The sequence below is a fragment of the Osmia lignaria genome, unplaced genomic scaffold, assembly GCF_051020975.1.
Source record: "Osmia lignaria lignaria isolate PbOS001 unplaced genomic scaffold, iyOsmLign1 scaffold0013, whole genome shotgun sequence".
Lineage (NCBI taxonomy): Eukaryota > Metazoa > Arthropoda > Insecta > Hymenoptera > Megachilidae > Osmia > Osmia lignaria.
Window position 1 is genome coordinate 14,120,084 of NW_027478167.1, and position 72,089 is coordinate 14,192,172.

At 43.2% G+C, this 72,089-nt stretch overlaps 1 protein-coding gene and 3 long non-coding RNA genes across 23 annotated transcripts; 2 read left to right on the forward strand and 2 right to left on the reverse strand.

Annotated features, from left to right (window-relative positions):
• Positions 1 to 18,754: 18,754 nt before the first annotated feature.
• LOC117610811 (uncharacterized) lies at positions 18,755 to 22,402 on the reverse strand. Of its 7 annotated transcripts, none has more exons than XR_013063949.1 (6): positions 22,223 to 22,393; positions 20,651 to 21,420; positions 20,515 to 20,590; positions 20,341 to 20,435; positions 19,024 to 19,148; positions 18,755 to 18,954 (listed from the first exon to the last, which is right to left on the reverse strand). It is a non-coding gene; the product is annotated as an uncharacterized LOC117610811 (long non-coding RNA). The 7 variants fall into 7 exon arrangements; XR_013063945.1 differs by having other exon boundaries at positions 20,681 to 21,420; positions 22,223 to 22,391; XR_013063950.1 differs by having other exon boundaries at positions 20,341 to 20,453; positions 20,515 to 21,420; positions 22,223 to 22,395.
• Positions 22,403 to 29,054: 6,652 nt separating this feature from the next.
• On the forward strand, positions 29,055 to 34,310 carry LOC143305231 (uncharacterized). Of its 13 annotated transcripts, none has more exons than XR_013063953.1 (8): positions 29,055 to 29,913; positions 30,093 to 30,172; positions 30,238 to 30,310; positions 30,385 to 30,442; positions 30,760 to 30,899; positions 32,261 to 32,355; positions 33,161 to 33,251; positions 33,385 to 34,310. It is a non-coding gene; the product is annotated as an uncharacterized LOC143305231 (long non-coding RNA). The 13 variants fall into 13 exon arrangements; XR_013063957.1 differs by having other exon boundaries at positions 29,056 to 29,913; positions 30,238 to 30,280; XR_013063963.1 differs by having other exon boundaries at positions 29,058 to 29,913; positions 30,238 to 30,280; positions 30,735 to 30,899.
• Positions 34,311 to 51,165: 16,855 nt separating this feature from the next.
• LOC143306600 (uncharacterized) lies at positions 51,166 to 52,884 on the forward strand. The gene is made up of 3 exons (XM_076693068.1): positions 51,166 to 51,206; positions 51,294 to 52,503; positions 52,669 to 52,884. Exons 1-3 carry the CDS (start codon positions 51,166 to 51,168, stop codon positions 52,882 to 52,884), a joined length of 1,467 nt encoding a protein of 488 aa, XP_076549183.1.
• Positions 52,885 to 67,979: 15,095 nt separating this feature from the next.
• On the reverse strand, positions 67,980 to 69,146 carry LOC117611306 (uncharacterized). 2 transcript variants are annotated; one of them, XR_013063965.1, is made up of 2 exons: positions 68,427 to 69,146; positions 67,980 to 68,287 (listed from the first exon to the last, which is right to left on the reverse strand). It is a non-coding gene; the product is annotated as an uncharacterized LOC117611306 (long non-coding RNA). The 2 variants fall into 2 exon arrangements; XR_013063964.1 differs by lacking the exon at positions 68,427 to 69,146 and adding an exon at positions 68,364 to 68,401.
• Positions 69,147 to 72,089: the final 2,943 nt, after the last annotated feature.

Here is a 72,089-nt window from a genome sequence, read left to right on the forward strand (position 1 = left end):
AAGATATTGTTACGTTGCGCGTGCGACGGCGCCACGTAAAAAGGAAAGAGAAGGTGTAGTAGTTAAAGGAATGAATTTCAATTAGAGGGATGGAATGAGGTGAGAATATTAAAACGATATTTTTGCATTTTTTTACGATAAAAGATTAAGAAATAAGCGACTATAACAATATAAATCTACATTTGTAATTTAATTAATTTAAAATTACTATTTTTTGTTGATTTTTCAGCGATCCAGAACCGATGAGACGAAAATTTCAAAGAACAAATACTTCAACTATATACGATTATTTCATCACTAAATGTTATTCAATTAACATTTTAAACAATATAAATAAATATTCACGTCTTATTTAAATAACAAATCGATATTTAGCGACTGAAAAGTATCTCAGAACCGATGAGTCGAAAATTTTAACAATCATATTTTTGCATTCTGTACGATTGATCAATCGTTAAACGCTATTAAACTAATGTCCGTGATGAGATAAATGAAGATTTTCGATCCGTTTAGCCAAAATATCGAACTTTAGTTGCGCTCCGAAATATTTCAAAGTTCCAGCGACGTGTTGCCTTCAAAGTGCCTCCATGTAAATACCGAACGGCAGGCCGCTAGGTCGGCGGCGCACGGGCTTACGCCCAGGCGCATGCGGGTGCAAATCGCCGTGAGAGCGTGCGATTTCGACTTTCGCAATAAGATAGTGTCATTTATGAAAAGAAACGTACACGTCTCCCAAAAAAAAAACATTTTCATCACGATCAATGTACATCATGGGTTTTAATCATATTTTTGAAGATGTAGTAACCGTACAGAACCGATGAGACGAAAATATTAAAATACATGTTTTTGCATTTCACATAATTTCATTGCAGTAATCTTGTATTCGTGTTTTACTTACGCACGCTGGTAAGGTTAGGTTGTATATTAGTATTCCACGCGTAGTATTGTGTTCTTTTCGCCAAGAATTATTTCCAAGTCCCAGCGGCGTATTGCTTTGACCCGAAATTTTTCAAAATTCCAGCCGCGTATTGCTTTGACCCGAAATTCTTCAAAGTTCCAGCGGCGTATTGCTTTGCCCAGAAATTTTTCAAAGTTCCAGCCGCGTATTGCTTCTTTATTCGTACTTTTAAAAAAAAATGATCAATGCCAAAAAGCCGGAAATATGACATCCAACCTTCACCAATTTCACAATTTTTTTCGAGATTCGTATATATGATTTACAAATACATCTCTATTTTTTCTATATTTCTTTCTTTCCAAAATCTGTTCGCCTCCAGTATTCCGTATACGCACTCGTTCCTCTCGGCACGCATTTTACTCTCTCTTGCTCTCTGGGGCCTCGTCTAACCGACAAGACGAATCCCCAAGCATAGGGCTGAGTCTCAACAGATCGCATCGTGGTAACTGCTCTACCGAGTACAACACCCCGCCAGGTACCTAAGTCGTCTACAGACGATTCCGACTCTCGACATCGAACTTGGAGTACCCATGATCGACCGTTAGTGCGCCGCGGCCGTCGTTCGGCGAGATCGCGACGACGAATCCGATGACGCCCGTACGGCAAACTGGGGCCCGTGCGATGACCGGTCACGAGGGCCGGCCACCTGGTAGTGTCACATTGTTTTGAGCCTTTCGACCCACACGAAACTCCTAGAAATATCGTTGCCACCTTTGTCTAGAAAGGATACGGCCTTAGAGGCGTTCAGGCATAATCCCATGGATGGTAGCTTCGCACCACCGGCCGCTCGATCGAGTGCGTGAACCAAATGTCCGAACCTGCGGTTCCTTTCGTACTGAGCAGGATTACTATCGCAGCGACTAGTCATCAGTAGGGTAAAACTAACCTGTTTCACGACGGTCTAAACCCGGCTCACGTTCCCTGATGTCGGGTGAACAATCCGACGCTTGGCGAATTTTGCTTCGCAATAATAGGAAGAGCCGACATCGAAGGATCAAAAAGCGACGTCGCTATGAACTCTTCGCCGCCACAAGTCAGTTATCCCTGTGGTAACTTTTCTGACACGTCTTGCTGAAAACTCTTCAAGCCAAAAGGATTGATAGGCCGTGCTTTCGCAGTCTCTATGCGTACTGAACATCGAGATCAAGCCAGCTTTTGCTCTACGCGAGGTTTCTGTCCTCGCTGAGCTGGCCTTAGGACACCTGCGTTATTCTTTGACAGATGTACCGCCCCAGTCAAACTCCCGGCCTGGCAGTGTCCTCGAATCGGATCACGCCGAAGTATTATCGGCGATCGGCGCAAGGCGTCACACCACTCTTGTACGCTTGGTTCTAGAATTCCGTGACAACCGGGTCGAAACCACGGTGCACGCGCTCCGCCTAACCGAGTAAGTAAAGAAACTATGAAAGTAGTGGTATTTCACCGGCGATATAAAATCTCCCACTTATGCTACACCTCTCATGTCTCCTTACAATGCCAGACTAGAGTCAAGCTCAACAGGGTCTTCTTTCCCCGCTAATTTTTCCAAGCCCGTTCCCTTGGCAGTGCTTTCGCTAGAAAGTAGATAGGGACAGTTTAGTGTAAATCCGGCCATCCAAGGACGGACACGGATATGCTACCTCACCCGAGCTGGTATATGCAACTATACTTCTATCTACTTCTCGTTGGCCACTACCAAGTGAACGGGCCCGGAAAAATCCTCGAGCGTCGCAGGGCCGTTTCTGCGAGCGAATCCTTTGGTCACGATTCCGACCAGAGTCGGAAACCGCGTCCACGAGGACTACGGGGAGGCGGATTCGGTGTGTACACGCCTGCACACACGCCGAGACCCTGTTAGGGCGACGGCAAATATGGGATGGGAGAAGGTCGATGGGATTGGGAGGGGTGAGAATATGCATGCACACGCACATGCATCCATAAATACAAACATATATATATACATACATACAAACACGCATACATATACATCGCCTGACTCAACCGGTCGTCACTGGTTTCTGCTGCTCCTGAGTGTAAAGTAGAAAAATAAATAAATAAATATTTAGGTAAATAAATAAATAAATAGCTAAGTATATAAATAGTTCAGATTCATAAGTTTTTTACGTTATTAGATTATCGCGGTTTCTGGGTGCACATTCTTGTGATCTGAGAATCCTTTGATGAATAGGGATTCGGCGCAATAATCGGCGAGTAGCGAGAAGGCCTCTGCCGACGACACGAAGTGACGTGCAGCGTCCGGCCAGCTCCACTGATTGGAGGGAACTATATCGCGGAGGGCCTCTCTCTGTGGATCGAAAAGAGGGCACTCCAGAAGGAAGTTGCCCACTGTGTGTACCTCGGCACCGCAGCAGCAAGACTCGTCCTCGACAACACAGTACCTGAAGAGGCGGTACCGGAAGTTTCCATGTCTTGTGAGTACCTGCGTACTGTAGTAGTCTGGCCTAATCCAGTTAGCTGTTAATCGTTCTCGAATATTTCTAAAGAAGTGGTATGTAGTGCGACTCTTGCGGGAAGAATCCCACCGGGTTTGCCACACGTTGTACACTTCGTTCGCTACGCGTTCCTTGTCGTCATCCAGGCTGGCTGGAATCTGTGCGTTCCCTATTTTCGCGTCCTTTCCCTTTCGGAGATTGAAGAGGGCCCTATGTTCTTCTAATAACATGTCAACTGGGACCGCGCCCGCTACCACACACAGGCTCTCCCACGACGACATGCGGTACGCCGCAGTCGCCGAGATGAGAACGCGGCGCTGCACGGAGCGAAGCACCTGCAACTCCCTCTCCGAGCACAGGTCGGCCCACCCGGCGGCGGCATACGTCACCACCGGGATGAACACTCTACTGTAGATCGCGGACAGGGCGCCAAAGCGGTGCCCCCATTGGCATCTCGCTAGCCTACCTAACTTCTGAAAGAGAGGTCCCATTTTATCGCTGAGATATCGACGATGGGTACGCACACCCATACCGCTGTCGAAGTGCACGCCTAAATACCGCACGGCGGGTTTGAACTTAATATTCGAGTTACTTATCTTAATACTAGGTGGCCTGCGCGCTAGGTCCGCTTTGGAAGGGCGGACGGATTTCCGTTTCCTGTCTGGGCGGGCTCCTCCCCGCCTGCCTATCGGAGCCCTCTTGATCCAGTCGCCCCTGAGCACAATTGCTTCGGTTTTGCGGGCTGAGATCTCGAGTTTGGCCGAAGAACACCACTCTAATATGATGTCCACCACGCGTTGACCTATCGTCTCTAGTTCCTGTCTACTGTCTCCGCATTCGACGATGAAGAGATCATCAGCGTAGGCGATCACAGTAAAGCCCAGTGACTCTAAGAGCGCGATGAGGCCGTCGAACATAAGGTTCCAGCAGTCCGGGCCGAGAACGGAGCCCTGTGGGCAACTCCTCGTGGCTTGCTTGGTTACCTTTCCTGACGCTACCTTGACTGATACACTACGACCGCTGAAATAGCTACGTATGACCTTAAAAACGTTTTTCGGGCACTCTTTTGCCTTTAATCTGTCTAATACCAACGGCCACCAGACGTTGTCGAAGGCGCCCGAGATGTCGAAGAGCAGCGCCGTCACGTATCGATGCTGGGAGGCACCGACTGCACGTCGCAGCTCTACGATCGCGTCCTCCGTCGACTTTCCGGGGGTAAACCCGAACTATCGGCCGGAGATCCGTCCAGAAGCCAACGACGTCTGGTGTAGCCGTTTCTTGAGTAGCTTTTCGAAAAGTTTCCCTACGACGGTGAGGAGGGTTTCCCTACGCTCTTTCGTCTTTGTCCTCCACCTTCAGAAGGATTCGGAGAGAGCTCTCCTTCCATGCTGACGGGAAGACACCCCATCGGAGACATCCGTTGAGCAGTCGCAGCATTTCTCCGGGGATAGTGTGTACCGCTGCTTTGAGTGCGCGAACCTCGATGAGGTTCGGCCCTGGTGCCTTGTTGTTCCTGAACGTCCTGACGGCTACCATAACCTCCTCCTCCATGAAGTGTCCTCCGTATCCGGTGCGGATTTTGCGCCTTCCCTAATATCGTGTTGCGCGGGTGTGCCCTCTTCTTCTCGGTCTTCTGGGACGTGTGCGTCCAGCAGCACTTTCGCGGTTTCTTGCAGGCTTGCAGTATGACCGTTTTCACGTTGCAGGGTGCTCAGCAGCCCCTCAACACGCATCTTATTAGCCTGAAGCTTGTAAACCGTGCCCCAGGGTTGATTGTTGCCGTTTGACGTCACGAAGTTACGCCAGCTTTCTCGCTTCGTGCGTTTTACAGTCTTGTTGAATCCACGTAGGGCGTCGCGATACTCTTTCTTCTTCTGGTTACGAGTTCGTTCCTCCAGGTCCTGCTGGAAGGCACGTCGCAGCCTGTATACGTTCTTTTTGAGCCGTGTCAGCTGCATTGTCCACCACGGGTTAGATTTCCTAAAAACGCGCTTCCTTGGTATAGACGTGCTGCAGGAGTCAGTGATGACTCCCGTGAGGGCCGCTGCCATGTGTTCTACATCTTCCGCAGATTCAAGCTGCAGGGGCTCTAGCCTCGATCTGGAAAGATCGACCAGTTTTTCGGTGTACAACTCCCAATCAGCTCGACTAGTGTCGAACCGAGTGTTAGCCGCACATCGATGAACCGCGTTGGCTTTCGGTACCCTCAGTTCAATATCCACGGCGTTGTGATCACTGTTCGCCCAGTCGCACCTAACTCTCCAGCTTCTGACGAGACGAAACATGGAGAGCGTTGCCAGAGTAACATCGATGAACGATGAGCCTCTAGGCGTCCAATAGGTCGGCGGCTGCGAAACGTCGTTCACAACCTCAATACCAAATGCTCGGATGAGCCCCTCGAATAGGGCGCCTCTATCGACCATCGGTGTTCTGGGGACCCCAGAGTGACGACCGTGCATTGGCATCTAACGACATTAACAGTCTCTTCCCCCTTAATGAGCGGAACACCACCTCAAGATGCTTGAGATGCTCCTCGATTTCGTCACTGTACTGGAAGTAGCACGAGATGGCGTAGAACGAGAAGTCGGAGGTCAACACCTCCACGCATGCGCAATGGGTTGTGCTAAGTTGCGAGACAAACACTATGTCGAAGTTCGAGTTACACACCACGACAGCCGCTCCCGGAGGGTGCGATCGTGTGGCTGCAACTCTTGCTCCGGACCCTAATCCGCCGATGGTGTAGCTCGTACCGTGCTGCCGGACGTATGGTTCTTGTAGTAACAGTACGTCCAGGTGCTTTTCCGTTACGAGCTGACGTATTTCACCCATCACTGCAGTTGAGCGCTGGGCCTTCAGTTGCATTACCCTAATACCCGTGGTGGCTATCGTGTTTGCGGCCTGCGCAGTTCGGTTTCGCGATGGATTTGTGTTACTGTCCATAGTCGGTTCTAGAGAGTACCTGATTGATTGCTGAGACGTGTGATGGACAGTCCTTGTCTGTAACGCAGTGATTATGTACCTTTCCTGCCTTTTTGCAGTTCACGCAGGTGGCCTGCTTGGATTTGTTGGGGCAGTTTTTAAACATGTAGCCTGCCACTGCACAGTGTCCGTATATGTCGTGTTCGCTTTTGCAGTGTTTAGACTTGTGTTCGAAACCCTGGCATTTGTAACACCTGGTTGCTGCGACGAAGTCTTGTACTTGGCAGCACTGCCACGTCAGATATAAGCATTCCTTCTTTACTAGTAGGTTGCGGACTTCCTTCGATGTTTCCAGAACTACGTTGCAGCTCTCCTTGTTGTTTTTGTTTCCTGTTTTGAAAGCAACTTTCATCTGATTTATGTACTTACCTGTTTCTTGGGCGTCAAAGTTTTGTTCCACTATGGCCTGGATGATCTCGTTGTCGTCTCTCCTCGGAACACCGAAGACGATCAGTCGAGGGTTTTTCTTTGCAGGAACGTCGATTGACAACCCTGCGGCTTTCAGCTTCTCGTTGTTCATGAGTGCCTCCATGTTTCTGATTGTGGCTGTTTCTACGGCAATGCCGTTTCCTTGGACGCGCCTGATATTTTTCACCTGCAGGTTTTCCTTTTTGGGTGACACGAGTGTAACTATGGCCTGCTTCGTTGCCTCACTGTCTTTATATCGTGTGGCGTCTTTAGGGCGGATGATTACGACGCACAGTGCGTCGAGTATAGGGTAATGTAGGGACAAAAATCAATTTTATCTTTTTACAAAGTCAAATATATAGAGATATATATTATAAAAGTAAATTATATAATAAATTAGATAATATACAAAATATGAAAGACATAAAGCAAAAAATTATAATCTATTTTACCATTATATTCATACAAACATTTCTTTCTTTGATTTATCTGTTGGTCAACTTTCGGAAGAAGCTTTATAGGTAAGCAACAAAGAATTGGGGAACATAGATTATCATACTATTATATAAAAAATACAAAATTATCATTAATTATTAAGTAAATAAATTTTTTATTTTATTCTGATTCTTCTTCGGTAGTGGTCATATCAGTGTCATTATTGGTCAGTGCCATCAAATCATCATCTAGGATGTCAAAATGCAAATGTGGGTCTAATGTTCCATTTGTTATCGCTTCTTGGTTTGCAACATATTCTACTATTTCCGTGTCAACTTTTTGTTTTTTAGATGTTACCTTTCTATTAAAAGATATATATGGATCTGACATAAGTAACAATACCGTAATTAAATCTTTATTTGTGTTCATCCTTGATGACTTCCTGGTATGATTAAGACGGCTTTTTCTAATAATCTTATGTGTTGCTTCCAATGCTTCTTCTGATAGTTGACCAATTGGCAAATCAAACATTGAAATAATGTTTGGACTGTGCACAAGTAATTTATGAACTGTACTAGGCATATAGTACCAATTGTACAACTCCAAGTATAATTCTCTTGTTTCTAGTAACAATACTTTAAATTTAGCAATGTTTATTTGCCTACCGCTTGCTATGATTCTTAATATCAACGAAAATTTAGCAATTAATCGTTCATCAATGCCAGTTATTTTAGAACTCAATGCAGGATTGGCGAAAAACCTCCGAGCAGTATTGCCGTCATTTGTTGACCCGAAACCCAGTTTTGGCTTATCTACTATGCCTTACCGGCATGGGAGGCCCTGCCAGGGTCCGTAGACCCCGCCGGCATCACCCCGGGTCATCCGCGAGGTTACTTCGGCAGGCAAGCGACGCGCCCCTTTTAGTCGCCTTTTACGACAGGCAAGGGTTACCGTGGCTGGATTCTTGCCCCCAGCCACAGGGGCGGGGTAACATTCCCCGAGTGTTTGGTCCGCGGGAGCTATTTTATTTCACTCCTACCCTCCACGCGCTCCGAAGAGGCGTGGCGAGCATTCCCCTATCCGCCACCTGGGGACGCGCCACGTCGGGGTATCACCTCCCCGCCTACCTGGACAACCAGGCAGGTTCGTGGGGTTCGTGGAACCTAACCTAACCTAACCTAACCTAACCTAACCTAACCTTTTTTTTTTTTGTTTATATGGAAGAGGAAATGCGTTTGCGCACGCGCGGGTTATCCCCTTGTCGCACTATTCGGCTAGAGGGGGCCCGGGCAGTGTGGGACTTATATCCCCTGAAGGGGGGCCTGGCTCCCGTTTGGTGAGGGCAAACCCAAAGAGGCAACCCAGAAGGGGCAACCTGATAGCCTCACCCTAAAGGGTGGGCTCAAATCATAGTGGTCACAGCCCAGAAGGGGCGACCCTGCGGCGCCCAGAAGGGGCATCCGCGGCCTGATATACTACCCACTAAAACCTCTCCCCTGACGTAGGCCGCCGGTACCCTTTCATCCGTAGAGGATATCCCAGTTGTACCGGCGATAGCCGCGACGGCGCTTTAGCTCCCAAGCTTTCATGTACGCTTTCGTCTACCCTCAATCCGCCGTGCGCTAGACACCCACAGGGGATTGAGGAGCCACGCCGCAACACCTCCGATCAAGCGGTATGATATTTTAACCTGCACGCGTGTTGCGCAGGATTTTTCTTCGGCCACGACCAGGAACCGGAGCTCCTGCTCAACGGGTGATCGCGCCCCTACTTCACCTGCCTGCCATAAGCGAGGCCAGGAAACTCTCTCTTCGACCACGATCAGGAACCGGAGGACTACCCACTCATCGGGAGATCGGGCCATGTGTTCACCTGCCTGAACAGGATTTTCTCTTCGGTCGCCATCAGGAACCGGGATAAAAACCGCACGGGTGATCGACTAATCTTCGTCCGCCATGGTAGATTAATAATGATGATGTGGCTTATCCTTGCAGCCATCACGCCCACCTGACCTACCACGAGGACAGGCCATTTTTCTTCAACCACGACCGGCACCGGAGCTCCTGCTCAACGGGTGATCGGGCCGTGTCTTCACCTGCCTGCCATAAGCGAGGTCAGGAAGCTTTCTCTTGGGCCACGATCAGGAACCGGGAAGTCCTTTACCCGGCTGACCGCGCCATGTCTTGGTACGCTGCAACCCTCGATGACTTGTCCCATACATACTCCAGCCACACACACACCGCTCCCAGAAAGCATAGCATCGAACGTTCAAACAACCCAAGCAGGTAAAAGGAGGCATGCAGAATGCCCATGAAGAAAGTAGGCACATAGAGTAGCCACTCCCTAGCCAGGTGAAGAACGAAAGTGTAAGAAACAAGCTCAGACTCCAATCCTATCGCACGAGTAAGATAATGTAGAAGTAAAATTGCCATTGGCAAGAGAGCGGTAAAACAAGCAGCTGTATCAGAGAGAATAGAAAAGAGTAGAAAAGAGTGTTAGTTAGGGAAGTATAATAGTAAATATTAGCATATAATCAACACCCAAACTAAATTAACCACCCAACACTGCGTTCAGCTCTGCTGCATTGAGTAACAACCAAGTAAGTAAGCAATGAAGTAAACCGGTAATCAATTAAAAGGAAGGAAAACAAAGTATTCCATTAGGGCGCCTTGAGGAACAATTCCTGTCAAAGTATAAAGAAAATTGCTGCGCTCACTTACTTATTGACAACTGAACCATATCAAAATGGGTAGGAAAGTGCAATATTGTCAAAGCCGGACTATGTAAATGTAAATTTAAATTTATAATGTATAATTTGTATATGGATTAATACATATTAATATAACCAAGACACAGCATAGTAGTGACACCTAAGTCATCTCATAACACAATGCAACAGAAAACGCAGGATCAAACTGTCCTTAAAATATGTATGAAGGTAACGCAGCACAATGAAACGTACATAATATATGCATTCAAACAACCAATCCATATAAACCAAACTGTACCAAATTCTAATAGATTCTAGTGAATTCCATTGAATCCATTATGTTCAGCATGCAATAAGGCCAATTAAACTACACTAAGGCATATAGATACATGTCATCACATAATAATGTAAATATGTAAATACGGCAGGTACGGTGAAATAAAACAAGCACTTGTCAAGTCATTTAATTAATTTAACCTAATTTATTAAATATACCATATCCACCGCTAATCACCCCATTCGTTTATTCGCTCAATTATAATAATATAATGGAATAGAAGATAGGGAGTTATATAATACAATACAATACAGTTTACAGTGTAGCACAAAATACTGACTAAGTATAACCTAATGTAACTGAAATAACTGAAATAACTGAATATAATCCAAAATCTGATATGATAATATAGTAATATAACATATTCAATACTTTATTCAATACATAGATTGAATTGAACGGAGATAGAAGGTAATTGAATGTAATAAACATGAATATAAATATGACCATAATATAAAATAAATAATATAATATAATATATTATAATTTGCACAAAACGGAGTAAATAGCACCACTTTGAAACACATACACTGCAATGGAACACAATGCATCACGGTGGAGCGCGCATTTTCACCACAATCACCAATTAAATTTTGATTTAAATTTAAATAGCAGAATTCAGTAATTAATTTAGTTATCACTTCACATCACAGATCACAGACGAGTAAATAATGCACAAATTTGCACAATGCCCGGAGAAGGGAAGAGTAAACACGCGTCACCGAAAACTATGTCACCTAAGACTGAAAACCGGGCCGAGTAAAAGAGCGAGAGCGAGACCATAAAGCATAAAACATATAGAGATAGAACCTAGTGTTCATAAAATTCCCTAGTTCACTCCATAATGGTTATCAACCGTCAATTATCCATCAAACCATCAAATTAAGTAATTAAGTAATTATAGTAGAGTATATATAAGTGCTCATAAGCGAAAAGCGAAAATGCATAAACAAAACAGTTTAAACAAATCAAAATGAATCAAAATGACCAAAACCAAAGATAATGTACCTACAAAAGATGACCATAAGCCGCAAGCTATGCCTAGTTGGTAATCAACCGCAGTACCAAGGATATTACCAGCAACAAATATTCCGTTTACCAGACAGTGATACTCGGCCGCTCACTCCGTAACGGCTATCCACAGGCAAATTATCTGCCGCGCAGTAGTTACCTACCACGCGCCAATTACCAGTTACCAGTTACACAGTTACCGACTGCAGAACTGCCCATCGTGCTGCCGCGCAATCCTGGGAAACCGTACTTACCATCAGACTTACCATCAAAGATAAGTCTGGTATACAATACTATAATCGAAAAGATAATTATGCTAAATCAATGGGATCAGAGATAAACTTCAAACGGGCCAACATCAGGCATTAATTAATTATTATATAAAGAAATAAGTCAATATTATGGTTATAAATACATTACCTATATAAAACATCATATAAGTTTGTGATAAAATAATAAGATAGAATATAATTATAGTTAAAACGCATAAAGTAGCCTGACACGATATAAGTCAATAAAATAATTAGAAAAATAATAAAAATAATAAATCATAAAATCAGCCCGAATAAGTCCCGCAGATTGCGCAGATTGCAGGACGCACTGCGTTACTGCATGATAACGTCACAAAGAAACAAATTATACAAAAGGCAATGAAGATAAAGGAAAACAACCGCCAAGGAATGAGAGGCCGAATAAATAAATAAAATAAGACCCTAAACCAAAGCAAAATCAATATGAAACGCATATAGTCAGGAAAACCCATGGAACCATTCAGACAACAACCAGTCAAATAATATTAGTTAACAGAATAAATAAAACCAGAATAAAATCAAGGCAGCAAGGCAACAAGCAACTGGCAGAAAGGAAATATGAATCAGAAAATAAATCAAAATAAATCAGATCAAATCAATGTATAACTATAATCAGGCAACATCAAAATGAATAATAAATAATAAATGAATGAATGAATACTCAATGCGAGAGGAAAAGCTGAAGATATTCACAAACTGAGGAACTACAGCAAATGAAAGTGTGTAACGCTTAACAGACATAGCTGACATAATGTAGTATAATGCAAAATAATGTAAAAGGAAATAAGATAAATACAACAAGTGAGTTATATTCTAATTAAATATGATCGTAAACATTATTGACTCCATCCCCACTACTTTATAAATTATAGATTATAAATTGTAAGTGATTATGTCCATGCAAATGCAAATAGAAGGTAAAAATTCATAACCGACTGATGTATAAAGATAGTAAATAATAAATATAATGACAAAATAAAATAAATCAAATATAAGGTGCGTGGTTCAATTAGATACCACACCATTACATAGTAAAAGAATAAAATAAGGAATAACAGATAAATAAATAAATAAGCAAAGAAGTAGGGTATTTGAAATGAAATTCAAATGGTGTGATTATAACAGAAGCCACGCGCTGTCAAGCATTTGAATGGACAAAATCATCTATCCTCTCAAGAAAATTAACCGTACTTAAATCCAAATAACTCTAAATAAATAATTGTAGATAATAAGCGAATGAATGAATGAGTGAGTGAGCAATAGAGCTATTACAGAAGTTAATCAAGTTAAGGCAAGTAAAGGCAGATAGAGAGAGTAAGGAAAGTAAAGAAAGTGTAAAGTATAGTATATAGACGAACGTGACTGACACAAAATAAAAAAGAATAGAACAAGATACATTGAAGTACATTCCACCAACAAGCATATCCATACACTCATTCATACATCTCACATAGACGCAGTCATCCAATGAGGCTAAATCAAATAAATTTACAAAATCCATTACGTTGAATATGCAATGAGGCAGATTATATTATCCTAAACAGACATAATATTAAGAAGGTACGGTAAGATAAAATGAATACACTCAGCACTCGACAAGGCAACCAAGTGTTTCAGATATAACTGTCAATTAACTTTATTCATTAATTAGCAGTAGAAAGATAATGATGCAAAATATTACACAATATTACACAATACTAACTGAATTTATTGTAAATAATATGTAAAATGCAAATTGGGTATAAGTATAAGTATAAAAATATGTATAAGTATAATAATAATGAATATGTAAATATAAATATACAAATATATAAATAAATATAAATAAATATAATATATCAGAAAACGGAGCACAATAGCACATATCACCACTCATTGCAATGGGTACACGCACAAATCACAAACACACACGCACCGATATTCAATATTCAATATTAATGGCCTAATCAAAACTCAGCAATTTAACGATTCAATTAATTTACGATCCTCCTCCATGTCTCAACCGAGTATATGGCACATGGAGATGGAGTAAACTAGTACCGCCGATGATCATGTCAACCAAAGATAAGAAACCGCGTGAAGCTTAAGCCATAAACCATACGCCATATAGATGCGTAACCTTCGAGGAATTTCGTAAAATTTACAGTTCGTCCCATTATGTCTGTTGTCTATTAAATTAGTTATCAAATTAATTAATTGATTATTACACGGAACGTACAAGCGCCCGCGACTAAATACATCAATAAAACACTTTCAATAAATTACAGTGAACGAAATCAAACACGAATAGAATGCAACGGAAGGTAACAATAGCGGAAAACATTCCGGTATCTCACTAAATAAAGTAAAGTACGCAACACTATCCGTTGATAATAATTACAAATTATTCTTAGTTGGCAACCATCCGCAGCACCGGCAGCCAAATATTATCGGCCACAAGCATTCTACTTATTTACCATATAATACTCGGCCGTTCATCCCGTAACGGTTATCCACCGACCAACTATCCGCCGCGCAGCAGTTACCCACCGCGCGCCAGATATCTGCTACATCTCAGTTACCGACAGCTAAACTATCCGTCGCGCAACCGCGACATCCTAGGAAGCCATACTTACCATCAGACTTACCATAAAAGATAAGTCCGATATCCAATACTATTCACGGAAAGGTAATTATAAACGGACAAATAAGACCCCAGACGGATTAAAATCAAGAATAAATCAATTAATAAAACATTACCACGACTCACGGGAAAGGTAATTATAAAAGCAAACGGGCAACAAATAGAACCCCAGACGGATTAAAATCAAGAATAAATCAATTAATAAAACAATACCACGGCTATCATTTATTATTTATAAATATATAGATCATACGTTTGCAATAGTAAGATGAAGTAGTAAGAATAGTAAGATAGTAGGATGAAGTAAATGTTAAGTATAAACAATGATGAAGATAGAATGAAATGAAAGAAATGAAATCAACCCGAATAAGATCCGCAGATTGCAGGACGCATCATGTTACTGCCTATCGCGCCGCAGGAAACAAACTACGCAGAACAACGAAACAAAGAAACCGCCACAGAACGAAAGGCCGAATAAATAAACGAATGAAACATTCAACCTAAACAGAATCGAAATCAAATATAACCATCTCACAACGTCAGATAACGCATATAGTCAGGAAAGTCACGTAGGACCAATCATGTAACACCCAGTCAGTTAATAAATAAATGTAACCAAAGTAGAATCAAAGCAACCAAGGCAGCAGGTAACTAGCAGAAAGGAAATATAAAAGAAAAGAAGAGAAAAGAAACAAACAAGGTAATGATTATAATAACGCATAATAAATTTAAACAAGAGTAGCATAAGTTAATGACATGAATATTAATTCCTACAGGAACAGCACACCGTCATCAAAGAGCTATACTATTATCGAAGAGAAACGGCTTGAATAAATTGAATTAAAGAATACCAGAGAAGAATATCAAAATGTCAAAATGTCCAAAGAATGTCCAAGGATAGAGGTGACAAGAAATAAAATAAAATAAATGATGGTAGACAGTGATACGTGGCACAAATAAATTAAAATATAGAAAATATATATAGAATAATTGTATGCAAACAAACCATAATTATATTAATATTAATACCATTTACAGAACTTTGTACCATCGTGAGTCAAAATAAACTAAATCTTAACAGTTACCTTGATTCCATTTAATTCAGAATGAATGAACAATGACAGCATGAAATGAACGACTGAACAATGAAATAATCAATTAAAGATATTAAGAAGAATGAGGTAAATAATGAGGTAAATAATAAATAATAAGCATAAAGTAAAAGTGAAGGCCGTAACCAACCTAATGTAAATAATGTAATGTAATGCACTGTAATATAAGTAATGCAATATAATGCAAAACAGAATGCAATAATAAACTGAATAGAAAATACAAAATACAAGAAGTGAATTCAATAGATATAACCGTAAAGATTATTAACTACAATACTCTATTTCTTTACCAGAGTAGATTATAAGTTAGACTGTAACTGGTAAATGGTAGATGATAAATGGTCATGTCAATACAACTGCAAATAGAACTAATTAATGAATGACATATCAAAATAGAGTAGCTAAAGCAACAAATAAATGAATCAAATATAAAGTACGCAGTTCAATAAACACTATACCAGTGTATAAACTGAAATAAGACTAAATGAAATAAAGTAAAATAGAATAATAAATAAGTAAATAAATAAGAGTACTTGAATGATAAGATTATAATAAAGTTCACGCACAATCAAAGCATTTGGATGGACAAAACCACTTATCATTGTAGAGAAAGCAAAACTTAATTAAAATAAAGTAGTATAAATCATATCCATTAACTTTAATTGATCAGAATGAATGAGTGAATGAGTGAATGAATAATGAATAATGAATGAATGGATGGAACGATTAAGGAAATTAAAGATTAAGGAAAATAAAGAAGGTAAGAAGGCGTAAGTGAAAGCAAGAAAGCAGGAATGTGTCAGAACGAATAAACAATGAGAGAATGAAAAAATGAACGACTGAACAGTGAAATAATCAATTAAAGATGTTAAAGAAGAATGAGGTACATAATGAGGTAAATAATAAGGCATAAAATATGAAGTGAAGGCTGTAATCAACATAATGTAAATAATGTCATGTAATGCGATGTAATGTAATGTAAAACAAAATGAAATATACTAAAATAGAATACAAAATACAAGAAGTGAATTCAGTGAAATATAACCGTAAAGATTATTAGCTACAACACTCTATTTCCTCACCAAAGTAGATTATAAACTAAATTATAAATGGTAAATGGTAAATGATAAATGATTATGTCAATGCAAATGCAAATAGAGCTGGTTATTGAATGACGTATCAAAATAAAGTAACTAAAGTGACCAAGAAATCAAATCAAATCAAATGTAAACTGCGTAGTTCGATAAACACCATACCAGTGTATAGACTAACAATAAATAAATAAATAAGTAAATAAGTAAGTAAGGATACTTAAATGATAAGATTATAACAAACCCTGCACCATCAAAGCATTTGAATGGACAAAACCACTCATCATCATAGAAATAAAAACTAAAGTAAAATAAATCATATCATATCCATTAATTTAACTTTAATTGATCAGAATGAATGAATGAGTTAATGAATAATGACTGAATGAATGGGAAGATTAAGGAAATGCAAGATTTAGAAAAATAAAGAAGGTAAGGAAGGTAACGTGAGTGAAAGAAGGCGTGAATGAAAGCAAGAAAGCGTGAATGTAATACAATATTATAAGTAAGTAAGTAAAGGAAAGGAAAGTAAATGAGCACCCACCACGCAACAAATAAACTACACAAAACTATTTACACCAAAAGCACAAAAGCAATCCCTCATCGCACCACATCATTAAAACAAACACACTAAACCTGAAATAAACTAAAACAAAACAAAACTGGAACTGGAACAAGAGGAACAATTAAAAACACAACCCGGATTGTCCAATTTATTTATTTATTAATCAATTCAATTTATTTCAGCACATGTCACTGCTGCATCGTCCAAAATGAAATATGTAAGCCACGATATAAGAAAGAAATAAAGGAATAAATACGATGAATACTATGAATGAGATAATCGAATATCAAAATCGAAAGAACAAGAAAAGTAAACCACGTAACCACGTAACCAATAAACACGTTAAATACGTTGCACCACGGATATGAATCGATGAAAATGACAAATATAATAAAATAAAATAAATAAACCAAACAATAAGCCGAACAACCGGATGACAAGCGGACTACGTATTGAATCACAAAATAAAGGAAATAAATAAATGCAATACCCGTAATGACGCGAAAGACATTAAATAACATGAACCATGAGATATGAAATATGAATGTAGATGGTAAATAAAATAAATAAAATAGAATACGATGGGTAATGAAATAATAAGACGAGACAGCAATGTAAACCGCGTAAACCATTAACACTGTAACGTGAAACGTTATCACGTGAATATGTTTAGAGTGGTGTGGCGACACTGCCATGGGAATATTTATCGATAGTCTATTGTATCGATATGTCTTGAATGTTCTTCGAGGACCTTTGTATCGATGGTCATAAATTAAGAGCGAAATTCGAACATCGTCTATGCATACCCTTATATAAATAAACAAAGAGTAAATTGTAAACCCCTCGACGTGGGTGATAGAGCTGAAAGAAGGCCGGAAGTCCAGAGAATGGAATAGTTTCACTTGGAAAATTCCTAAAAACTAATTTATAATAGACCATAGCTAATTCGTTGTTTTCGACCAAGGCACGAACGGTCCTTAAGGGTTACGAAGTCTTTTTCGATATCCTGTCTTTTCATGCACTCTAAGAGGGTCGTAAATTTCCTCAAGAGTTGCTTTGGCAAGTACAAGGTCTTGTCGTTTCCTAATTTCTCTGGGTCCCACGCTTTCTCTTAGCACATGTGCGCTGCAACGTTCTAGCGTCTTGGCGGAGCGCCTCCACTTCCACGCGCTTGAGGGTGGACCACAGCCAGGAGAAGGGGCCCACACGAGACGGGGTGGACTCCTCCACCATTGGACGAGGGATGATCCTGAGGGAGGATCCAGGATCCACCAAGGAAGGGGCATCGACCGACAACGCGCGAAGATCTCCTCCGCCAAGCGCAGAATTGTCAGAATGATTTTGTCACTTGTTACGGACAAGTCGCTTTCGCACAGAAAGTTCTAAGCCTTGTTAACACAAAGTCAAAGTTCTGTTTTAAATTGAATTCAAAATATTAAAGTACTCAAAACAATAATAACAGTTTACTATTTTGTATATCCGCGCCTTGAGAGCGGAGCGCCTCTGCGCTCCACGGACTGTCACACCTGCACCTAAATCCCCGAATATCCCTATTTTCCGCGACGGACACGCAACATATTTGGTGACAGCGGTGGGATATTTTAAAAGGGAATAGTTCAAAGTGGGGACAAACATTTAAAGGGTGACAGTTTAAAAGGTGATAATTCTGTGAAAACCAATTTAAAACAGTGAAATAACTGAATAGTTAAGTAAAGTGATTGTGACAAACTTATGTACACTTAAATTACTTTATCAACTCGCGGGTGTGTATTAAACGGTCAATTAAACATTCTACAAACTATTTTATTGAACTGTTATATATTTAATAAGTGGACAAAGTTTAGTGCAACTTCTCCCTCTTGGGTTTTGGCACGGTTTCCCCAAGAGCGAAGGGTAAATACCGGAGACAGGTGATTTCGGCTGCCGTGCAAGCCATCCACCGAAATCACGCGCACCTCGTCCACGTCATCGTTGCATCATTCCTGGAGCATAAGAGAGGATAAAATAAAATCCCGGGACCTGATCGGACTGTTCACGGAGCTGAGGCCTACCTGATGCAGCTGATTGCGGACAAATTTTACTGGAGTACCTGCTGCTGAATTGGGGACCATTGAGCTGGAGTACCTGCTGTCGAATTTGAGGACCATCGAGCAGGAGACGGGACAGAGCCATACACCTGTGAAAGAAGCAACAAGTTAAACGAGAAACGTTAAGTGACTTCTTGCGGATTATAAATTTGTCGTGCAACAAAACTGTAAGTCTAGAATATTAGCAAATAGACTATAGAATATTAGTTGTAACCGTTAGTCCTAATTCGATAAGATGCCGCCGTTTTCAACGAAACTAGTAAGGGCCAGAAGGAGGAAGGGTCGCAAAAATAGTCTGCGTGGTGATAGCGTCATATTTGTGGAGGAAAGTTCAATAGAATCTCCTAGTAGAGGATCTTCTTCCTCAATTGGAAGATTTGAACCCCGATTACAAGAGTCATCTCTTGTACCTGCCCAGTCCACGATGCAGAGTTGGGGTGAGCCGGGCGGTGTATCTGTTCCTTCTAGTAGCACGGCAAATAACACGCTAATGATTCCACCTAGGCCATTACCTTCTAATGTTTTGAATTCCTCTTCAGATGCGAATGAACATCAGACAAATACCTTAAATTTAGAGTCATTACAACCTTCCAAGGACAGTATGACTAGGGACGCGGTCACGTCATCGCCTAAACTTTCAAAAACCTTTACGGGCACCCAATACGATGTAGTAAAAAGTTTTATTCCTCATTTTGATGGAAAGCCGTCCCAGGTAAACCATTTTATTGCCCAATGTAGGCTTGCCGACACCTTAGCAAAAACCGAGGACAAAACACTTTTGCTCGCTATAATTCGGAATCGAATGCAACACCGGGTTTACAGGGGTATAATGGGTGATGACGAACCGGAAACTGTGGAGGAATTGATAGCCCTGATTAAATCCACGTTCGCCCAAAGTTTTAATCTAAATGATACTCAAAATGAGTTGAAGACCGTACGCCGTCGTGAAAGCGAATCGATCGAGGAATACGGGTTCCGAGTAAACGATATTTTAGATCGCGGGGTACAGGGGGCGAAAGAAGATTTGCGTTCAGAGGAATTTGGGGGCATTAAAAAATTACTTATGACGAGCGCGGTGGCAGGATTTTTAGGGGGACTGGGAAACGATGTTGTCGCGAGTATTCTGTCTAACGATGATGTTAAAGATTTAAGAGCAGCGATTAAATTAGCGTCAAAAATTGAAACTCAGGTGAATTCATCGCGGAATTCACAGAACACCAACGTTTCTAATACGAATTCTAGAGTTCTAATCGCGGAAACGCGCGACCGCAAATGTGTTACCTGTGGAAAGGCCGGGCATATTTCTGCGGATTGTCAGGTGCGTCGGGATCGTCGCTTCATAAATTCGAATCGTGACCACCAGTTTCCTTCAATTTCTGAAAATCAAGGAAATCCTTTGAAATCGAGAAGGAATTGTTAGCAGTTTTGTTTGGAATGGAATATTTTCGACCCTACCTTTATGGTCGACAGTTTACATTGCTCACTGACCATAGACCCTTGGTATGGTTACACAATGTCAAGGATCCAACATCTAAAATCATGAGGTGGCGGATCAGGTTGAACGAATACGATTATACTGTGGTATATAAACCTGGAAAGGTCAACGCCAATGCCAACGCACTTTCACGGAACCCTGTAGACACCTGTATAAATTCAGATCCTCAACCACTTATCGTATGGTCTAGCATGGATTCCAATCCCGGTTCGCGGTGTCTGGAAAGGGTGCTTGCCTGCGCAGGTGGGACACCAGTTGCAGGCTCCGAACCGGCCGGGATGGACGAAATGCAGTTCGTCTATAATGAATCGCTAGTGGCCTCTGCATTCCTGGCGCGCGGGAAGGCAGCGGCTAAACAAAACGAGGTCACCAACAAGGAGCAAAGAACTTTGAATACGGAAGCTGTGTCATCAAAAAGTTTATTTAAATCTCGGAAGGGACCATTCCATGAGGGTGCCTGTGTGGTCCCGGTGCAGCTTGTGCCAGCGCAGGGGTGTGATCCCCGTGATTGTGTGATTTTGTCCTCGCCTCGAACAGTGGTTTCGGGTGAGAGTGTGAGAATGAGGTCGCAGCTAGTGGATGTGCTGGACCCACCGTGAAATCCACCCCAGACGTACATGCGGGTGCGGCTCGGTGAAATGTTTCCAACCAAACAGGCCATTTATTTGCCCAGCGTGCCATGATTCGTGCTATGTCGGGCAGACCAACGTGCATTTGCGCGCTCTACCTGTACAATGCCCAGCGCGCATGGGTACATGCTTGCATGGTTCTAGGGTTGATGTTGTGGAATGCCTTGGCAGAGAGACCAGGCAGCGTGGACAAGTTGGCTGGGATTCCCAAAGAGATTGTGACCTCGTTAACGGTTTCTGTAAAGAAAAAGATAAGGATTATAGATCTTAATAATGTCAAGAGCGGTGAAAATAGTAAAAGAACAATATTGATTAATAATTTGGATAATGCAATGAATAGACCTACGGTAGATCCTTCCCTTTTACCTGTTATACATCATGCAGAGGATAATCTTTTTATGAGACGCGATAATCTTATTCATTTTACGCCTCTTCTTTTATTTTATAAGTCATAAAGAAGCTCTCCTATAAACTTAGAAAAAGCAACCGAGTGAAATGTTTGAGATGATAATTTGCTGAAATGCAAGCTCGAATAGCCCCAGGGTTTCGAATGATTCCCCGCGCTTTATGTCTCTCTGTTTACAAACGGTGTATAAATGAAAGATCACTTCAGATGGGTCGTCGCTGTTTGACGCGCGATGCTGTTCCTTTTTTTTTGTCTGTCTGTGCGTTTAGCTTCGCTAAACAAGTTAAATGGTTAAAAGGCGTCGAAAAAGCGAATACACACGTGACAAGACAAATCTAACGAGTAAAGGAACGCTCCGCTCCAAGATAAAAATGGTTGTTTACAATCAATACAGCGTTCCGGTACCCCTGATCGTAATTTGAAACTGTGTAACAAAAGAGAGGAAAGCGAATGGTGAAGGAACTTCAAGCCTCCGTGGCGTGGCTAGAACTTGTGATAAAAGTATGTTTGCAGCAATTATGCATGCTCCCGTTAAAACAGCATTTCAATGTCTCGCATGGCTTTAAGTCCTAGGAGGCTTCAACATTTAGAATACATCCGGATAGATTCAATATTTCTGAAATATATTGTTACCTTGTGTGTTGGTAAAGTTGTAGTTCCACCGAAGTCGAGTAGTTGACCTTAAATTATCAGGGATATTCTTCATAGGGCACACCGTAGCTTCATAAATTATCTTAAGCACTATTGCACAAAAACAGATTGGGACGATTGGATACGTTTTTGCATTTTCTCTTATAATACCTCTGTACATGAGGGCACTGGGTTCACCCCTCATGAATTGGTTTTTGGTGTAAAGGCCAACATACTCTCTGAATTTTCCAAAGGGCAAGCGCCTCGAACTTTTGCACAGCATTTTGATGAGCTTTTTACTAAAATTACCACCACACAGACTATGGCTGCACGAAATCTGGAAAAAGCAAAACAGAAAAGCAAGGATTACTATGATCAGAGATTAAATCCATGTAAATTTAATGTAGGCGACATGGTGTATTTACTTAAAGAGCCTAGAAGTTCTAAATTTGATTGCGACTGGCTGGGTCCGTATAAAATAAGTCGAATGTTTGGAGACTTAACAGCGGAATTAGAATTAAAGGAAAATAAATATAAGATAGTACATACCAACAAATTAAAATTGGCGTGTATTCGGCTGGACGATTCTACCGAAGACTGAATTAAATATATGCGTATCGCTGAATGCCTTGTAAGCTTGTGCTTATGTTCTATTAATATTACGGTTTATGAATAATCCAGAGACTATTGACAATATATGGAGGAATTATTATTTGTTGTACGTTTACGTATACAGATTATGTGCGCGAAGCTACGAACTATTGAATGGACTATTGAAGATTGTACGATGAGTGACATTGAATGAACTACTAAATACAGACTTACTTTCACGTTATTAGGAAGTTATGTTATGAATGAAAAAGCTGTTTTTTTTTGTAAACACCTTTTTGTATAAGGGGGAAGGTGTAACGTGAAACGTTATCACGTGAATATGTTTAGAGTGGTGTGGCGACACTGCCATGGGAATATTTATCGATAGTCTATTGTATCGATATGTCTTGAATGTTCTTCGAGGACCTTTGTATCGATGGTCATAAATTAAGAGCGAAATTCGAACATCGTCTATGCATACCCTTATATAAATAAACAAAGAGTAAATTGTAAACCCCTCGACGTGGGTGATAGAGCTGAAAGAAGGCCGGAAGTCCAGAGAATGGAATAGTTTCACTTGGAAAATTCCTAAAAACTAATTTATAATAGACCATAGCTAATTCGTTGTTTTCGACCAAGGCACGAACGGTCCTTAAGGGTTACGAAGTCTTTTTCGATATCCTGTCTTTTCATGCACTCTAAGAGGGTCGTAAATTTCCTCAAGAGTTGCTTTGGCAAGTACAAGGTCTTGTCGTTTCCTAATTTCTCTGGGTCCCACGCTTTCTCTTAGCACATGTGCGCTGCAACGTTCTAGCGTCTTGGCGGAGCGCCTCCACTTCCACGCGCTTGAGGGTGGACCACAGCCAGGAGAAGGGGCCCACACGAGACGGGGTGGACTCCTCCACCATTGGACGAGGGATGATCCTGAGGGAGGATCCAGGATCCACCAAGGAAGGGGCATCGACCGACAACGCGCGAAGATCTCCTCCGCCAAGCGCAGAATTGTCAGAATGATTTTGTCACTCGTTACGGACAAGTCGTTTTCGCACAGAAAGTTCTAAGCCTTGTTAACACAAAGTCAAAGTTCTGTTTTAAATTGAATTCAAAATATTAAAGTACTCAAAACAATAATAACAGTTTACTATTTTGTATATCCGCGCCTTGAGAGCGGAGCGCCTCTGCGCTCCACGGACTGTCACACCTGCACCTAAATCCCCGAATATCCCTATTTTCCGCGACGGACACGCAACAACACAAAACAGCGATATTAACCACTGATATTAATATATATAGCACCAAATAGAACGACAAATACGATAAGACGATAAATAAATTGAACAATTAAATCACGCAAAGGGACGTAAATTGCGCAGGTTTATTAATCACACAATTATACCGTTGCGAATAAAATAAATAAAAGACAACAATGAGATGAAACGAAATTACGGTAATAAAATAAATAAAACAAATAATGAATATAACGCAAGTTGCATAAATTATCAAGGCACACTACCCCACTGTACCATAATAAATAAAATAATATAAAATAAATGAAACAAACGCAAAGTAGCACAAAATAATGTGAAATATAAATAAAAATATATAAGTATAAACGGCAAAGGAAAAGTAAAATAAAATATAGAACACTGTAGACAATGAAACAATGAAATAATGAAGCGAAATATGTAAAATAAAAATGAAATGAAGATAAATGAAGATAAATTATGTAAATTGATAAACGCGTTAAAATGACAATGGAAAAAAGTGGAAATAATAAAATACGACGAATAAATACGACGAATAAATATGCAACACCGGCTAATCGAATAATCGAATCGATTAATCGAATGTGTTAATAAATAATAAGTAATTAAATCATACAGCGGAATAACGCGCCAGTCAAACACATGCAACCAGACAGTAAAATAAAGTAAATTAATATTAATAATACAAATAACGATGAAATAACGATGAAATATCGAAAAATAATGAAAAATATCGATGCACTTTCACACAAATTACTTAATAAACCGACGCAATTAACGGAAAACATAATAAAATCAGAATAAAGGAATAAAAATAATACGTCACCAAACCGTTGACCTATATTTCCCATCGACTGTCCTCTTCTATCCAAGGCCCGGGCCGCGCGTGCAGGTTGACTATCCTTGTCCAACCACAGCAGCCATCTTGAAAACCTGTCAATCCTGTCTGATCTTGCATGCGTTGTCTTCATTAATTTAATCACAAAAAGTCACAAAAAAAACGCAGAATTTTAATGCGAAACGTTCCCGATTAATCAAATTTATCCGTAAATAATGTCTAATGTTCATAATTAATGCCACGAATACCGGGAACACACGTGGAAATGCCGCGTAACACGCACATCACATTTTCGTTATTTAACAATAAATTAACACATTATTTAATCACAAAACACAACAATAGCACCCCAAACACTTAATAAACACTATTTAACAAAAAACGCGAATAAATAAGCCGCTTTTCACCGCGTTGCGAAACTAACCGCGGAGCGACCACGAAACACGTCCGCTCTCCTCGACGCGTCGAGCGGGAATCTTTTTTTTTTTTTTTTTATACGTGGAGGAAATCTTCCTAAGACACCTCCCGCCCCCCTGGGGAGGGGCAGGAGGTAGTGTGGGATTTCTACCCACTAAAACCTCCACGGTGACCTGCACTGGGCTGCAGGGAGGGCCCCGGGACCTCTTACGAACACTCCGGGACCCCCCCACCCTTGGCGCGACTGCGCCCCATCTCGGGGGAGGGTCTAACCTTTCACCCTCCACCATACGTGCCAACTCCGCCGACGTCGGGGGTCACACCCGACGCCGGCTACTCCTCGGGCCGCGTGCCATGACGACCGGGGCCCCAGCCCCGGCCGCCTGCGGCCCGGCGGCCCCGCACCATGCTTGCGGGGCCGCCATATCCTTTGATGGAGAGAGGGCAAATCCCTCTCCCCGTCTCCTCCTCTTGTGGGGAAGGCTGGCGCCTCCCCCTAGTCCTCTTCGGGGGAGCCGATGCTCCCCCATCCTCTTCTATCGGTGGGGGCGGTGGGCCTGGTATGTAATAGCTTCACGGCCCACCGCCCCGTCCGCCTCATCTGCTGTTGGCGCCGTCGGGAGGCCTACCCCGACGGCGCGTCCTCCTGCGGGCGGGGTCAGCTCTCTCCCGACCCCGCTCCGCTTCCTCCTTAAGGGCGATGACCTCCTCACAGAATGAGGTCACCGCCCGCCACTGATCCTCGCCGGAAAGCATGGCTCTCACTACAGCCTCCGGCGAGAGATCAGGGCCCACCTCGCACTCCAGGGCGTGACGGGCCCGCGCAAACACTGGGCAATGCTGCAGTGTGTGCTGCGCGGAGTCCCGCCCCGCCCCGCAGTGGTGGCATATCGGCGTCGCCTCGCGACCTATCCGGCACAGGTAGTCACCGAAGCAGCCGTGCCCGGTGAGTACCTGCGTGGTCCGGTAGGTGACCCTTCCGAAGCCGCGGTCCCGCCATTCGTTGATAACCGGCAGGACCGCCCCGACCGCTCGCTGGCCGGCTGCGCCGCTCTGGATGAGCTCGCGGCGCCACCGGTCCAGGGCATTTTGCCGGGCCTGGTGCCTCCACTCCTGCTCGACCGTCGGCTCTGGCGGTGCCTCGCCCGTCTGGCGGTGGCCGCGCAAGCGCCAATACAACGTGGCGCCGGCCTCCGCCTCGTGCTTAAAAGGCACGACACCCGCCAGAGCCATCGCCGCCGCGTGGGAGACCGTGCGGTACCCCCTCACGACCCTGATGGCCATCGTCCTCTCTACCCGCCGCAGCACAGCTTGACTGCGACGGGACGCCATCAGGGCCTGGGCCCATATCGGCGACCCATAAAGGGCCATACTCCGCACGATCCCCGTGTAGAGGCGGCGAATCTTCTCGCTAGGCCCCCCGATGTTGGGCAATATCTGCCCGAGGGCGTTTGTTGCCCTTTCCAATCGGGGGGCCAGACGGTCGAAATGATCCTCGAAGCACCAGTGGCTGTCCAGGTGGAGGCCCAAGTACTTGAAGCCCTTGCCCACCTGGACTCTTGTGTCACCTACCCGGATCCAAGACTGGGGCGGTGGCGCGACCCCACGCCGAGGCGAGTAATGCCACATCGCCTCGGTTTTGTGGGGTGCTAACTGAAGCCCCAGCCTCCGGATGGTCGCTGCGACGGCAGCCACACCTATCTCCATAAGACGACTGGTCCTGCTCCAGTCCCGGTCGGTGGCAAAGATGTGGGTGTCGTCACAGTAACACCGCACACTTACCCCGTCCGGGACGGCGACCCACAGAGTCTTGTTGTACCCCAGGATCCACAGCGGCGGTCCCAAACGGGACCCCTGGGGTACACCCCTCTCGACGCCCCTCGTGTATATGCGTTCGTCCCGGCCCACATACATAATGTACCTATCCCATAGGTAGTGCCCTATGATCCTCGTCAGGTATGGGGGCGCTTCGTGATCGTTTAGCGCCCCCATTATCGTCCCGTGGGGCAGGGTGTTAAAGGCGTTCACTATGTCTAGTGAAACGCCCATCCCCACCCCGCCCCTGGACGTGGCCGAGTCGCAACAGGAGCGCAGCGAGTGAATTGCATCGATGGTGCTGCGCCCCTGTCTAAAGCCAAACTGCGACTCGGCCAGATCAGGGCCCACCAGGGATAGGTGCCGGGCGAGGCGGTCAGCTATCACCGCTTCGAACAGCTTCCCGACCTCGTCCAGCAAAACAATGGGCCGGTACGCAGAGGGGCTCTCTGCGGGCCGTCCTTCCTTCTTCAGCAGGACCAGTCGTCCCACCTTCCACTCCCTAGGGAATGTCCCCTCCTTCAGACAGGCGCTGAAGAGGCGCCTCAATCGCGGTCCAAGGACGCGCAGGGCCAATACCCAGGCTCGGCCGGGGATGCCGTCTGGGCCCGGAGCGGTGTTCCGGGCCGCCATACGTTTGATTGCCCCGGCCAGCTCCTCCTCCGTGACCCCCATTTCGTCGGTCCATTCGACTTGGACCGGCGCGGGGCAGGGGTGGTCGCCCTCGTCACGAGGGAATAACGTGTCCACCACCTGCCCCAGGAACTGGGGATCGAGGCTCTCCGTCACGGGCGGCGCCCTGGGCCTTAGTTTACTCATGGCCCATCTGTAAGGGCGCCCCCACGGATCCATCTCCAGAGAGCCGAGGAGCTCTTGCCACGCCCGGGATTTGGCCTCTCTGATGGCCTGCTGCAGGGTTACCACTAGCACCCTGTAGCACCCGTACAGCGTTTCCTCCCTCGCTGGGTCGCGGTTCCTTCTCCGACGGGCTCTTTGCCACTGGCGTCGGGCGACGTTACAGTTACGCCAGATGTCGGCGATTTCGCCCGACCACCAATAGGCGGCCCGTCTGGGGAGGCATTTGGCCCGGGGCATAGCAACATCGCATATTGCTTTCATCGTGCCCCGGAACCACTCCACTTCCTCCCCGATATCCGCGACCGGCCCCGAGCGGGAATCTAACCTAACCTAACCTAACCTAACCTAACCCTAACATAACCTAACCCTAACCTTTTTTTTTGTGGCGGGGAGGGGGAAAATGCTTTATGCACACCGGGCGGGGAGTGCAAGCCCGGTAGTGTGGGACTCCGTCCCGTTTACCCACTAAAAACCCCCTCCTCGTACTTACCATTTTTTTCAAGTGGCCGGGATAGACTGGTAAGGCCTTTTTAGGCAAAACTTCGGTCTAACCTTTTTTAGCCACCCTTAATCTATCTTTTGGTACTAACCTTATGATCGCCTCCATTAGTTGGGATCTGGGATATGGGGTAGATCTATGTATCAGTTAAGTCAGGGCTACTTTGCCCTTTTAGCCATTCTAATTTATATACATCCTTTGTTATTAATTAATGTATATAAACAATTTAATATCTGACACTAATATTGCTCGTAGTCTTAGATTTATTTAATTGTTGATAGTTTACATTTATTTGCTATTTCTACTCCTGTCCTTATCTCCTAGTTGGTATCTAATTTATTTCCTTAATTTGTTAATTTTAACCCGTTTCTATATTTAGAACCTCAATCACCAGTATTTAAGTAACTTCAAATTAGCATTACTATGCTTTTGCATTTATATAATATAGGTGGGCCATCTCAGTCGTGATATATCATTGCTTTATTATGATCCTAATTTTATCCTGTGGTTCACCATCTATGTTCCCTGTATACATTGCGTGATTCGGGTTTCCCTTCTAGTATACTACTCAGTGTATGGGCGCTGGTGTGCCGGGAAAGTAGGGTAGGCATGGCGCTCTGTGTACAGAGTAATCTATGACTAGATCGACATCATGGCGTCCAGGTAATATCTGTCGCCGTTTTATAAGTAAGACTTTATTAGTGTATACATGCATATAATGCCAAGTGTAAAACAATTTTACGTGTATTATATCTCTCGCAGTCCTATTTTGTATACTATTTTACCTCTCTTCTCGAAACTGTATAGCATTACGGCGATTACAGTGTATATTGTGTGACACCAGTATTATTTCCTGATTTATGATACTTTGATTATGTGTAATTTTCTTACGAAACTATCCCTTTGCCTCTAAATTACATCATTTGTTTATTTCTATACGCGTTCCTATAAACTTCCAATTTGTTTTCAGACGGGAATTTTCAGTGACAATTAACTATAGAACATAACCTTGTAGGATAACGGGCCCAGCCGACACCTGAAATTTTGTCATTACCATAATGCAGTATATCAGGTTACGTATCCCCTGCGTAGCATCCTTTCTCTAGTACCTGCGTTGCTGGGTCACTGGCCTGTCTTCGCATGGCACGTAGTAGGAAGTTGCCCTACTTTCCTTTTCAGTGTCACTGTAATTTAGTATTAATATGTTTCTCGCGGTCCATATTTTTATATATTCCTTTATGAAATTACTTTCATTGTCATTTCAGATTTCAGACTATTGGTCACCGAGCTTAAACCTGGTTTATACGCTTGAATTGTAATGCCCCTTTTCGCATACTCAATGTGCGTGCAGTTATTGTCTAGCCGAACTACATTTCTGTGTTTTATTTAGGGATTTTACCTCAATATCACGGTGAGTCAATGCGTTCAAAAGCTAAGATCTAGATATAGTCATATTTGTAAAATTTCCAGTATATCTATTCGTATTAAGTATATAAGTAAGATATAAGTAAAATAGAAGTTAGATACGCGATTATATGTTTAAAAGAATAAAACTTAGTCCTTTATATAAAATGTTCTTATGATTTACAGGTAGCTAAAATAAATAAATAAATAAATAGTTAAATAAATAAATAATAAATAAATACTTAAGTAGTAAAATAAATAGATGAGTAAGTAATTTATTCCAGTTACAAACGGTAACCATTTTTAATTAACTGGGCTTCACTTTAAGTAGATTTGCGTTAAACGATCGCCATAAACACAACGCCTAAATGATGGTAATATATACTTATGTAACCAAGCAACCAGTAAGTGCTTTTTATTGTTCTTTCGTTCGTTCATTCGCCTTTATTGACTTTTTTGACCTATTTTTACCTTTTAGGCCCATATTTGCAATTTTGAGTATGCTGTACTACTATGCGGTTTTTCCACCTGTACAAGTAGGTATTTTCTTCTTTTATTATTTGGATTACTACTCGGAAAACCTTTCGGGCCCAACAATTCGGTTCAATTTATATTTGCTAATTTGTTTCCTATTTTTAATTTAATTTAATTCTATTTCGTCACTTATAGTTGTATGATTTCTACCTCGCCCGTTGGTTCTGCCCGTGCGTTTCTTTTAATTTCACGCCTAATTTTCTCTCTATATGTTTTTTCCCATTTTTCTTTTTCACTGATGCAATTTATGCAAAATTCTCTAACGTAGTAATTGGTACTTTTCTTTTTTAATAGGTTTGCCATGTTTTCTGTTGCCCAGATCTCGGGCTGGATGTGACCTATGAGGCGCTCTCTCTCCGCACTCCACCTTGGGCACTGGAAAAGAGTATGCATCACATCGTCATTTGGATCGTCACAAAACCAGCAATTTGCCGTATTTTCTTTTCCGATTTTATGAAGGTATGAGCCAAAACATCCATGACCAGTCAGTGCCTGAACCGTGTGATAATCCAAAGGTGGTGGTCCATCCTGGTACCATTCTTTTAGGTTTGGAATAACCGTATAGGTCCATCTTCCCTTAGTCTGGCTTGACCATTCTTCCTGCCATTTTTGCATCGATTTCTTTTGCTCATTTTCCTTCATTTCCTTTTTTTCTTCCATAGTTGGCGTCTCCTCATTTGTGGTTGTATTCGTTTCCTCTTTTAATTTTCTGATTTTATTATATACATTTTCAGCTTCCTTGGCTGTGTAATCCCACGGGAGCTTTCCTGTTAAGATACACAGCACCTCCGTCGATACGGTTCTGTACGCTCTGCAGATTCTGCTAAGGGGTTGCCTTTGTGCGTCTCTTAGCATTTTAACATTTATTTTGTACTTCAGAGCTCGAGCCCATATCGGAGCCCCGTACATTACGACCGAGTTTACCACATTATAATATAGTAATCTAGCTTTGTATCCAGCCCCATTTATGTTTGGCATTAGAAAACTCAGATGTAGCGCGTATTTACTCGCTTTATCGGTGGCTGCTTTTATTTGTTCTTTAAATACTTGGTTACTCTCAAAAATAACTCCTAAGTATTTAGCTTTTTTGCGCGCCGGGATCTGGTTTTCGTCGATATAGACTTGAATTCCTTGTGGATGTTTTCTGCCAGTCAGCAAAAGTGACTCGGACTTGTGTGGTGCCAATTCCAAACCTTCACTCTTGTACCATTTTACCATATCCTTGATGGTTTCGTTCGCTATAAATTTCATCCTGTCAAGGTCATTATCGATCACGATTATGCCTATATCATCCGCAAAAGCCACCAGGTATACGTCTCTTCTAAGTTTAATCCTCAGCAGCCCATCGTATACCTGGTTCCACATAAAAGGGCCTATTATGGATCCTTGTGGAACTCCTCCAAAAACTTGAATTTTCTCTTTCCCATCGCCGTCTCCTATAACTAGCCAGCGATCACTTAGGTAGGATCTTATAAGTTTAATCAGATCCTGCGGAAATTTCCTCTTTTTCATCTCATTAATTACGCTGTTCCACCGTAGTGAGTTAAATGCGTTTTTCACGTCCAGCAGAATCAACAGGCAGTGTCTACCTTCTTTTTTGGCTTGGTCCCATAATTTAACTACCCTATCCATGGCATGAATTGTACTTAGTCCTTTCCTGAACCCGAATTGCTGTGGTGAAAGATTTTCTTTTCTAATTGCTTTTAATAGTCTAATCTTTATAATTTGCTCGAAAATTTTTGTTATGTTTGACGCGATGCATAGCGGTCTAAAATCCGATGGAATAAGCTCGGTGATTTTATCTTTTGTTTTATTTGCAGGTTTTCCTTTAGGGAGGAGAACTAACCTGGTCGTCTTCCATTCGACAGGCCAGTAGCCCAACCTCAGGCACGCATTTAACAGGTCCCTCCAGAAGGTAATCGCACCCAACCCTATTTTTTTGGCAACTGCTGCCGGGATCCCGTCTGGCCCCGGAGCTTTGTTTGTAGCTATTTTTTTACACGCGGCGACTACTTCTTCTTCCGTAATGTCGTCTTCGTTTTCGTTTCCGCTTTCAACATCTACCACCCCATCATTATTTTGTGTACTTACCCGTGTTTCAATTTCAGTTGTCACCCCGGGTTTCGTTTCCTGATTTATGGGTTTTAGGATAAACAACCCTTCAATAACCCTCTTAGTCTGGCAGTTGTCCAGTTTAATCGGTGGAACACTGGGCTTAATTTGTTTAATTATCATTTTGTAAGGCTTCCCCCACATATCATTGTCGATGGTCTTAATAAGTTTTTCTACGGTTTCTTTTTTTGAGTTTCTAATTTTCTTATTTAGTTCCTTCTTGGCTAATTTGAATTCTCTTTCCGCTAATTCTGATAGTTCTTTTTCTTTTTTTCTCCTTAACCTAGTAACCTTCCTGCGAAGTTTGTTAGTAGCTTTCCTTTGTTCAGCTATTTCCGGCGTCCACCAGTGCACCGGACATCTGCCAGGTCTAAGAGGATTTCTTTTAGTACAGTTGCTACCTATTTTTTGCATATCCTCGAGTACTTTTTTAATATCGTTTACCGTCTGATTTATACTGTACCTATTATTTTCTCTGTCCCCGTATTTCTCGAGGAACTTGTTTACATACTTATTTGAATCTATAGTACTTCTGTTCATTCTTTTATTACCCCTATTTTTCGTTTTCTTGTTCTTATTTCTAATACTTTTTGTTTTATCTATTTCAGGATTTTCTAGGTTAACCTCGTGCCACAAATAGAGATGGTCGGAACCAGTGAACTCATCAAGGACTTCACTGGTTGTAACCTTGTAACACAGGTTAGTACTTGTTATCAATAGATCGATTTTAGAACCGTTTCCCTTTATACATGTGTTCCCGCCCACTGTGTATATGGGCGACAGACTCTCGCTAAGTACATACTCTAATAATATTTTGCCTCTGGCGTTCCAGGTGTTACCACCCCAAACAGGAGACTTGCTATTGAAGTCGCCAGCCAGAAGGATACCGCTCCATTTATTGGATTTGATAACCTCGGATATTTCGTCTAGTCTCTCATCTACTGTTACAACATCTATGTTTGGCGAAATATACTCGCTAATTATCAGGAAATTATTGTAATTTATAGCCACCATGCCTACCCCTTGTCTAACTATGTTTATATTTTTCCCTTTCTGCACACCTTGATTGGTCACCCATATTGCAGCATCTCCCTTGCAGTCGTTAAACCAGTAGTTTTTATTTCTATTCTGCTCAGTTATTAATACTAAGTCTGGGTTTAATGTATTTACAGTTTTATCTAGTAAATCCTGAGCCAGTTTACATTTATTAAGGTTAATTTGAAGTAGTTTAAGACTGAATTTTGTTTATCTTAGGTGCCCCGCTTATTGCTTCCTTATATTGTTTACATCTGAGGGATCCTGCAATATGGTTTAGTTCAGCCCCTGTGATTCCCTTTTCTACGCAGAGTACACACCTTGCTCTTTCGGCTTTACAATCAGCCATTTTATGCGAATTTTCACCGCATCTTCTACATATGTCCGCGTCACCCTCGATCGTAGCACACCTCGTTGCTACGTGGCCAAACTTATGGCATTTAAAACATCTAGTTATACTGGGCAATTGTCTTACTTTACAATATACCCAGCCAATCTTAATTTTGTTTTCCCTAAGCAGGGATCCCAGTTCTCCGGGGCCTTCTATGATAGCCACTTGAGTGCCCATAAAGGAGCTCCTAATATTCTTACATTTGATATTTTCTCTATTTACTCCAGTGGTTTCCGATACGCTTTCGAGGATCTCATCTTTTACAGCACCTGGATCAATATCCAGGATTTCGAGAGTGATCTTTGGTACGAGTCTTCTTACCGTTGTCTCATCCCCCATAGCTTCTTTGACCTTCTTATGAAAATCTGTGCTATCGGTCTCTTTCTCGAATTCAATTAGGATGTCCCCTGTTCTGGTGTGTCTGATTCTTTTCACACCCTCTACATTTCTTCCCATTTTTTCCTTAAGCCTTCTCGTTGCTTCTGCGTATGTTTGCTCTTTGTTTACGCTGATTGTAATGGCCTCATTTCTCTTAATTACTGGCGCATTCCTTTTTCTGTAGTTATCTGTATTTGTTATTTTAGCGTTTTTATCTGTACTTGGTGTCTCAATCTTTTCATTTGGTTTTCTTCTTCTCTTTGGACCTACCATTTCCCATTCCGACTCCGAGGAGGCTTCTTCATTTTTTCTTCCTATAATTTGGATACTCCTAATCATCGGTTTCGCTCTGATCTCTTTATTAGTAGTGCGCGTCTTTTTTGATAGCGCCTCCATTTCTGGTGGTGTCACGTTTTTCCTCTTATTACGCATCTCCGTATATTCGTTACGTGCCTCTATGGTGTTCTGTCTGTTTTCCAATTTGTTAAGACTCTTTATTATTTGTGCAGTTTTATTTTCTTCTACCTTTTTGAGTTCTTCTTGTTGTATTCTTTCTTCCTTGTACGTATTGATCGCCTCCGTAATCAATCCTCGGGTTTTTATTAACTTTTCTCCCATTTCCGAGCTTATTTGTGTAACCATTGCACTACCCTCGGCAATTTTCTTCAAATAATTATTTACAAGGTCATTTGAACTCTTGACCATGCTAAGTATTTGGTCAATCGCCAAAAGGGCAGTGTTAAGGCCTCCTGTAATATTTTTTTCTACCTTTGCAGTTTCCTGCTCTTTTTGGGACTTTTTGTTTGTAGGTGTGTTAATTTCTATCTTTCTCTCATTTTTATTTATGAACACATTGTCGTCCTCGTCCCCGGTCAAGTCCACGTCAGCGGTAATCTCCCCGCTGTTCCTCGCCGGACTTCTGGACAGTGTCCTAGTTGGTCGGAAGGCAGATTTTACCTCGTAGACTTTGCTCACTTTTTTTGGTTTAATCTCGCCTTGTGGCTTGATAAAATCTGCTTCCTTTAGCTCGCCTCTAATTTTTATTTTATAGACATCTTCTTGTGTTTTTATATCTTTTAATCTACTCGTATCCTCATTCATAGCCGAAGTCGTCGTCGTAAGTTCCTGTCCTAGTTTCTTTTGTGTTTTTTGTGTTTTGTTGTTTGTTTTGATAAAGCTTTCCATTCGAGTCCCACGAGAGTGGTCAGAATTTACGTCCATTCAGGCAGAGCCGCCTTACCTGAACAAGCCTGTATACTCGGGGGGGACGGCAGGTACCCCCGAGGGACCGTTTGTGACTACACAATTTACGTCCCTGTAGCCACGAGCCCATCGGCACGGTGCCTCACACCTTAAGCTGGGACAAGACTGTAGGATTAGAACGGGTTTTGTGTAAGGATAAGGAAATACAGGAGGGCGGGATAGGACGTGTGGAAAAAGTTTAAGAGTCCAAGTCGCTTTTGCGGGCTTTGATGGTGCAATCTTTAGCTTCTAATTTCGCGCTTGTTTTTGCTTATATGGTGTTCGACATTTCCATCTCTAGTTTGTTTTCACTTTACATGCTTATACCCATCAGTATTTATCGCAGCTCCATTCACTTCGGGCGATTCAACATGGCGACAGTAGTACCCTACTAGCCGCGCGCGTGGTGCCTTTACTATCGTATAACTCTTCGTGTCTGTTTTTTCCATGTATGAGTGTCATTTTGTGCAATTTTTTTTCCATTTTCATATTTTGTTTGTATTACTATGCAAAATTTTTGCAGTTAAACGTTTTCTTAACAGTGTTTAACGCATACGTCGTATGTGCGTATGATTTCATTCATTATGCATTCCCCGTAGTGGCGCAGTATTCAACCTTGTTTGTGCCAAGTACTTCCGTGCGTGCATAATTCAGTTTTATTTGTACTCCTGCAATTTGCCTTTAAAATCAGTTTTTCTGACTGGATTTTTAATGGTTTGGATATTCTTCCTGTGAATTGTTTCAGTGACATGTGGTTTTATGTGTATTTTATCGTTTTCAATTATTTTATATTGCCAGAGATTTTACTTTTATATATTGACAGGTTTTGTAACCTATTTCAGGCACAAAAACCTTGTACACTTAGATTTAGACGTTTTTGGCTTTCCTAGTTGACAGATTTAGCCAGGATATCCTTTATAGTTTGCATTATCTGTCTATGTCTAGTGTAGAAGCCCTATTTTTAGTGTTTATTTGTTTCTATTTTGATTTTAATGTATTTTAAAGACCGGCTGTATTGTTTGCCTTTGCCCTGTATACTTTATTTTTGCATAGGGTACTGCTAAAACTATTTATATTTGCTGTAGTTTCGCTTATGGTATTATATAATTAGCGTTCATGCATTTTATTACTGCTTTTACATCCAAAGAGAGTTGTACTTTTAAGTTGAACCATGATTCCTGTGTAGGTGTTTCAGTTTGCTTTTACCTGTATAGTATTGTTTAGTGGTGAATTATTTCATCGGTTTTTAAACCGTGGCCAATTCCTTGTTCCACATTTATCCCATCTATGTATTAGTAGTCCAAAAGTTTGTAGATTCCCCAATAATTTCATCGGTGGTACGTCGTAGCAGTATTTCATCTATTTTCTATTTTGTTTTTAATTGATTTTTAATTACCCATAGGTTTTTCCTTATAGTCGCCTTAGCGATAGTATTTATAGATGAAGTTTGTGTATTTTGTCAGGTTTAATTCTTTTGTATATCCGGGAAAGTTTTCCTTTTGTACATTGACAGATTTTGTAACCTATTTCATGTACAAGGCTTCATTTTCTTAGTTTTGAATATTTTAGCACAGCCGACTCTAGTACTAGCCGTGCTGAAGTAAAAATGGCAACACCGCGAGAGTCCGGTCTGAATATATCAACACCTACCCTACTCTATCTGCCTCCCGGACTCCCAGACTCTCAGCCAATCAACGTCGTCAGACTCCCGACACTCTCTGGACTTCACATAACCTCTTTGGTTTCGATCCAATCATTTCGCTTGTTTCAAGGTTTTTATTAACTTATATACACGTTTATCAATTCTTAAATGTTTCAATTTGATCCAAAGATGGTTTCATTTTGCTTCATACCTAAATTTTCTTGAAACCACTGTAAATATTTCAAATATCATGCTTCACAACACCAAACTACTGTGAGAGTACACAAAATATATATCACATTTATAACAATTTTATACTACCACATCACTTCTATTTGCCATAGTTGCAACGTTTATATATTGTTTATACATAATTAACACAAAATAGTGTATATTACTACAGCTTTTAATTAAAAAGGACGTTAATTACAATTCCGAGCACAGGACTCTGTTTTTGAAAATAGGACTCCCGATTGTCACGTGAGCGGTGTTGCCACGTTGTTCAGCATGGCTAGTACTAGAGTCGGCTGTGATTTTAGGCTTACCTAGTTATCGGATTTAGCCACAAATCTTTTGTAGTTTGTAATTATCTATTTGTATTAGTCTACGTGCCCTATTTTCGCCTTATTATTTGATTTTAATGCATTTTTAGGAAACCAGCTGTATTACTTGTCTTTGCCCTATAGAATTTTATTAATATAGTATAAAATACTGCTCAAAACTAGTTTTGTTTATTTTAATTCAACTTATAATATTATATAACTATCGTTTATACGTTTTTTGTCTTTGCTTTTACTTTTATAGTGGTTTGAAAATTTTTAGAGTTGTACAGCGTTCCTATGTAAGTGTTGTATTTAGCTATTTTTCTATAATGTATTGTTTATTAGTAGATTGTTTCGTTTATTTTTAGGCCATGGCCGTTTTCTTATTTCATTTTTATCCCAACTATGAGTTACTAAACCAGCAAATTGTAGTTTCTCCAGAATTTGCCATGCGGCAACACATCGTAGGAGTATTTCATATAAATTATATTGCTATTTTTATAATTTTTGATTTCCATTGTGTTTTTTTCTTCTAGTCGTGTTTGCAATTTTGCTTATAGGTGGAGTTTGTGTATTTTGTCATTTTCAATTTCTTTATATAGCCAAAAATTTTATCTTTTGTACTTTGACAGGTTTCGTAACCTATTTCAAGTGCAAGGCTTTATTTTCTCATTATTTAAACATTTTTTAAGCTTTCCTAATTACTAGATTTGACTGAAAGAACTTGTATAATTTGTATTATCCAGTTTTATTTAGTGCAGATGCCCTATTTTTCTGTTTTTATTTGATTTTAGTGTATCTTTGTATCCAGATATACTGTTTACATTGTCACAGCAAGAATTTATTAAATTATTGTAAAATAGTACTCCCGCTGTTTAGATTTATTTTAAATATATCTAATATACTCCTATAATTTATGTTTTAGCATTTTGTTCTTTCACTTTTATCCTGAGTACACTGTAATTCTTAAAAATCATTTACTCGTCCCTTGTTTGTGCCGTTACCTACTTTAGTAAGATTTTAACTTAGAATTTGTTAAATTTTAGAGTTTTCCACTGCGGAAAGACACTCAGAGCTTTGTTTTATTATGTATTATTGGTATTTAGTAGAAAACTTACCTGTTTTTACCTGTTTTCCACTTTTTAGTAGTTTTTCAAAAATTTGCTTCTATATGGTGAGGTTACTACTGTTTACACTTTCCGAAAATCAGAAATTTAAGTATAAATCCGTACAATTTTTATATAAATCATTACTTTATTTAATTTTTTTCTCCCTGCGCGCACTTTTCCACTATAAATATTTTGAATTTCGCCCGAAATAAATTTTACTTGGTATTATTCCACGGAGCGATGCCGGAGCACGTCCGTGCTCCTTCACGACCGCGACCGGACTCAACCTAACCCTTTTTTTTTTTTTTTACGTGGAGGAAATCTTCTAAAGACACCCCCCGCCCCCCTGGGGAGGGGCGGGAGGTAGTGCGGGATTTTTACCCGCTAAAACCTCCACGGTGGCCTGCACTGGGGCTATAGGGAGGGCCCCGGGACCTCTGACGAACACACCGGGACCTTTCCACCCCTGGCACGCTAGCGCCCCTTCTCGGGGGAGGGTCACACATTTGACCCTCCCCCATGTGCCATCTCCGCCGACATCGGGGGCCACGCCCGATGCCGGCACTCCTCGGGCCGCGTGCAATGGAAGCCGGGGCCCCAGCCCCGACCCCCTGCGGCCCTGCGGCCCCGCTTCAGACTTGCGGGGCCGCGCGATCTGTGTTGGGGGAGGGGCGTATGCCCCTCCCCAGTCCGCCACTTCTGGGGGAGGCGGTTGACTCCCCCTGCTGCTCCTCTTCGGGCGCCCGCTCCCCCCGTCCTCTTCCCGCGTTGGGGGCGGTGGGCCTGGTATGTAATATCTTCACGGCCCACCGCCCCTCCTCCCTCAGGTGACGCCGTCAGGGGGTCTCCCCCGGCGACGCCCCCTCCTACTTCTGCGGGCGGGGTCGGCTCGCTCGCGACCCCGCTCCGCCTCCTCCTTCAGGGCGATGACGGACTCGCAGTAGACCGCCACCGCCCTCCACTGACTCTCGCCGGCGAGCATTGCTTTAACAACTGCCGCCGGCGAGAGGTCCACTCCAATCTCACACTGCAGGGCGTGGCGGGCCCGCGCAAACACAGGGCAGTCTGCCAAAGTGTGCTGCGCGGAGTCCCGCCCCGCCCCGCAGTGGTGACACGCTGCCGTCGCCTCTCTTCCGATCCGGTGCAGGTACTCACCGAAACAACCGTGTCCGGTGAGCACCTGGGTGATCCGGAATGTCATCGTCCCGTAGCCGCGGTCCCGCCATTTCTTTAGCACTGGCAGGACCGCCTCGACTGCTCGCTGGGCAGCGGCGCCGCTCTCCACTAACTCGCGGCGCCACCGACCCAGAGCTATTTGCCGGGACTGGCGCTTCACTCTCGCTATGGTTTCGGCCGTCTCTTCTGGCGGGGTCCCGTCCAGACGAAGGGCACGTAGACGCCAGAAGACCTTGGCGTCGCCCTCCGCCTGGAACTTGAAGGGGAATACCCCCGCCAGGGTCATCGCTGCCTCATAGGAGACCGTGCGGTACCCCCTTATGGCCCTGATGGCTATCCGCCTCTTTACCCGGCGCAGAACTTGCCGGCTGCGCCGGGATGCCATCAGGGCGTCGGCCCAGATGGGCGACCGGTACAGGGCCATACTCCGCACGATCCCCACGTATAGGCGGCGAACCTTCTCGTTGGGCCCCCCGATGTTGGGCAGTAAACGGCCCAGGGCATTACTCGCCCTGTCCAACCGGGGGGCCAGACGGCCGAAGTGCTCCTCGAAGCGCCAGTGGCTGTCCAGGTGGAGGCCCAAATATTTGTGGCCTTTGCCCACCTGGACGTCGACATCTCCTACCCGGATCACCGACTGGGGCGGTGGCGCAACCCCACGCCGAGGCGTGTAAAACCACATCGCCTCGGTTTTGTGGGGTGCTATCTGAAGCCCCAGCCTCCGGATCGCTGCGGCGACGGCAGCTACTCCAATCTCAGCCAGGCGGCTGGTCCTATCCCACTCCCGACCGATGGCGAGCAGGTGCGTATCGTCAGCAAAGCACCTAACGCTCACCCCGGTCGGGAGTGCAACCTAACCCTAACCCTAACCTAACCTAACCCTAACCTAACCCTTCTTTTTTTTTTTTTTTTTTTTATATTAACGAGGTGGGAAAAATGCATTACGCAGACCGAGCTAGTTGGAGTGTGCTCGGTACTGTGGGGCTCCTACATAGTAGTTTACCCACTAAAAAACCCACCTCGCTTTCGCCATCCTGGTGCCTGTCACCAAAAAACCCTACCCCCTGGACCGCCGCCCAGGCATTACTTCGGGGGGGGGTGACATAATATCAGCCTAAATTTTTCACAAATGAGGAGGTATATTCCTCACGTCCACCACTCATCCTGTAGTGCTCTCACCACACTGTGTCAATTATTTAAAATATCAGGGGGGGTTAAAGCCCTCAGTCCAGTTATGTTTTAAAAAACGCTGTGTCAATTATTTAAAATATCAGGGGGGGTTAAAGCCCTCAGTCCAGTTATGTTTTAAAAGATCTTATGCGATAGCTTGCGTCGAAGGGATGTCTTAGGTAGATAAAAACCAACTAAATAAATAAATAAATAAGTAGATCAAATGGGTAAAAACTTCGCTAGTCATATCTTAAAATATAGTATCAGTAAACTTCCAGGAAGCCGACCCCAAAACCAAAAAAGTGCACATCCATCATCTTGGTTACTTTTTCTTTTATTGTTCTTCTTGTTTACTACTTCCTTCCTGTTGTTTATTGGCTTACGTCCTACTTCCTGTTGTTGTTGATCTTTGTCTCTTCCTCTCTAACTCCTCCTTATCCTTTAGTGTCTTTGTAATATACGCTAGTACTATATTCCTGGATTCCTCCTTCTTTAGGAATTTCATAAGGTTCTCCTTGCAGAAATCTCCCTGTAGGGTGGTATCCAGTTCTTCTCTCTGTGGCGTCCACTTGTCGCACTCAAACAGAAAGTGCATGGGGTCGTCTACTGATCCTGGGCAAAAACAGCAGCTTGGCGACTCCTTCTTTTTAATCTTATATAGGTATGATTCAAAACATCCATGCCCTGTCAAGATCTGTGTTAGGTGGAAACTTAAAATACTTGGGCCCCACTCGATCCAATCTGCAATTTTTGGGATCAACTCATGTGTCCACCTACCTTTATCCGAGCCGTCCCATCTCTCTTGCCAGACGTCCATGGTGAATGCCCTGGCTTTTCTCTTGAGTCTGCCAGCTGTTCCCTCATCTTCGATCTCTTTCGCCATAGCTTCTCGCTTGTTGAAGAGATATTCTCTTTCCTTGGCGACCAGGTCTAAAGGCACTTGACCTGTCAGCACACACATGGCATCCGCAGATACTGATCTATACGCGTGTGCCACCCTTAATAGCGCCGTTCTCTGTGTACTTGTTAAGATACCCACGTTCCCTTTGTTCTCCGTACCGATTGCCCAAATCGGCGCTGCGTATAATATCACCGACTCGATGACTCTGTAGTACAGCTTTCTGGCTGTATATCCCGCACCCCGTGTGTTCGGCATCAGCAGTGCCAGCGAGTTCGCGAATTTCAGAGCCTTGTTGCACACTGTAATTATGTGTTTTTTAAACACCCTATTCATTTCAAGTGTGACACCTAGATATTTAACTGCTTTTGCCGTTTTTATGTCCACTTGCCCGCATTTGATTTTCAGCCCCCCAGCCACCTTTCTGCCGGTCAGCAGGATCGCCTCTGTCTTATGATGAGCCATAATCCGGCTTAATCCCTCCTTCTCATACTATGTTGCCATATCTCTTATTGTTAATTCCACCACTCTCTTTATTTCTCCTAGGTCATGGTCTACCACAACTATTCCTATATCATCGGCGTATCCTACCAAGTGAACATTTCCCCTTGTATTCATCCTCAGTAGGCCGTCGTATACCACATTCCATAACAACGGGCCTACCACCGACCCCTGTGGTACCCCTCCAAATACCTGGTATCTCAGCTCTTTGTCTTTTCCATTAAAGATAATCCAGCGGTCCTGTAGGTAGCTATGCACGATATTGATCAGTTCTGGCGGGAATCCTCTTTCCTTCAAGTTTCTTACGATGCTGTCCCACCTGACTGTGTTGAAGGCATTCTTAACGTCCAGTAGCACAAGAAGGCAATGCCGCCCGTACTCTCTTGCCTTCCGGCAATGCTCCATGACCAATTTCATCGCATCCATGGTGGATTTTCCCTTGCGGAACCCCAACTGATTTGGGGCAAAATCATTTCCCTCCAGTGCCATTAGCAGTCTATCTTTAACCGCATGTTCAAAAATCTTAGCAATGCAGGAGATTATTGTCAGCGGCCTATATGCCTTTTCCGAGGCGTTTGTTGTTTTCCCCTTTGGCAGTAGTACCAGTCTACCGGTCTTCCACTCGGTAGGCCAATACCCTCTACTGTAGCATATATTAAAGATATATGCTAGCCATCGCGAAGCGTTTAGCCCAATCTTTTTGGCTGCCGCTGACGTAATACCATCCGGTCCCGGTGCCTTTTTTGCCGACATCTTTTTCGCTATCTTGAATACATCCTCTTGTGTAATGTACACGTGATATACGGATGGTGTGGGTTCCCCTTGATCCTGTCCCCCCCTCTGTGCCTCTTCTACGATATCGTCGTCTGCATTGCTTAATATATCCCCCCGGCTCGGTCTTAAGATAAACAGTTCTGATACCACTCCGTCCACCTCTTCGGGGGTTAATATGTCTGGCTTAGTCGTTTTGCCAGATCGGTGGGCCCTGATCTGGCCGAGTCGCAGTTTGGCTTTAGACAGGGGCGCAGCACGATCGATGCAATTCACTCGCTGCGCTCCTGTTGCGACTCGGCCACGTCCAGGGGCGGGGTGGGGATGGGCGTTTCACTAGACATAGTGAACGCCTTTAACACCCTGCCCCACGGGACGATAATGGGGGCGCTAAACGATCACGAAGCGCCCCCATACCTGACGAGGATCATAGGGCACTACCTATGGGATAGGTACATTATGTATGTGGGCCGGGACGAACGCATATACACGAGGGGCGTCGAGAGGGGTGTACCCCAGGGGTCCCGTTTGGCACCGCCGCTGTGGATCCTGAGGTACAACAAGACTCTGTGGGTCGCCGTCCCGGACGGGGTAAGTGTGCGGTGTTACTGTGACGACACCCACATCTTTGCCACCGACCGGGACTGGAGCAGGACCAGTCGTCTTATGGAGATAGGTGTGGCTGCCGTCGCAGCGACCATCCGGAGGCTGGGGCTTCAGTTAGCACCCAACAAAACCGAGGCGATGTGGCATTACTCGCCTCGGCGTGGGGTCGCGCCACCGCCCCAGTCTTGGATCCGGGTAGGTGACACAAGAGTCCAGGTGGGCAAAGGCTTCAAGTACTTGGGCCTCCACCTGGACAGCCACTGGTGCTTCGAGGATCATTTCGACCGTCTGGCCCCCCGATTGGAAAGGGCAACAAACGCCTTCGGGCAGATATTGCCCAACATCGGGGGGCCTAGCGAGAAGATTCGCCGCCTCTACACGGGGATCGTGCGGAGTATGGCCCTTTATGGGTCGCCGATATGGGCCCAGGCCCTGATGGCGTCCCGTCGCAGTCAAGCTGTGCTGCGGCGGGTAGAGAGGACGATGGCCATCAGGGTCGTGAGGGGGTACCGCACGGTCTCCCACGCGGCGGCGATGGCTCTGGCGGGTGTCGTGCCTTTTAAGCACGAGGCGGAGGCCGGCGCCACGTTGTATTGGCGCTTGCGCGGCCACCGCCAGACGGGCGAGGCACCGCCAGAGCCGACGGTCGAGCAGGAGTGGAAGCACCAGGCCCGGCAAAATGCCCTGGACCGGTGGCGCCGCGAGCTCATCCAGAGCGGCGGAGCCGGCCGGCGAGCGGTCGGGGCGGTCCTGCCGGTTATCAACGAATGGCGGGACCGCGGCTTCGGAAGGGTCACCTACCGGACCACGCAGGTACTCACCGGGCACGGCTGCTTCGGTGACTACCTGTGCCGGATAGGTCGCGAGGCGACGCCGATATGCCACCACTGCGGGGCGGGGCGGGACTCCGCGCAGCACACACTGCAGCATTGCCCAGTGTTTGCACGGGCCCGTCACGCCCTGGAGTGCGAGGTGGGCCCTGATCTCTCGCCGGAGGCTGCAGTGAGAGCCATGCTTTCCGGCGAGGATCAGTGGCGGGCGGTGACCTCATTCTGTGAGGAGGTCATCGCCCTTAAGGAGGAAGCGGAGCGGGGTCGGGAGAGAGCTGACCCCGCCCGCAGGAAGACGCGCCGTCGGGGTAGGCCTCCCGACGGCACCAACAGCAGATGAGGCGGACGGGGCGGTGGGCCGTGAAGCTATTACATACCAGGCCCACCGCCCCCACCGATAGAAGAGGATGGGGGAGCCGATGCTCCCCCGAAGAGAACTAGGGGGAGGCGCCAGCCTTCCCCAGAAGAGGAGGAGACGGGGAGAGCGATTTGCCCTCTCCCCATCAAAGGATATGGCGGCCCCGCAAGCATGTTGCGGGGCCGCCGGGCCGAAGGCGGCCGGGGCTGGGGCCCCGGTCGTCATTGCACGCGGCCCGAGGAGTAGCCGGCGTCGGGTGTGACCCCCGACGTCGGAGGAGTTGGCACGTATGAGGGAAGGTCAAAGGTTAGACTCTCCCCCGAGATGGGGCGCAGTCGCGCCAAGGGCGGGGGGGTCTCGGAGTGTTCGTAAGAGGTCCCGGGGCCCTCCCTGCAGCCCAGTGCAGGTCACCGTGGAGGTTTTAGTGGGTAGAAATCCCACACTACCTCCTGCCCCTCCCCAGGGGGGCGGGAGGTGTCTTAGGAAGATTTCCTCCACGTATAAAAAAAAAAAAGGTTAGGTTAGGTTAGGGTTAGGTTAGAGTTAGGTTAGGTTAGGGTTAGGGTTAGGGTTGAGTGCGTCTGTTTCTTACACTTTCGTTCTTCACCTGGGTAGGGAACGGCTACTCTATGTGCCTGTTTTCTTCATCGGTATTCTGCATGCCTCCTTTACTTGCTTGGGTTGCTCGGACTTCGATGCTATGATGTTTGGGAGCGGTGTGTGTGTGTCTGGAGTACATATGGGACAAGTCATCGAGGGTCGCAGCGTACCAAGACATGGCGCGGTCAACCGGGGAAAGGATTTCCCGGTTCCTGACCGTGGTCGATGAAGAAGCCCTGTGCTCATATATGCCAGGCGGAACACATGGCGCGATCACCCGATGAGTGGGAAAGTCCTCCGGTTCCTGATCGTAGCCGAAGAGAAGGTCCTGGCCTCGCTAATGGCAGGCAGGTGAAGTAGGGGCGCAATCACCCGTTGAGCAGGAGCTCCGGTTCCTGGTCGTGGCCGAAGAAGAAGCCCTGTCTTCGCATTGCAAGCAGGCGGAAGTCATGGCGCGATCACCCGATGAGTGGGAAAGTCCTCCGGTTCCTGATCGTGGCCGAAGAGAAAGTTTCCTGGCCTCGCTAATGGCAGGCAGGTGAAGTAGGGGCGCGATCACCCGTTGAGCAGGAGCTCCGGTGCCGGTCGTGGCTGAAGAAAAATGGCCTGTCCTCGTGGTAGGTCAGGTGGGCGTGATGACTGCATGGATAAGCCACATCATCATTATCAACCTACCATGGTGGACGAAGATTGGGGCGATCAACCGGGAGATACGAAGTCCCGGGGCCTGATCGTGACCGAAGAAAAAGTCCTGTCCTGGCAAGTGCCAGGCAGGCTGAACACACGGCCCGATCACCCGATGAGTGGGAAAGTCCTCCGGTGCCGATCGTGGTTGAAGAAAAATGGCCTGTCCTCGTGGAAGGACAGGTGGGCGTGATGACTGCAAGGAAAAGCCACATCTTCATTATCAACCTACCATGGTGGACGAAGATTGGGGCGATCAACCGAGAGATACGAAGTCCCGGGTCCTGATCGTGACCGAAGAGAAAGCTCCCTGACCTTGCTTATGGCAGGCTGGTGAAGACACGGCCCGATCACCCGATGAGTGGGAAAGTCCTCCGGTGCCGATCGTGGTTGAAAAAAAATGGCCTGTCCTCGTGGAAGGACAGGTGGGCGTGATGACTGCAAGGATAAGCCACATCTTCATTATCAACCTACCATGGTGGACGAAGATTGGGGCGATCAACCGGGAGATACGAAGTCCCGGGTCCTGATCGTGACCGAAGTGAAAGTTCCTGGCCTTGCTAATGGCAGGCAGGTGAAGTAGGGGCGCGATCACCCGTTGAGTGGGAATCCTCCGGTTCCTGATCGTGGCCGAAGAAAAATCCTGTGCTTTCTTGTACAGGTTGAAACATCCTACCGCTAGATCGGAGGTGTGACGGCGTGGATCCTCAACCCCCCGTGGTTGCCTAGCGCACGGCGGATTGAGGTGAGACGAAAGCGCAAATGTAAACTAGGGAGCAGAAGCGCCGTTGCGGCTATCGTCGGTACATCTGTGATATCCCCAAAGGATGAAAGGGTACCGACGGCCTACGTTAGGGAAGAGATTTTTAGTGGGTAGTATATCAGGCCGCGGACGCCCCTTCCGGGTGCCGCTGGGTCGCCCCTTCTGGGCTGTGACCCTTTTCCTTTGTGCTCGCCCTTCAGGGTTGGGCTGTCAGGTTGCCCCTTCTGGGTTGCCTCTTTGGGTTTGCCCCCACCAAATGGGCGCCAGGCCCCCCTTCAGGGGATATGAGTCCCACACTGCCCGGGCCCCCTCTAGCCGAATAGACGAACAGGGGATAACCTGCGCGTGCGTAAATGCATTTTCCTCTTCTATAAATCAAAAAAAAAAAAAAAAAAAAAAGGGTTGAGTGCAGTGCGGGCTGCCGTACCGAGCGGACGTGTGTCGGGTTCGCTCCGGCAAATATCGGGATAAGTGCGGTAAAGGGGTCCCGTAAAATAATTATTCATAACCAGGTTTGTGTATTTTGTTGTACTGTACATTTTAGAATATTGTGAGTGGAAAAAGGACTAACAGAAACATAGTTATTGACATTTAAAGAGCCCTGGAAAATGAAAGTGACAGGTGAAACTATAACACCATAAATAATTACACTGCACTCCACAAGAATGAGTATTAGGTGATAAAATAACATTGGTGAAGCGGTACGGAGCATTTTGACACCAATATATAGGAAGGAAGTGGACAATTAACGAAGAAACGGCACTAATTATAACATGACACTAGGGAATCCAAGATGGAGGAACCACGTGCACTGACACGAAACATGGAACACTTCGCATGCACTTGGACACTTTGGAAAGGTACTGCACACAGTGGTAACACATCGAGAACACCCAATGTACACGAGGTAATCATCCCAGCACCGGTGAGTGGTTTAAAACTGTTATTATCGACGATATTAGAAGTTAAACATCGAGAAAATACACGTGGCAATGGCGGATGCGCGAAAAGATGGCCGGAAACGACTAGCGCGGCTCTCCGAACTATCTTCCCGTGAGATACGCATGCGTGAAGAGCCTCTCGACCAATCAGAACGCCTGAAACAGCTTGCGCCGGCGTAATGGCAAGTCGAGTGAAGAAGAACACCGAAGGACCTACCGTGACTCGGGCCCGAGGCACGGAAATAAATCTGAGAAATTGTTTAATATTATTAAAACGGTTTATATGGCTATAAAAAGACACAAAGAGTGTGCCGAGACTGTCTTTTAGTTAATTTACGCCCAAGAAATACAGTTTCCGTGGCGATTTTTAGACGTTTTCAGCTACTTCAACATTTTTTGGCACCCTACGGATTTTAATAGGTACTTCCGTGAGCGTTGGTAAGCTAATTCTGACGTCATGTGCGCGGCAGAAGTGCGCGATGCTCGTATACTTACAGCATGTTTACAATAATATGTAGCGATACAGTAGTGGGCGATATATTGGTCGCGAAAAATTTTCTCACCGGAATTCGAAAAATATATTTTCGGGGTCCTGGGTGACCCAGGGGGTCATTTTGACCCATGGGGTCCTAGGAACCCCGTGACGTCATGATGACGCAGTGCGTGAGATAGTGCGCGTCAGACTTCGCTAATTCGGGTCCAGATGAATTTTTGACTTTCCATGGGATCCCTATTACCCCATGGGGTTCATGGTAGCCCATGTAAGCAGGGTGTAGGTGCTTAAGGGGCTGGGTTCCTGTAGCACCCAGTTGCAACGGTGATCATTGTACAGGGGCTGGGGTTCTGTTGTACCCAAAAGAGAAGGTTGCGGTTATACAGGGGCTGGGGTCCTTAGGAACCCATGGGGTCCTTGAAACCCCAAGTGACGTAACGTCTTTTTGTGCGATAGTGATGGGTACAAACGAACAAGCAAATGTTCGGAAGGAAATATAAGAACCGCGCGCGAGTTTTTAAACAATTTTCGCTGAGTTTGCGCTTTTAGTAAAATTATGATGCACCAGCAGTTTTTGTACCCAGGAGTCGCCATTTTAGAGTGTTTTAAATGAAAATAACGGTTTTTGTGCCAAAGTACATGTGTTTTTCGCGAATTTTCTGACGTTTTTCGATTATTGATGTTTTGGCTTGTTCCCTGGACTTACGTTTTGGATTTTCGGACTGGGTAATGGACGGCTTTAATTATGACGACTTGGCTTGTTATACGGACTTTCCCTTTATTTAAAATACAATTATGGATTACAAGGCACAAGGTAAGAAAGCTTACGGTGCAGGGGGTGTCGGACCCCCCAGTACCGGCGCGGTGGGTAGTTCGTGTGTAGGCTCCCCCGCGTCGTTATCAGACGACTACACAGTACGTGTGGTAGACCGCCAGGCCACCGTACAAGTAAAAGCGACTGGCGAAGTCCCGGTAACCAATACGGGATTAGCGGACGAAAGACGCGCGTTCGTAAGGAAGCCACGGGTGAGCAGGACACCGCCGAATACCAAGAAGGACAAGGTTTTTAAAGTGCCGAGTATGAGGTTAGAATCGGTTGATCTTACTGGAGACGAGGATGAGACAGACAGTGAGAATGCACCAAGTAAAAGACCCACGCGAGTGAGGAGAACTGATCACCCACGCGCTCTGGAACAAAGAAGAGAGAGTCTCACGCTGGAGGAAAAGGTGGATGCCGGTGTTGTGGTCATGGAGAAGATCCTTAATGTGATCAATGACCACAATGTAGTGTTTGACAACTTGATTTTGAAAAAGAAGGCGAAGTAGATCATGCCCTCAAGAACACGTATGTGTCGCTAAAGGACCGAATCAAGGAAGTGATGAAGGTGGTCGTGGATCTAAGGAAGGCCCACACGGACCACACAAGAAATAAAAAGAGTAGCGATACTTACCAGACAGAGACGATGAAAATGATGACACCTGGAGGGACGTTGGTTGAACAGCCACCTGAAAAAGAGAAGACTATAGGAACACAGACGGAATGTGATAGGAGGAGTGACTTCCCCCCTCTTCCGAATAGACAGAAGAGGAAGGAGATCACTCCCCCCACGGATAATCAGGGGAAGAGGCACAAAACGAGACACCAAGAGAGAGGATACTAGTGGACCAAGCTCGAGTGAGAGTGCAGGATGGAGGGGAGGACTCCGTAGAGGTGGAGTGGACAGAGGTTAGGAGGAGAAGGAGGAAAACTAACCCCGACGACACAGAAGGAATGGAAATAGAGACACCCAACAGAAATAATAGGGGCGGAAACAAGATAGGAAGAGAGGGGGGAGCTAGGAATACGCCCAGAAGGGCTGCGAAACCGCAGGCGATTGCGGTCAGATTTGGAAAAGAAACCTCATTTGCAGAGGTTCTTAAAAAAGTTAAGGGTGTTACCGGCAGGGTCCCAGACGGGGTAAGAAACGTCAAACAGACCAGGGCAGGCAACTTATTGATAGAGTTCGCACCTGGCTCCGACTTAGACGAATTAAGGAGAAGCCTAGACGGGAAACTGGGATCAAATGTGGAGGTAGCTAAGCTACAGACGATGACGGATGTTGAGATAAGGGGTATTGACCCCTCCGCAGAGAAAGAGGAAGTGCTGGAAGCTATCAGGGAGATATTGGGTCATGAGGCCAGAGGGGTAAGGGTGAAAGTGCTTCGCACTGACCCAAGATTGAGCAAGGTGGCGGTTATCGAAGGACCCGCCACAGATATGCAACGGATATTGAGGGAAAATAGGATAATGATTGGGTGGACGGCGGTCTACGCGAGGGAGATACCGAGGCTGCTCCGCTGCTTTAAATGCCACGGTATAGGCCATATAGCGGGGGACTGCAAACTGGTTGTTGGGACCGGCGGATTATGTAGAAAGTGTGGGGTTGCAGGACATTACATGAAAGAATGTCCAAATTAACCTAAATGCGGACTCTGTGTTGAAGATGGCTTACCCGAAAACCAGACCGGACACGTGGCGGCATCGGTTAGGTGCCCTAAGTACAAGGAGGCACTGAAAAACAAAAGGCGAGCATGATATTAATATTCTCCAAGTGAATCTAAATCACTGTAGGCTGGCACATGATCTGCTAGCCGTCAGTGCAAGAGAACAAGATGCGGATATCCTGGTGCTGGCGGAACCTTATCTTACCCCTGAAAATTGGTTCACGGACCTGACAGGAAGAGCGTCCATTAGTGTTACTAACTCCGGAATAGGTAAAAGCAGGAAATTAACGGTCCTAAACTGTAACAAGGGTTTTGTCTGTATAAATTATAATGACATTTGCATCATGAGTGTATATGCCTCCCCAAATGATAGCAACCAAGAGTTCGAGGCACAGCTTGCAGCGATGGAGATGTTTCTTGCGAGTATCCGGGGGGCACTGGCGAAAGTTATAGTCCTAGGTGACTTTAACGCTAAATCCCCGCTATGGGGCTCAAAAAAATGGTGTAGTAGAGGCAGGACCCTCTATCAGTGGTGCAATGGGTTGGGCCTGGTCCCCACTATAGCAAAGGGAGGAGCTACATGTGAAAGGGGAGGGGGATCGGTAGTGGACCTCCTTTTCTGTAGTAATGATGCCTATAAACTCCATGTGACTTCGGAGGTACTGGATATATATACGGCCTCGGATCACAAGTATATTGTACGCAAGTTTAGAGGAACTACCCCGAATGCTTCAGTAACTAATGACCTATTTGATCTTGGGAAGGGGAAGATCGATGAAGCTGGGCTGTTGGACGAGCTTATCCGGAAATATGGCGACGATGCCTATGATAGAAGGGTAAAGACTGGCACCACACTGGAGGTGGATAAGTTCGTTGAGGATGTGGAACGACTGGTCAATAAACACACCTCCTATAGAGGCCCTTATAAGGGTAATAAAACACAGGTTTATTGGTGGAACGAGGAAACTGCTAAATGCAGGAAAGAGGTGAATAAGGCAAGGAGAAGGTATACAAGGTTAAGAGCCAAGGGCAACGCAAACGACATAGAGGGAGCTCTCAAGGAATTCAAGATGGCTGGTAAAAAAATGAAACGCACAGTGGATAAAGCAAAGAGAACTAGCTGGAAAGATATGCTGGGCGATGTTGACAAGGACATATGGGGAAGACCCTATACACTTGTCACTAAGAAACTGAAAGGGAAGAACAGCAAACCAGACATCTTGAGTTCGGACGAAGTTGAAGCAGTCGTTAAGAAGTTATTCATTCTGTCGCCGCCGAGCATGGGCACACCTGAAAAGGATATTGAACAAGAGATTAGAGACAATGCTAGGGAGATAGTTTACTTACCTGACGAAACTGGAAAAGACGAAGAACCTGGAAAAGAAAATGATGAGCCTGAGAAAGAAAATGAAGAACCTGAAAAAGAAAAAGAAAATGAAGAGGAAAATGAAAATGAAGTGAATAGAGAGAGAGTAAATACGAGATACTTACCTGATGAACAGAGAGAGACGACGGAGAGAGTGAACGCGAATGCAGAAGTTAGAGATGAAGATGAAGGACCTGTTACGGTTAGGCAACGAAGAATGGGTGGGATCACGCCCGAAGAAGTTATCTCTGTGGTGAGATGCTTACCGGTCAACAAAGCCCCTGGTCCAGACAGGATGCCTACGATAGTAGCGAAGAAATTTAGCTTGGGAGCGGCCAGGTGGTTAGCGTGAATCTACAATATTTGTTATGCTAGAGGCTACTGGCCCAAGGCTTGGAAGACAGGGCGGCTGGTGTTACTACCTAAAGGGAAGGCCCAGAGAGCAGAGGAGAGGGCATATAGACCGCTTTCGGTGATATGCTGCCTGGCCAAAATCCTGGAAAAGTTGATAAAGACTCGTATATTAAGTGAACTAGAAAGAAACGACTTGGCTGATAACCAATTCGGGTTTCGAAAAGGTCACTCAACGCTCGATGCTATGGACAAGGTGGACGGGATCTGGCAAGAGGCACGGAAAGATGGCAGACACTGCCTCCTGGTGCTGTTGGATGTAAAAAATGCATTCAACACCATCAGGTGGAGCAGTGTCATTAGGTGCCTGAAGGAAAGAGGCTTCTCAACAGGATTGATCAATCTGATACAGAGCTATCTAACCGAGAGATGGATAGTGTACAATGCTGCGGAGGGTGAACTCCTCTTCCAGGTTTTTGGTGGGGTTCCACAGGGATCCGTTATAGGACCAATATTGTGGAACCTTGTGTATGATGGACTGCTGAGGCTAAGATTGCGTAGAGATGTATACCTTGTGGCATATGCGGACGACGTCGGTATCGTCATTGTTGATGTGGATCTGGATAGAATGGTGTACGTAGCACAGGAGACCATTAAAGACCTGGGTGTATGGTATAAGAGCGAGGGTCTGAGCTTAGCACACCACAAGACAGAGGCCATTCTGCTGACGGGGAGGAAAGTAGCAGGTGGGCTTAGGTTAATATGTGGTGATGCGGAGATAAAAACGGTACCTGCCGCAAGGTATTTAGGCCTAATACTAGAGATGAATCACGGATTCAAAAATCATGTTGAAACGGCCTGTAGCAAGGCCCTCAAGTACGCCAATGTATTGGCCCAATTAATGCCCAATCTAGGTGGTGCGGGAAACCTGGCCCGTAGGTTATATTATAGAGTAGTAGAATCCGTGATTCTATACGCAGCACCTCTATGGGTAGGCGGCCTTTTCTTTTTTTTTTTTTTTTTTTAACGAGGTGGGAAAAATGCATTTATGCAGACCGAGCAAAGGTGTTTAATGCCCGGTACTGTGGGACTCCCTGCGTGGGCTACCCACTAAAAAACCCACCTCGATTTCCCCTTCTGGGCGACTAATGCCAAACTCTCCGCCCCCGGAACCGCTACGACCAATGGTCTACAACATTACTTCAGGGGCGGGCGGCGTGTCAAGGCTTCTATTACTTTGGGCAAAGTTACGTCCATCCTCCATGTGACACTACGGGCAGGTATCTAGCCTCACGGCTTCCCCGAGCGTACAGTCTCACTGTCAAGGGGTAAAACTAGTATAGGGGCTCATAACCCATCCGTCAACAGGTCAAATTGATAAAATTTGTAACTTGTCATAAAATAAAATAATATAATACAAAACTAGGTCAGATAAAATAAAAACAGACGACACAAATAAATAAATAAATAAATAAATAGCAATGCTGTCACTCAAACTGGTGTGTATAGGGCACCTGACACGAACTCGGTGTAAACATTAACAATAAATAAATAAATAAATAAAATATATATAGACTAGATAGTGGTGGTTATTTCGGGGAGGGGCCTCCTCCCCTCTCGCGCTTCTCTCTCTAGTCTCCTCTCGTGGGTCTCATTGTCCCTCATCGCGTTGATGATGAATCCCATTACTCTTTCTCTTTTTTTGGTATTTTTCAACGCGTCAATAAAATTTTCCGTGTCTAAGGCCACGCCTAGCATCGCCCATAGGTTCGTCCTCTCCACATTCCAGCGCCTACAGTGGAAAAGGAAATGTTCCGGACTGTCTATAGCATCAGGATAGAACCAACAATTTGCGTGGTTTTGCTTCCCAATTCTGTGCAGGTAGGTGCCAAAGCAACCATGTCCCGTGATCACCTGGGTTACATGGAAATTCAGCAGCTTTGGTCCCCACTCTAGCCATTCCTTGAGGCGGGGAATCAGTGAGTACGTCCACCTACCCTTGTCTGACCCCGCCCATCTCTGCTGCCACGCCTCTGTTGTGTTGTCTCGAGCTTCTTTATTTATCTCTCTTAATTCCTCGATCGATGGTTGTCCAGCTTCCCTCCTCCTATAATAAATCCTCTCCCTCTCTCTTATCAGGAGGTCAATCGGAACCTGCCCTGTTATTACACATAGTGCGTCGGCTGACACGGTCCTATAGGCCTGTGCGACTCTGAGCAACGCTGTCCGCTGAGTACTAGTGAGCAACTTGTAGTTCAGTCCCACTTCCAATCCGGGAGCCCACAACGGGGCGGCGTATAGGACCACAGACTCTACTACTTTGTAGTAGAGCCTTCTTGCGGGGTTTCCAGCCCCCCCGAGGTTTGGCATTAATTGCGCCAGGGCATTTGAAAACTTGAGGGCCTTATTACATGCTGTCACGATATGTGCCCGAAAACCGCGGTTCATTTCCAGGATCAGCCCAAAGTACCTGGCCGCCCGAGCCGTTTTAATATTTGTATCGCCACATTTAAAAATAAGCCCCCCAGCCACCTTACGTCCCGTAACGAGAATCGCTTCGGTTTTATGGTGGGCAAGGCTAAGGCCCTCCGATGCATACGACTTGCTCAACTCCTCTATCGTTTGTTCCGCCACGCCCACCATCCTGTCGAGGTTTTTGTCAATTATAATGATTCCGATGTCATCCGCGTATCCGATTAATCGAATGTCCCTGTGCAACCGTAGTCTTAATAGTCCATCATACACTAGGTTCCAAAGAATGGGACCTATAACCGATCCCTGCGGGACGCCCCCAAACACTCGGAACTCAAGTTCGCCCTCTTTCGATTCGAATACTATCCAGCGTTCCTCGAGATAACTGTACAAAAAGTTTGTCAATACACTAGAGAAGCCCCTCTCTTTCAAACATCTCTTAATACTGTCCCATCTCACTGTGTTAAAGGCATTCTTTACGTCCAGTAACACGAGTAGACAGTGACGTCTCTCTCTTCGTGCCCTCTCCCAGTGGGTCCTAAGCTCCTCCATGGCGTCCAACGTGGATCTGCCCCTTCTGAACCCATATTGGTTATCCGCAAAATCTCTCGTTTCCAGCTCCCGCGTGATCCTGCTCTTTACCACTTGCTCAAGTAATTTTGCCAGGCAGGAAATTATAGACAGGGGGCGAAACGCCCTTTCCTCTTTGCTTTTCGCCTTTCCTTTCGGCAGCAATACCAGCCTCCCCGTCTTCCAGGGGACTGGCCAATACCCTTTCTTATAGCATGTTGTAAAAACATGCGCCATCCACCTGGATGCCCCCATTGCAAATTTCTTTGTCACCGCCGAAGAGATTTTGTCCGGTCCTGGCGCTTTTTTGGCGGACATCCTTCTTGCAAGCAGGAATACTTCTCCCGGTGTAATCACATCCGGACTCTGGTCCACTTGGCCTGACTCCACGGTAGGTCCCTCTTCAACTTCAGGTAAATGTACAGGTAAGTATGTACGTGTTCGTGTGTCCCTTATTTCTCTCTCTCTTTCAAACATTGTTACTCTATTTACAGTTGAGCCCCGTGATCGATCCTCTCCAGGTAAGTATGTCAGGACTTCCTCTTCTTCTGTATTAATCCTCTCTCTTTCATTTTCAGGTACTGTCATTTCCGGGGGTGATACTATGAACAGTTTTTTCACCACAGCCCGCGCGTCTTCAGAGCTGATCACATCCGGGTTGGACGTTTTCCCTTTCAATTTTTTCATGATGATCTTATAGGGTCTCCCCCACACGTCCCTATCAATTTCATTCAAAAGTTCTTTCCACTTCGCTTTCTTTGCTTTTTTAACTTCTCGGTCCATGGCCTTTTTGGCTATTTTATACACTTCATGTGCAGCCTCTATATCCTCTGTGTTCCCCTTCGCCTTTGCTCGGGTGAATTTTCTCCGGCTTTTATTCACCTCCGATCTTTTTGCAGCAATGGCATCCGTCCACCAGTAGGCCGGCTTGCGGTCCTTTCTCGTCGTCCTTCTGTACTGGGTATATTTATTCACCAGCTTTTCCACATCCTCTATAAATTTATCCACTTCCAGTGTGGTACCGGTCTTGCCCAATTTACCAAAATTCTCGTCGCCATATCTTTTAAGAAGTGCTGTAAGGAGGCCTTCCTCGTCGATCTTGCCCTTGCCCAAGTCAAAAATATCCTGGGCCTCCGGGTTTGCTAGGTCCTTATCTTTAAACACATGCAAGATGTGCCTATGATCTGAGGCCGTGAACTCCTCGCTAATCACCGAGGATGCGTGGGAGCTGAGAGCCCGATCGCTCCCTAGGAGGATGTCAATGACCGTCCCCGCCCCTCTTTCACATGTAACTCCCCCTTCTGCAATTATAGGGCGGAGTCCCAGGCTCGTCACCAACTGGAAAAGAGCCCTGCCCCTCCCACACCAAGTTTCTGAACCCCAGAGAGGAGATTTCGCATTAAAATCCCCTATAACTAGGATCTTCGGGTGCGCCGTGTACATGTCTTTCACCAACAACTCTAGTGCCGAGAACTGATTTTCCACTACTTGGTGACTCGCGTTTGGAGATATATACGCACTTATGATCCCCACTCCGTTGTAGCTAATGCCGACGAAGCCATTTCCGCAGCCAATAATCGTTGTTTGCTTACATTTGGCCATACCCACCTTGGTAATATATATCGCCGCCCTGCCCGTAGTGTCAACAAACCAACTTTCCGGGACGGTGTAGGGCTCCGCCACTACCACCACATCCACCATCTGTTCTGAGGCCCGAACTATCAACATGTCGTGTGCCAAACGACAGTGATTTATGTTCGCCTGTAGAATATTCATTCTATCCCCGCCTGCTTAACTTTAACGCCTCCTTATATCTCGGACAACGCACCGATGCCGCCACGTGGCCGACTTTGTCTTGTGGTAGGCCGTCAGCCACGCAGAGCCTACACTTCGGTTCATTGATACATTCTTTCATACGGTGGCCCCTCTCACCGCACTTCCTACACAGACCATCATTTTCCCCGGTCATGTTACACCCACTCGCTATATGGCCAATCGCATGGCACTTATAGCATCGACGGAGGCGTGGCACTTCCCTGGCTGTTACCACCGTCCATCCTATCATGATTTTTCTACCGCTTATCAAACGGCTCATATCAGCTGCCGGGCCTTCGACTACCGCCACCCTACTCAGCCTGGGGTCCGTACGGAAAACTTTCACTTTTACCCCTCTGGCTTCGTGCCCCAACTCCCTCCTGAGTGCCTCGTATAATTCCTCCTTCTCCACCGAGGGATCTATGCCCCTGATTTCCACATCCATCATCTTTTGTAGTCTTGAAATCTCAACATCCGGTCCAAGTTTGCCGTCGAGGTTACGTTTCAAGCCTTCCAGATCCGCTCCAGGGGCAAACTCTATAAGCAAATTACCCGCTCTCGTTTGTTTGACGTTCCTAATTCCTTCGGGGGTCCTACCAGCAACTCCCTTCACCCTCTTCAGGATGTCGGCGAATGACCTATCCTTGCCAAACCGCACTGCAATAGCTTCCGGTTTGATATTCCTTCTCGGCGTGGTTCCTCTCCCTCTCTCTTTATCCTTTTCCAACCTCCTGTCCGCCCTCTTGTTCGGGGTCTCTCCTTTGCCCGTACCCCCTTCCGCAGGCTCCTTCCTCCCCCTTCTACTCCTTATCTCTGTCCATCCGTCCCCACTACCTCTGTTCCCATTCCGGTTTGATCGCACATCCACCCTCACATCCCTATTGGTTTCCGATCCCTCCTCCCTGCTGCTGAAGAACCTGGTCCTCTTGCCATCCTTTTCCATGGGGGGAGTGATCTCCTTCCTCTTCTGCTGTCTTGACGGTGGAAGAGGAGGGAAATCATTCCCTCCCGCACCCTCAGTCTGCGTACTAATTGATCTTCTTTCTTTTACAGGTTCATCACCGCTGGTCACATCCATGGGCTTCGGCAGGGACTTCTTCCCCAGGCAGGCCATTCCACGCTTCTTCTTGACAGAATGTTCTCTATGAACGACCCTCAGTCCATCCACTGCTTCAATCACCTCTTTAAGGCAACCTCTCATGGAGACATATGTTCCCTTTAGGATGGGATCCACCTCTCCCTCCTTCTTTTTCAGGATCAGATTATCAAACACTGTATTGTGATCATTTAGTGCTCTAAGAATCTTCTCAATCGCAACCAGGCTTGCATCGACCTTCTCTTCCAGCGAGGGACTTTCCTTCTTTTGTGTTTTGACTGTCCTATCCATTGTCTTACTCTGTGTAGACCTGAAACTCGCGTCACTTTCTTCCGCTTCGCCTTCATCCCCTGTGAGGTCCACGGAGTTATATCTACCGAATGGAGCATCACACACCCTACTCCTTGTCGTGCTAGGAGGGGTCCTACTAAGGCGGGGCTTTCTAAAGAAGACACTACTCTCAGCTTGGTCCTCCACCCTGTTATTCCTATCATCGCCAGACGCCGTTACTGGTGCGGGGGCCTGGCGGTCTACCGCCCGCACTGTGCAGTCGTAGGCTAACGACGCGGGGGTGCCTGCACACTCACTCCCCTCCGCGCCGGTACTGGGGGGTCCGAAGCCCCCTGCACCGTAAACTTTCTTTCTATTATTTCCGTTATCCATGATTTTTAATAAGAGAAAAGTCCGTAGTCCTAGCCTAGTCGTCATCAAACGGTCACAAATCAGTCCAAAACACAAACGTAAATCGTGTCCAAAAAATTGCCAGTCGTCGTCGTATACAGAAACCGTAACCGTAACTCGAAACTCGGGACCTAACCCCCAGTCCGGGGTGACAGAGAACACCTCTGGGCACACCAGTAAAACATAATATGTAGTGGCTTGTTCTAAACTCGCGCACATCTCTTATACTTTCCTCCGTAACTTGTTTGTCCGTTCCTATTTCTCTCTACCGTAATAAAACATAGTACGTCTCCTGGGGTTCTAACCACCCCAGGGACCAAGCCCCTGAAACAATGAGGGCCCTACTCGCTGGGTGCCGAGAGACCCCAGCCCCTGTACAATGAGCGCCCTGTTCACTGGGTGCCTCTGAACCCCTGCCCCTTGATACCTTGAACCCTCTGGACTGCGGGTTCCATAGCACCCCTCGGGGTAGTAGCGACCCCATGTAAGGCCGAAACTCGTCTCTCAGGCGGTAAAGCCCATGCCCACCGCGGATTCCCTGTCGCGCACGACGTCATAGTGACGTCATGGGGTCCCCGGAACCCCATTGGGGCTAGTAACGCCCCGGGGGTCCTTAGAGCCCCCTGGGTCATAATGACCCCCCGGGTCACCCAGGACCCCGAACATATATTTTTTGAATTCCGCGGTAAAAATTTTTTATGCCAATATTTCGACACTTACTATAGGGGATTAATATACGGGGACCTACTGTAGTCCTAGCTCACCGCGCATATTCCACCGCGTTGATGACGTCAGAGTCAGTATCTTGGAGGCACCGAAGTACCTATTAAATATCGCGTGGGGAGTCCCTGGTTTAAAAAATTTAAATCACTAACATACAACGTCACAAACATTTATAAAACAAATATACACGAACTGTCTCGGTCGTAGCTCATTCTCCACGCGTTAGATATTAGTTAAAATCATTAGCTTATACTGAAAATATTTTATATAATTTACTCCGACGCCCAGGGCACTGTCGCGGCTTGGTGCTTCACTGTTCTTTCTCACTCATCGTCCTTTCACGCAGGCGCAGCGGTCCGGACGTTCTCCTATTGGTTATCCGGACTACCTACGCACGCGTATTGCCTCTAGGACCGGTATTTTACGCAATTTCCGTCTCCGTTTATCTGTCTCTCGCGTCCGCCATGATCCACGTGCTTGTGAAATTGTTTCGTGCCAATTTATGTAATATTGTGGATTATATCGACTCACCAGTGTTGTTGGGTTTAGTAATAATAATATGTTATACCCAAGTGCTCTATCCGTGTGTGTGTGCCGTGCACCTGGGAGTCCTTTCGCCCACGAGGTCCTCGTGTCGACAACGCTCCACGTGGTCCCGCCATCTTGGTCATGCCTATCTTCCGCCTGTAAACCACTCGTTCACGTGCAATCCTGTGCTAGTTCTTGTCAAAAATGTTCACAATCTATCTATTAACCCATCTAATCTTCTGTTTTGTGTCTGTTTCTCAGTTTCTAGTGGAGTGTGGTGGTGTAAAAGTGTGTTAATTGTCCTCTGTCCATATCACCTGTCACTTTCTGTCTATGTTTATCAAAAAATCGTCTATGTTTTACAGTCTATCGTCCCCGTTCTTGAATCTAATTGTTCAATAAATTAATAAACCTTATTAGAACAGATTGGTGTAACAATATTTTTTCACCCTTCCACTTTTACCACTGTTTCCGGTCCTTAAAGCCAGAGCGGACCCGGCACACGTCCGCTCACCATGGCATCCCGCACCGCACTCATGGGTAGGCGGCCTAGAACGGAGGTTGAACTGTAATCTCCTGGCGAGTACACAGCGCACTGCACTACTGAGGGTAGCACGGTCATACAGGACAGCATCTAGTGAAGCACTCTGCGTTATCACAGGCCAGATACCTATCGACTTGATGGTCAAAGAAAGAACGAGGATATATAAAAGGAGAAAGGAAAACAAGGTACTCACTTTTGAAGAGACAACTAAGATCAAGAAGGAAGAGAGGGAGTTGACAATGGAGACCTGGGAGAAGAGATGGACAGACTCGACAAAGGGTAGATGGACTTTTGAGTTGATCCCTAGGATAAAAGATTGGATTACATGGGGACCAAAGTTCCTGAGTTATCACCTGACCCAGGCTCTGACAGGCCATGGCTGTTTTGGATCCTATCTGCTGAGGATTGGTAAACAAGAAAACTCAAGATGCTGGTTCTGTGAGGGGGAGGAAGATAACCCTGAACATTTTTTGTTCCGATGTAGCCGATGGACGGCAGAAAGAGAGGCCCTGAGCGAAACTATAGGAGAAGCTCTGGGAACAGGCAATTTTGTCAGGGTCCTAGGGGACAGCAGATATAGGGACCAAATAATGAGGTTCGTGACCAGCTGCATGAAGGAAAAGGAGAGGTATGAGAGAGAAATGGAGAAGGAGAGAACACAGGGAAATCCGTTTACCGGCCCTGTAGAAGTAATAGACATTACATAGACATGTAAGTCAATATGGTAATATATAGAAATAATCTAAACTATAGTCAAGGCGCCCTATACACGCCACCTTTTTGTGAATGTATTGTTTGTATATATTTATTTATTATACATGTATGAGGAAACCTTTGCTTGGCGAAACCACTTTTGTGGACTTTTAACTAATGAGACATACATTATGTAGTATTTTAATTTTTTGACAAAGGGACTGCTGTCCCGACTTTATTTTATACACAAAGAAAGTGAATGACAGAAAGTGCCAGTAGGATATACGTCCAAGAATTTTGAAGCCGGATGCCACCCCCCCTCGAAGTAATGCCTTGGATCAATAGATCGCGGCCTTTCCGGGGATGGTGGGGTATAGGCAGGCAGCATGCAAGGGAAATCGAGGTGGGTTTTTTAGTGGGTAGACCAAATATTGGGAGTCCCACAGTACCGGGCAATTAACATCGTAGCCCGGTCTGCATAAATGCATTTTTCCCACCTCGTTAAATTAAAAAAAAAAGGGTTAGGTTCGGGTTAGGTCAGGGTTAGGTTAGGGTTAGGGTTAGGTTAGGGTTAGGGTTAGGTTAGGGTTAGGTTAGGGTTAGGTTAGGGTTAGGTTAGGGTTAGGGTTAGGGTTAGGGTTAGGGTTAGGGTTAGGGTTAGGGTTAGGGTTAGGGTTAGGGATAGGTTAGGGTAGATTCCCGCTCGACGCGTCGAGGAGAGCGGACGTGTTTCGTGGTCGCTCCGTGGTTAGTTTCGCAACGCGGTGAAAAGCGGCTTATTTATTCGCGTTTTTTGTTAAATAGTGTTTATTAAGTGTTCGGGAGTGCTATTGTTGTGTTTTGTGATTAAATAATGTGTTAATTTATTGTTAAATAACGAAAATGTGATGTGCGTGTTACGCGGCATTTCCACGTGTGTTCCCGGTATTCGTGGCGTTAATTATGAGCATTAGACATTATTTACGGATAATTTTGATTAATCGGGAACGTTTCGCATTAAAATTCCGCGTTTTTTGTGACTTTTTTCGACTAAATTAATGAAGACAACGCATGCAAGATCAGACAGGATTGACAGGTTTTCAAGATGGCTGCTGTGGTTGGACAAGGATAGTCAACCTGCACGCGCGACCCGGGCCTTGGATAGAAGAGGACAGACGATGGGAAATTAGGTCAACGGTTTGGTGACGTATTATTTTTATTCCTTTATTCTGATTTTATTTTGTTTTCCGTTAATTGCGTCGGTTTATTAAGTGATTTGTGTAAAAGTGCATCGATATTTTTTCAATATTTTTCGATATTCCATCGTTATGTGTGTATTATTATATTAATGTATATTAATTTACTTTATTTTACTATCTGGTTGCATGCGTTTGACTGGCGCGTTATTCCGCTGTATTATTTATTTAATTATTTATTATTTATTAACACATTCGATTAATCGATTCGATTATTCGATTAGCCGGTGTTGCATATTTATTCGTCGTATTTATTCGTCGCATTTTATTATTTCCACTATTTTCCATTGTCATTTTAACGCGTTTATCAATTTACATAATTTATCTTCATTTATCTTCATTTCAATTTTATTTTACATGTTTCGCTTCATTATTTCATTGTTTCATTGTCTACAGTGTTCTATACTTTATTTTACTTTTCCTTTGCCGTTTATACTTATATATTTTATTTATATTTCACATTATTTTGTGCTACTTTGCGTTTGTTTCATTTATTTTATATTATTTTATTTATTATGGTACAGTGGGGTAGTGTGCCTTGATAATTTATGCAACTTGCGTTATATTCATTATTTGTTTTATTTATTTTATTACCGTAATTTCATTCTATCTCATTGTTGTCTTTTATTTATTTAATTATTCGCAACGGTATAATTGTGTGATTAATAAACCTGCGCAATTTACGTCCCTTTGCGTGATTTAATTGTTCAATTTATTTATCGTCTTATCGTATTTGCCGTTCTATTTGGTTCTATATATATTAATATCAGTGGTTAATATCGCTGTTTGGTGTGTTAATGGTTTACGCGGTTTACATTGCTGTCTCGTCTTATTTATTTCATTACCCATCGTATTCTATTTTATTTATTTTATTTACCATCTACATTCATATTTCATATCTCATGGTTCATATTATTTCATGTCTTTCGCGTCATTACGGGTATTGCATTTATTTATTTCCTTTATTTTGTGATTCAATACGTAGTCCGCTTGTCATCCGGCTGTTCGGCTTATTGTTTAGTTTATTTATTTTATTTTATTATATTTGTCATTTTCATCGATTCATATCCGTGGTACAACGTACTTAACGTGTTTATTGGTTACGTGGTTACGTGATTTACTTTTCTTGTTCTTTCGATTTTGATTTTCGATTATCTCATTCATAGTATTCATCGTATTTATTCCTTTATTTCTTTCTTATATCGTGGCTTACATATTTCATTTTGGTCTTTCCACGACGATGCAGCAGTGACATGTGCTGAAATAAATTGAATTGATTAATAAATAAATAAATTGGACAATCCGGGTTGTGTTTTTAATTGTTCCTCTTGTTCCAGTTCCAGTTTTGTTTTAGTTTATTTCAGGTTTAGTGTGTTTGTTTTAATGATGTGGTGCGATGAGGGATTGCTTATGTGCTTCTGGTGTAAATAGTTTTGTGTAGTTTATTTGTTGCGTGATGGGTGCTCATTTACTTTCCTTTCCTTTACTTACTTACTTATAATATTGTATTACATTCACGCTTTCTTGCTTTCATTCACGCCTTCTTTCACTCACGTTACCTTCCTTGCCTTCTTTATTTTTCTAAATCTTGCATTTACTTAATCTTCCCATTCATTCAGTCATTATTCATTAACTCATTCATTCATTCTGATCAATTAAAGTTAAATTAATGGATATGATATGATTTATTTTACTTTAGTTTTTATTTCTATGATGATGAGTGGTTTTGTCCATTCAAATGCTTTGATGGTGCAGGGTTTGTTATAATCTTATCATTTAAGTATCCTTATTTACTTATTTACTTATTTATTTATTTATTGTTAGTCTATACAATGGTATGGTGTTTATCGAACTACGCAGTTTACATTTGATTTGATTTGCTTTCTTGGTCACTTTAGTTACTTTATTTTGATACGTCATTCAATAACCAGCTCTATTTGCATTTGCATTGACATAACCATTTATCATTTACCATTTACCATTTATAATTTAGTTTATAACCTACTTTGGTGAGGAAATAGAGTGTCGTAGCTAATAATCTTTACGGTTATATTTCATTGAGTTCACTTCTTGTATGTTGTATTCTATTTTAGTATATTTCACTTTGTTTTACATTATATTACATTACATTATTTACATTATGTTGATTACAGCCTTCACTTTATATTTTATGCCTTATTATCTATCTTGTTATTTACCTCATCCTTCTTTATTATCTTTAATTGATTATTTCACTGTTCAGTCATTCATTCTTTCATTCTCTCATTGTTCATTCGTGTTGACACATTCCTGCCTTTTGCTCTCACTCACGCCTTCTTACCTTCTTTATTTTCTTTATTTTCATTATCTTCTTTATCTACCTTCTTTATTTTCCTTAATCTTTAATTTCCTTAATCGTTCCATCCATTCATTCATTATTCATTATTCATTATTCATTCACTCATTCATTCTGATCAATTAAAGTTAATGGATATGATTTATACTACTTTATTTTACTTTATTTTAATTAAGTTTTGCTTTCTACAATGATAAGTGGTTTTGTCCATCCAAATGCTTTGATTGTGCGTGAATTTTATTATAATCTTATCATTCAAGTACTCTTATTTATTATTTACTTATTTATTTATTCTATTATTTTATTTTATTTCATTTTATTCTTCTTTCAGTTTATACACTGGTATAGTGTGTATTGAACTACGTACTTTACATTTGATTTCATTGTTGCTTTAGCTATTTTATTTTGATACATCATCCAATAATCAGTTCTATTTGCATTTGCATTGACATAATCATTTACCATTTATAATTTAGTTTATAATCTACTTTGGTGAGGAAGTAGAGTGTTGTAGCTAATAATCTTTACGGTTATATTTCATTGAATTCACTTCTTGTATTTTGTATTTTGTATTCAGTTTATTATTGCATTCTGTTTTACATTATATTGCATTACTTATATTACAGTGCATTACATTACATTATTTACATCAGGTTGGTTACGGCCTTCACTTTTACTTTATGCTTATTATTTATTATTTACCTCATTATGTACCTCATTCTTCTTTAACATCTTTAATTGATTATTTCACTGTTCAGTCGTTCATTTTTGCATTCTCTCATTGTTTATTCATTGACACATTCCTGCTTTCTTGCTTTCACTTACGCCTTCTTACCTTCTTTATTTTCCTTAATCTTTAATTTCCTTAATCGTTCCATCCATTCATTCATTATTCATTATTCATTATTCATTCACTCATTCACTCATTCATTCTGATCAATTAAAGTTAATGGATATGATTTATACTACTTTATTTTAATTAAGTTTTGCTTTCTCTACAATGATAAGTGGTTTTGTCCATCCAAATGCTTTGATTGTGCGTGAATTTTATTATAATCTTATCATTCAAGTACTCTTATTTATTATATACTTATTTATTTATTCTATTTTATTTTATTTTATTTTATTTTATTTCATTTTATTCTTATTTCAGTTTATACACTGGTATAGTGTGTATTGAACTACGTACTTTACATTTGATTTCATTGTTGCTTTAGCTATTTTATTTTGATATATCATCCAATAATCAGTTCTATTTGCATTTGCATTGACATAATCATTTACCATTTATAATTTAGTTTATAACCTACTTTGGTGAGGAAATAGAGTGTTGTAGCTAATGATCTTTACGGTTATATTTCATTGAGTTCACTTCTGGTATTTTGTATTCTATTTTAGTATATTTCATTTTGTTTTACATTATATTACATTACATTAAATGACATTATTTACATTATGTTGGTACAGCCTTCACTTTATATTTTATGCCTTATTATTTATCTTGTTATTTACCTCATTCTTCTTTATTATCTTTAATTGATTATTTCACTGTTCAGTCATTCATTCTTTCATTCTCTCATTGTTTATTCGTTCTGACACATCCATGCTTTTTGCTCTCACTCACGCCTTCTTACCTTCTTTATTTCCTTAATCGTTCCATTCACTCATTCATTATTCATTCACTCACTCATTCTGATCAATTGAGGTTAATGGATATGATTGATTTATTTTACCTTATTTTACTTATTTTAATTAAGTTTTGCTATCTCTACTATGATAAGTGGTTTTGTCCATCCAAATGCTTTGATTGTGCGTGAATTTTATTATAATCTTATCATTCATCTACTCTTATTTATTATTTACTTATTTATTTATTCTATTTTATTTCATTTTATTCTTATTTCAGTTCATACACTGGTACAGTGTTTATTGAACTACGTACCTTATATTTCATTTCATCTATTTGTTGCTTTAGCTACTCTATTTTGATATGTCATTCATTAATTAGTTGTATTTGCAGTTGTATTGACATGACCATTTATCATCTACCATTTACCAGTTACAGTCTAACTTATAATCTACTCTGGTAAAGAAATAGAGTATTGTAGTTAATAATCTTTACAGTTATATCTATTGAATTCACTTCTTGTATTTTGTATTTTGTATTCAGTTTATTATTGCATTCTGTTTTGCATTATATTGCATTACTTATATTACAGTGCATTACATTACATTATTTACATTAGGTTGGTTACGGCCTTCACTTTTACTTTATGCTTATTATTTATTATTTACCTCATTATTTACCTCATTCTTCTTAATATCTTTAATTGATTATTTCATTGTTCAGTCGTTCATTTCATGCTGTCATTGTTCATTCATTCTGAATTAAATTGAATCAAGGTAACTGTTAAGATTTAGTTTATTTTGACTCACGATGGTACAAAGTTCTGTAAATGGCATTAATATTAATATAATTATGGTTTGTTTGCATACAATTATTCTATATATATTTTCTATATTTTAATTTATTTGTGCCACGTATCACTGTCTACCATCATTTATTTTATTTTATTTCTTGTCACCTCTATCCTTGGACATTCCTTGGACATTTTGACATTTTGATATTCTTCTCTGGTATTCTTTAATTCAATTTATTCAAGCCGTTTCTCTTCGATAATAGTATAGCTCTTTGATGACGGTGTGCTGTTCCTGTAGGAATTAATATTCATGTCATTAACTTGTGCTACTCTTGTTTAAATTTATTATGCGTTATTATATTCATTACCTTGTTTGTTTCTTTTCTCTTCTTTTTTTTTTTTTTTTTTTATATTTCCTTTCTGCTAGTTACCTGCTGCCTTGGTTGCTTTGATTCTACTTTGGTTACATTTATTTATTAACTGACTGGGTGTTACATGATTGGTCCTACGTGACTTTCCTGACTCCATGCGTTATCTGACGTTGTGAGATGGCTATATTTGATTTCGATTCTGTTTAGGTTGAATGTTTCATTCGTTTATTTATTCAGCCTTTCGTTCTGTGGTGGTTTCTTTGTTTCGTTGTTCTGCGTAGTTTGTTTCCTGCGGCGCGATAGGCAGTAACATGATGCGTCCTGCAATCTGCGGATCTTATTCGGGTTGATTTCATTTCGTTCATTTCATTCTATCTTCATCATTGTTTATACTTAACATTTACTTCATCCTACACTATTGCAAACGTATGATTTATATATTTATAAATAATAAATGATAGCCGTGGTATTGTTTTATTAATTGATTTATTCTTGATTTTAATCCGTCTGGGGTTCTATTTGTTGCCCGTTTGCTTTTATAATTACCTTTCCCGTGAGTCGTGGTAATGTTTTATTAATTGATTTATTCATGATTTTAATCCGTCTGGGGTCTTATTTGTCCGTTTATAATTACCTTTCCGTGAATAGTATTGGATATCGGACTTATCTTTTATGGTAAGTCTGATGGTAAGTATGGCTTCCTAGGATGGCGCGGTTGCGCGACGGATAGTTTAGCTGTCGGTAACTGAGATGTAGCAGATATCTGGCGCGCGGTGGGTAACTGCTGCGCGGCGGATAGCTGGTCGGTGGATAACCGTTACGGGATGAACGGCCGAGTATTGTATGGTAAATAAGTAGAATGCTTGTGGCCGATAATATTTGGCTGCCGGTGCTGCGGATGGTTACCAACTAAGGATAATTTGTAATTATTATCAACGGATAGTGTTGCGTACTTTACTTTATTTAGTGAGATACCGGAATGTCTTCCGCTATCGTTACCTTCCGTTGCATTCTATTCGTGTTTGGTTTCGTTCACTGTAATTTATTGAAAGTGTTTTATTGATGTATTTAGTCGCGGGCGCTTGTACGTCCCGTGTAATAATCAATTAATTAATTTGATAACTAATTTAATAGACAACAGACATAATGGGACGAACTGAAAATTTTACGAAATTCCTCGAAGGTTACGCATCTATATGGCGTATGGTTTATGGCTTAAGCTTCACGCGGTTTCTTATCTTTGGTTGACATGATCATCGGCGGCACTGGTTTACTCCATCTCCATGTGCCATGTACTCGGTTGTGACATGGAGGAGGATCGTGAATTAATTGAATCGTTAAATTGCTGAGTTCTGATTAGGCCATTAATATTGAATATTGAATATCGGTGCGTGTGAGTTTGTGATTTGTGCGTGTACCCATTGCAATGAGTGGTGACATGTGCTATTGTGCTCCGTTTTCTGATATATTATATATATATATTTATTTATATTTATTTATATATTTGTATATTTATATTTACATATTCATTATTCTTATACTTATACATATTTTTATACTCATACTTATACCCAATTTGCATATTGCATATTATTTGCAATAAATTCAGTTAGTATTGTGTAATATTGTGTAATATTTTGCATCATTATCCTTCTACGGCTAATTAATGAATAAAGTTAATTGACAGTTATATCTGAAACACTTAGTTGCCTTGTCGAGTGCTGAGTGTATTCATTTTATCTTACCGTACCTTCGTACCTTCTACCTTCTTAATATTATGTCTGTTCAGGATAATATAATCTGCCTCATTGCATATCCAACGTAATGGATTCTGTAAATTTATTTGATTTAGCCTCATTGGATGACTGCGTCTATGTGAGATGTATGAATGAGTGTATGGATATGCTTGTTGGTGGAATGTACTTCAATGTATCTTGTTCTATTCTATTTTATTTTGTGTCAGTTACGTTCGTCTATATACTATACTTTACACTTTCTTTACTTTCCTTACTCTCTCTATCTGCCTTTATTTGCCTTAACTTGATTAACTTCTTTAATAGCTCTATTGCTCACTCACTCATTCATTCATTCGCTTATTACCTACAATTATTATTTAGAGTTATTTGGATTTAAGTACGGTTAATTTTCTTGATAGGATAGATGATTTTGTCCATTCAAATGCTTGACAGCGCGTGGCTTCTGTTATAATCACACCATTTGAATTTCATTTCAAATACCCTACTTCTTTGCTTATTTATTTATTTATCTGTTATTCTTTATTTTATTCTTTTACTATATAATGGTGTGGTGTCTAATTGAACCACGCACCTTATATTTGATTTGTTTTTATTTGTCATTATATTTATTATTTACTATCTTTATACATCAGTCGGTTATGAATTTTTACCTTCTATTTGCATTTGCATGGACATAATCACCTACAATTTATAATCTATAATTTATAAAGTAGTGGGGATGGAGTCAATAATGTTTACGGTCATATTTAATTAGAATATAACTCACTTGTTGTATTTATCTTATTTTCTTTTACATTATTTTGCATTATATTACATTATGTCAGCTATGTCTGTTAAGCGTTACACACTTTCATTTTCTGTAGTTCCTCAGTTTGTGAATATCTTCAGCTGTTCCTCTCGCATTCAGTATTCATTCATTCATTTATTATTCATTTTTCATTTTGATGTTGTTTGATTATAGTTATACATTGATTTGAACTGATTTATTTTGATTTATTTTCTGATTCATATCTCCTTTCCGCCAGTTGCTTGTTGCCTTGCTGCCTTGACTTTATTCTGGTTTTATTTATTTTGTTAACTAATATTATTTGACTGGGTGTTGTTTGAATGGTTCCATGGGTTTTCCTGACTATATGCGTTTTATATTGATATTGCTTTGGTTTAGGGTCTTATTTTATTTATTTATTCGGCCTCTCATTCCTTGGCGGTTGTTTTCCTTTATCTTGATTGCCTTTTGTATAATTTGTTTCTTTGCGATGTTATCATGCAGTAACGCAGTGCGTCCTGCAATCTGCGCAATCTGCGGGACTTATTCGGGCTGATTCTATGATTTATTATTTTTATTATTTTTCTAATTATTTTATTGACTTATATCGTGTCAGGCTACTTTATGCGTTTTAACTATAATTATATTCTATCTTATTATTTTATCACAAACTTATATGATGTTTTATATAGGTAATGTATTTATAATCATAATATTGACTTATTTCTTTATATATTAATTAATTAATGCCTGATGTTGGCCCGTTTGAAGTTTATCTCTGATTCCATTGATTTAGCATAATTATCTTTTCGATTATAGTATTGTATACCAGACTTATCTTCGATGGTAAGTCTGATGGTAAGTACGGCTTCCCAGGATTGCGCGGCAGCACGATGGACGGTTCTGCAGTCGGTAACTGTGTAACTGGTAATTGGCGCGTGGTAGGTGACTACTACGCGGCAGATAATTTGCCTGTGGATAGCCGTTACGGAGTGAGCGGCCGAGTATCACTGTCTGATAAACGGATTATTTGTTGCTGGTAATATCCTTGGTACTGCGGTTGATTACCAACTAGGCATAGCTTGCGGCTTATGGTCATCTTTTGTAGGTACATTATCTTTGGTTTTGGACATTTTGATTCATTTTGATTTGTTTAAACTGTTTTGTTTATGCATTTTCGCTTTTCGCTTATGAGCACTT

Excerpts from the sequence above, each read along its gene's own strand:
- LOC143306600 (XM_076693068.1), top strand. The coding sequence starts at position 51,166 with ATGGCTTACCCGAAAACCAGACCGGACACGTGGCGGCATCG. Across the intron at positions 51,207-51,293 it reads CCGGACACGTGGCGGCATCG|GCTGGCACATGATCTGCTAG; the intron begins GTTAGGTGCCCT and ends AAATCACTGTAG. Across the intron at positions 52,504-52,668 it reads GAGACAATGCTAGGGAGATA|AGAGAGACGACGGAGAGAGT; the intron begins GTTTACTTACCT and ends CCTGATGAACAG.